The sequence below is a fragment of the Artemia franciscana genome, chromosome 7, assembly GCF_032884065.1.
Source record: "Artemia franciscana chromosome 7, ASM3288406v1, whole genome shotgun sequence".
Taxonomy (NCBI): domain Eukaryota; kingdom Metazoa; phylum Arthropoda; class Branchiopoda; order Anostraca; family Artemiidae; genus Artemia; species Artemia franciscana.
In genome coordinates, this window is record NC_088869.1 from 46,553,067 (window position 1) to 46,625,155 (window position 72,089).

General features: G+C 34.8%; 2 protein-coding genes across 3 annotated transcripts in view; both read right to left on the reverse strand.

Moving 5' to 3' along the window:
* Positions 1-2,124: 2,124 nt before the first annotated feature.
* Positions 2,125-44,453, reverse strand: LOC136029380 (adenosine receptor A2a-like). Of its 2 annotated transcripts, none has more exons than XM_065707701.1 (2): positions 44,365-44,453; positions 2,125-3,456 (listed from the first exon to the last, which is right to left on the reverse strand). In XM_065707701.1, the coding sequence occupies exon 2, from the start codon at positions 3,454-3,456 to the stop codon at positions 2,242-2,244; it is 1,215 nt and encodes a 404-aa protein (XP_065563773.1). In that variant the 5' UTR covers positions 44,365-44,453; the 3' UTR covers positions 2,125-2,241. The 2 variants fall into 2 exon arrangements, with proteins under 2 accessions (XP_065563773.1, XP_065563772.1); XM_065707700.1 differs by lacking the exon at positions 44,365-44,453 and adding an exon at positions 15,262-15,364.
* An 18,623-nt stretch (positions 44,454-63,076) lies between these two features.
* LOC136029378 (ras GTPase-activating-like protein IQGAP1) overlaps positions 63,077-72,089 on the reverse strand; it is a 156,548-nt gene continuing 147,535 nt past the window's right edge. The window contains exons 22-24 of the mRNA XM_065707697.1: positions 71,324-71,573; positions 69,322-69,582; positions 63,077-63,297 (exon numbers count right to left, since the gene is read on the reverse strand). Coding sequence (XP_065563769.1) covers positions 63,181-63,297; positions 69,322-69,582; positions 71,324-71,573 — 628 coding nt within the window. The 3' untranslated portion in view covers positions 63,077-63,180. The remainder of the gene's footprint in view (positions 63,298-69,321; positions 69,583-71,323; positions 71,574-72,089) is intronic.

Consider the following 72,089-nt stretch of genomic DNA (forward strand, 5'->3'; position numbering starts at 1 on the left):
TAAATCTAGTTTATTAACCTTTTGAGTCAAAGTTGGAGCTGTTGCTAGAAAAAATATTTCCGCTTCACTTATGCTTATGTTACTAAAATGAAATAAAAGTGTACTGTAACATTAGATAAACAGAAAGTTTGGAGATAAGTGGCCAGAGTGGTGCCTATTTTTCGATGGAAATATTTCCACTCTTTTAGAGTTAACCGAAGTGAAATTTCTAGTGGCCGTAGCCTTATATTGAGCATATAGATATTATCTATAATTTAAGATGAAAATGTATTTAAACAAAATATTTAAGGTTTTTTTTACGACAATACACTTTTTGCATGGTCAAAAACCTCCCATTCAATACGTATACCATGAAAGAATGGCATGGAAGGTTTGGGATATCTCTAAAAAGGACAAGAACTATTTTTTTCGAGTAGATTTAGTAAACAGCCCTTAAGATGGTAATAAAATGATTCGACGGCCCCGATTTAGCTGCAATAAGATTGTCAGAAATGAATTGAAATCTCTGGTAATTTTTGGAGTGGATAAATACTTTCAGCAAGAAGAGATAAATGATGAGTATTTGCCAGTGATTTGGCCTCTTTGGGGGCTTTGAGTTTGTCGTAGCTGGTGTAATAGCTTGAAGAAAAATGTATAACTATTTTATACAACAAATCACAAACAAGTAAGTCCGAAAATCCTACATTTTATATTTTTTAGTTGAGGTCATTAAAATAAAGGCATGAGAGGCGAAAATCTACTCTTGGACATAGATAATCGCTGTTAAACATAATAGCAAAACATAATAATTACAAACATCACTTTTTCTGATTGTCGAAGATTTTCATAAAAATAAATTTGGCTGAAATTACACTAATAATACTTTTTAATGGTATCCCGAGTAACAGCATTGATGAAGCACCGGGACTATCCTCAGGTTCAACATCGTCTCCCTCTGGGGTCGACCAATTTCATTGTCTTCAGCCCTACTTTCCTATATATCACTCACCACTCCTATTTATTGCGGTAGTGGTAGCTAGAGTAGGCGCAGGAGTAGTCTATTCACGATTATCAGTAGTCGCTGTAGGAATAGTCATGGAAGGGATTGCCAAGACAGGAGAACCTACGGTATTAGCAACAGTAGTAGTTTTTCTAGGAATAGTCATGATGGGAAATGCTCTTTGTAGGAGTTTTGTGATCATACAACCCCCCATACAATCTCCAGCTCCTTTCTGACACTGACTTTTTGATTATGCATGTCAAGTATGTATTTAACAGTTCACAAAGACGGGCCATTAAAAGAGATATTGTAGTAAAAGGGACTTGAGACCCTTTTATAACCCTTCCCATTCCAACAAACTTAATAAGGGGAGAGGAAAACTTACTTAATCTTTGATTACGTATTGGTTAACATCATAGTTAATATTGAAATGGATTTAATAAACGGTTTAATCATCGATAAAGTCATATTTATTAAGTTTCATTGGAGACTGCCAAAATTTAAATTGAAATAGTAGCTTAAAAAATTGAAATTCCCTTGGTGAATTCTGGGTTAAAAAGAGACCTTCAATGTAATGGAGTCACATGAGATTTCAAAGCTACGCAAAAATAACAAGTAAGGTAACAAATATAACGATTAGAACACATGCTTCACATCAAAGCATGTGAATGGGAAAAATTACTTTTATCTTAACCTGCATAAGCATTAAGCTCTTTTCTTCAATTTTTTTTTTTTTTTGCATTGATAAGAAAATAGTTTTTTTAAACATCTTCATAATTTTTTTTCTTTTCTGGATGACAGTTATGTCTTTTATGATGCAGTACAATTCCTTTTAAATGGGCTTCAGGCGTGCCACACTATCGCCCTACTGTGGTCAGCAGAATTTAAATTAAACCATCCTGAGCTCACCCTTATCAAGAATAATTGACACAATGGATTTGTCCTACCGCCTTGTAATGACCCTTACATGAAGGTTATATGCAAGGGAAGAACCTCTTGTTCAAAACCCTCGAAGAAAAATTGTCAAGACTTCAGCCAAATGCTTGTCAAATGTAAATTTACCATACGAATAAAAGTAACAGGTCATTACGACGATAGAACTGTTTTTAGATTCATGAAACTTTTTAAGGTATCATCCTCTTTAAATTTTTTCTCTTATTCTTTCTGTTTCGTTATCCTTATTTTGCTATTGTTAGCTAATAATTGGTTTCAGTTCGGTCTCCTTGTCAAAGGTTAAGTTTTTACCCCCTAGAAACGCTTTCTCAAACAAAAGTGTGTCTTGAAGTTTCAATGCGGTCACCATAACAAATTGATTTGATGTTTACTTTTCCATCGAGAGTTAACTGAACTTGGAATAATGGATCATGATCGTTTGCTGCATCATTTTGTTCTGGAATATAAAGTCCCAACGTTCCTAACTCCATGTCTGCTTGTTTTAACTTTTTTCGAGCGTGTGGGCTATGGCTAATAGTGTCACTATTTCCAAGAAAGCTATACTCATGTTGAAGGCTGTGTCCAAACATTAATGCATTCTTACCATATTTCTCACACCCTAGTTTTAATAGAAAAGGTGCAATTAATTTAGCCACTGTCATACGCACTTCCACCTGTCTAAAGGCATAAACCCAGGGATTAGTAGCACTCGATGAGACAAGCAAGAGTCCTAAGTACAGTCGTAACCACTTGTTGTTATTTTGATATATACTAAGCCCAATTAGTAACTCGTATATTTGATATGGTAACCATAGTCCAAGACATGACATCACTGTTGTGGCTAGGCTAATCGAGTATTTAGAGAGACGACTTCCATGAGAAGGACGAGTGACTGCCAGTTCTAAGCTTGAGATTGCTTGAGCATGGGTTTTAGCCACACAGTATATGTACAAGCAGCAGAAAACTAGAACTGCTGATCCGGGAAGATATACAATAAGTATGAGTACTATCTGCAAGTTTTGGGGTATCAACTGTGACGAACAGATATCAGTTTTTCCTCCCCATAGTACAACTGGTGAAAAAGATGTGACCAAACTAAATATCCACGTCAATATTACATACCTTCCAGCATATTTATAAGTAAGTAAATTATTATATTTCAAAGGCTGCGCTAATGCAGTAAACCGATCTATGGCTATCGCCACCATCGCAAAAACACTGGCTAAGCATAAGTTCATAATGATGGAGTATGGTAAGATACACAACAGATAACTAAAATTGCTGGTTATATTAGACGCTCTTAGTTCTGATGTTAAGGTGAATGGTAAGATTATTCCTGTTCCCAAATCAGAGAAAGCTAAGGACGAGATGAATAAATTACTTGGTGTTTTCAAGCGATGATTTCGAAACATGGCAAATACCACAAAAAAATTGAACACAATCGCGCAGGGAGTAATCACGACCGTTATCATAATCGCCAAAGTAATTACAATTATATGTGGCTCATCAAGGTTGACTAGTGATGTATCTGTAATGTTTTCCATCTGGAAAAAAGAAAAAAAATATTAATATTAAAAAATATCACATAGGAGACCATTTATTGGTATTTCTCCAACCAATAACACAGTTTATTTTGATCCTCAAGCTGTCAGAAAGAAAAAGAATTTAAGTCCTTATAGATATAAAAAATCAATATCTCAGTAGCTTCTTGATCTCTACCTCTCTCTTTCTCTCTCTCTCTCTCTCTCTCTCTCTCTCCTCTCTCTCTCTCTCTCTCTCTCTCTCCTCTCTCTCTCTCTCTCTCTCTCTCTCTCTCTCTCTCTCTCTCTCTCTCTCTCTCTCTCTCTCTCTCTCTCTCTCTCTCTCTCTCTCTCTCTCTCTCTCTCCTCTCTCTCTCTCTCTCTCTCTCTCTCTCTTTTTGTCTCTCTTGTTCTTTTTCACACTATATTTGAGGGTTTCAGTTCTGTCCTGGCCACCCCCCCCCCAAAAGCTAGATTATGAAGTATCAAATCTTTGTGTTATATATTCATAATATCAATCCTTTTATCGTTGTAGCAATAGCTGCAATCTAGTGGAGGGTGAGTCGACAATAACTGAAATTTAAGCAACTCGTTTTTTAAGAGACTATCTCAGGAATAATGATTCAGAAATAATTAAGCTGATCCATTTTATTTTTAAAGAAGAAGGGTTTCAGATTTTCTATATATGTGTCATGATTGCGCCAAATGGTACTTTTGGTATGTGGTGCCAAAAATTGTACTTTTTCAAGAAGGCTAGGTAATATAAAATCGTATCATTGAAACCACCTTTGGTGATAATCCTTCATTGGATATCTACGGTCGTAATAGAAGCAATCTAGTATTGAGTGTTCTATACTAATCAATTTTGAACCGTGGTTTCAAAGAACTCTGATGAAAAAATTTTCAGTATTATTCTCTGAACAAGCTCTCAATTACAAGCAGTAACATACAAGCTTCCAAGCTTTTCTCATTTGATTTGGAAATGTTGAAGCTAAAAATCTCACTGTCATTTGTTGAGGAAGGGTGGAGGGGGTTGCATTTAAGAGATGGACTGGACGTTCTGCATACTTTAAGTGCTTATTGGGATAGTACTTCAATGAAAACACAAAACTTACGCATGAGATGCGATAATACTGTACTTTTAGATTGTGAAGATATCATATAGCCCTGTTTAAAGAAAAAAAAAATCCTATATTCGTTGGTTTTTTCTATGAAGCTTTTATTTTTCATAACCCGACAAATTTTGGAAAGCATCAAAAATCGGTTTATTTGCGCTAGTTCTATAGATGACACTTACGTAGGCTGCTAAGCAATAAGTTTTATTTATTTTATGCTTCAAGTTTGCTCTTTACTATCTTCAGAGAAGCTTTGTTTTTGGAATTAATAGCGCAATATAGCGATGATAAATTGACAGATTTTCGATTGTCGATTAGAGTGTCGTCAGCTTACAAAAAATTAAGAGGGGTGGTAGTGCATTTTTTCAAATCTAGGGGGCACATTCGTCAATTTTCTCAACCAAAATTCAGCATTTTCAATGGGCCCCGAAATGAGCAAACTGCTAACAAAACTTAACATGAAAAGGAGCGCCGACTCGGTTACTGAAGACACAAGCTTGATAAGCCTCATCATATTTCGGTGCAATTCATTGGTTAAAGCAGATCGTCCATTAAAAGGGGAAAACGCGAAGGCTGCACATATACCGACGTAAAGTCCAGTGCATTGAATGGTCACTAGCTCACACGCTGGGAGAAGAAATCTACTTAGGGCATACAAAACGATTAAAATTTGGATTAATGAACTCTCTGTAAAGTCACTTACTCTCTGTGAGTAAGTGATCATTTTCAATTTTTGTATGTATTTCTTCTCTGAGTTAGTAGCCCATCTGTCTTTCCCCTTCTTTACAGGCCAACGAGCCTTTGGAGGAATAGTAACACGTTATATTAAGGGCTATTTAATGGAGAATAGATCTTTTCTTGAAAATGTAACAATGTGGCTTAGTTAAAATGGGTTATTTTAGCAGTAGCAGTAGCAGTAGTATTCATATGAGACACCGCCATATCAGGATTTGTAAGATTTTTACGTAATGTGCTTTGGATGCTGTACAATAGAGAAGGTTTTAAAACCTACAGGGGCCCGCTAGGCAAGACGCAAACGTTACATATTAATTTCTCTTTAAAAAAAACCTTAGCCAGGGGTCAGCTGGGGAAGCCCCGGTTGTAAAAAAATTCATTTTGGTCCAATATTTACAGGCAATGAATGAAGTAATCTTGCGTGAGTTGCTAGATTTAATTCAGTATTGAAAAAGAGTTCCTTATGAAAACATCAAAGATATTATTCTCTAGTGATGGATGCCTTTACTCTATTACATATTGAAGGCACTAACAATGGCGAAATGAAAGCTAGAGCGTCTAAAGCTGCAGTAGAAATTACAAGGGGTTGTTGGTTAACCTTAGAATGGGACGAGATGTTTGCGTGATATGTAATACCATTAAGCAAATTCAAGTCGGAAGAAAAGATATGCTGTGCAATAAAAGTGAATATAATGCATATACAAAGATTACAAGAGGGATTAAATACATTAGTGAAATATATTGAAAACGATAATCTGAATAAATCGATAAAAAAAGGAGTAAGTTTGTTACTGGTGGGATCTATTGTTAGTCTATAATTGGTTGTGAAAGTGTCGTGATTAAAAACGACTGGATTTTAGCAGAAAAAATTACGCAGGGTAGAGTAAATTTGAAAAAATGTTTGATTCTAGATGATGATTTCCTAGAGTTATCTCTTTAAAGGCAAATATTTTCTCAAAGAATACTTAACGATATAATGAGAAATGACTCTCCGTCTTTGGACTATTACATGAAACTTTTACGCAGGGTTCCAGATGCATTTGCCCAATTTACTGATATATTAATTGAAACAAAACAAAATGATGTAGTGAATTTACTTTTAACCACTACCTAGACGGCCATCTTTGCAAGGAAGCAAGAAATAAGTCGAAAAAGTTTTGTGGTGTCGCTCCTCTTCCTAGAAGGCATTCATTTTACTGATTGTGACTCAGTTTCTTTTTTGAAGTGAGACAGTCAACATAGAAAATGTTCTATGTATGTCCATCATGTTTTTATACATAATGCAGCTCGTCATCCTATGAGAATTGTACAATTGTTGATGACTATAATGAAAAGTGTAGATTATGCAAGCCATGTAAATTGCATAGAGAATACACAACGCAAATTACAGACTGTAATTCGTGTCTAGAAGATATTTATGACTCTAACGCTAGAAGTTTCCTACGTTCCGATTTTCACTACGATTAATGTCATCAAAGGGGAAAACACTTACCCTGGTATGACTGAAAAAACTTTAAACGTGGTTACAGTTTATTTTTAAGAGACTGGTATCGTCATGGTTCTAAATTGCTTTGGGAAGAAGAACCTGGTCTACACTTCAATTGCTGGAATAATAAAAGAGTCTGATTTTTACGACATCTCTGTGAAGATACTGGCTACTATGATTATAAGCCTACGGACTTAAATTTGCCTGTTACAGAAAGTGACTCTTCATTTGAGAATTTTGTGCGCAACATTCGTTCAAATACGCAAACTGAAACACGTGAATTTTACAATATGAATGAAATAAGTGTTTTTGACTTTATGAAGAGAAATAATAAAAATGCAGTTACATTAGATTGTAGAAAATGTGACCCTGACTTTGCATGCCAAGATGAATACAAGTTGAATCCTGAAGAACTCCCGCCACTGATCACTAACAATGGTTAACTACACATAGAAGAAAAAACACAGCGTTTTGTATATACAAGTTTGATTAATAAACAAATTCAGAAAAATTCTTAAAGCATTTCACTCTTAGAACACTGAAATTTATACAATACAGGTAGGAAGGGGTATTTTCAACTAGAAAGTCGTTCAATCGAGGATTGCCAAAATAAATGCTAAAAAAATTCATTGTAAGTATATCTGCAATATAGAAAAATGAACTATATTAGTGCAATAAAACCACAACTGTTAGTTGATAAATCATTACTCGTTTCCAACTTGGGATAATATATTTTCCACTTTGACCAAGAAAGTTTTTAATGAGAGGTATGTAGAATGTATACCATAAGCCAAGAAAATCAAAAAAATCAATATTTTTCGCTGTTTGATAGATGAATAGCCAGTGTCCCATCTTTACAGTCGATTGACTATAGTTAACAGTAATAAGGATAATGTCAACACTTTGGATATGGTTGAGGAAATCCGAAGGCATGCAATAGGACTTTTATTTGGACATGTAGGGATCCAAATTGAATACATTAATTATTTGATTTGTGTTTTTGTGCCAAATTTAATAGTGTACTGCCATCATTGGTAATTTCTTAATAGGTTTCAAATTGGTTTAACGAGATTATCGAATAATTTCCTCTAATGATTCGGTTAAGGTACACTATAGACGTACTGTGCATGTTCAGACAATAGTCATAACTTGAATACCAAACAAATCCAATGCAATGATTATATGAGTTTTCGCAAACATTTCTTCAGTTATAACATTTTCAAAAAAGTATGAATGACGATCTAGAGATTACATTGTAAATTCATATAGGGTCCTGTAGGATTTATCGAAAGATAAATTCTAGAGTGGAATTCTGTTTACTTTACGCAAAGAGGTGAAAGACCAAATATTTCAAAGTTATGTGGAGAATTAAAAGTAAAAGCAATTTTTGAAGGAATTTCACCCTCGATAGACGACTAATCGGTGTAGGTACCTGTACCTGTAGCAATATTTCGTTGATTCGGGATTTTGTAAGGTACAATCAGTTTGAAATTATTCCACTAGCTCTTAATTTCTCAATTAACTGAGCAATGGAACTCATAACCTATTCTTTTTGCACATGAAGTATTGCCGAGATGAGAGAGACTGTTACATCAGGTGCAGTGCCAACTACTTTTCGCAGAATAAAATTGGACGGAGTAAGTTGTAGTTTTAGATCAATTTTTACATTGGGAGGCAACCATTGAGGCATACTATATATCTCATGATTTATTCTCCCAAAAAAATGTAATATTTAGTTATCGTATCTCTAAGTATATTGCTCGTGTCAGTGTCCGTTTCACATTCATATAGCCACACCTCTCAAGTCTTTAAAGAATATCGGAGTCGTCAGCATGAATTGTATATAACTTGTATTATTTTAAATATTATTGCTTGTGCTCACCAACTTCCCATTTATATAGACACTGGTTTGTCTAAACAAATTGTGTATTACACAATTTTCATAGGATAGCCCCTTGGCTGCGTTTGGTTTTTCATTGTTAGATCTTTGACAATTACATGTAGGTCTATGAACATGGACGTTTAATCTATGAAATAATCTTAACCCGAATAAATTTGAAAATGTAAGTCTTCATAGAGTGGTTACTGTGGATAAAATTGTTCATAGTAACCATGTTTCACACTCATATCAACATTTTCTGTATTGAAAAGATTTAGAGATGAGTTGACTAAAGAATGAGATTCTTTATGTGATAAATATGCCATTTCTAGGAAAAGAAATCCCTTTTCGATGTAACAATTTTCACTCTTGGTTTCTTTTTCGTCTTTGACAAGAGTGATGTTTTACGCTTCCGGCATTAGTTCTGACTGATGAATGACAAGGTGTTTTTCAGCCTTTTTAAGCCTTTTCTGCTTTGTCGTGATTTTAATAGCTCGCTGAAGAATCGCGCTCAAGACCTGAGATTTTGCGAAAACCTTCATTTAAAATCCTTCCCAGAACCCCAATTGTGTAGTGTAGAGGACACAAAATCCTTGGCAGCCGGTACAATATAATTTTTAGCCAGGGGTAGAGCAGAGCAAAACAGCTGGTAAAACCAAATGCTGAGACCCTAACCGGACATTGACGAACGGTCCCTGTAATAGTCTATTCCATCACCCAATTGTCGTGGTCCAAAAGTAGCAACATAGCAATTAATATCAGAAAAAAAACAAAATTATTTTTTCCATTAGCCATCTCACTGAATGGGTCGAAAATGACATATAATCACAGCCAAACCTTTTGTTATTGCCGGAGGATCGCCCAATTCACTTCCTAATGTTAAGTTACAGAGCTCCAAATACGACGTGATGACTGGAATATATTGAAGGTGCTTTATATCGTAATGGTGAATGTGTTTGTGAGTTCTTTTTGCTCAAGAACACGTAGGAGGAGGACATTGCTATTGACAACTCTCGATATTTCAACGAATGAGGCGTTAAGAAATATACAATTGTCCAAGGAGAAGCCGGGGAGATAGTCAATAAAGCGATCCATGCCACTTGCACTTCCAACACTTCGACCATTGATAATATTTTGTTTAAAAACAAGAATATCTTTTAGATTATCGTTGAAAATAACTTTCTCATTGTCAATGGGATAACTAATTTAAATCTTGCCCTGTTCCATTGAATAATGAAAGTGAAATGCACCATTCTTGCGAACAGAGATTTTTCAATTGACACCACAAGACAAATCAGTAATAATATCATATTCATTTTATGGTAGTATGATAAATATTCACCCCAGTTCATTGATTCTATCCATTCTTCACTAGTGAGTGGCCAATCACGAGGTTTTTCTTTTATACCATGTGTACGCTCCTTTATTAGGAAATCATAGTTATTTTTAATAATACTATCCAAAAGAGCAACTTCATACCTTCTCTCGAATTTGATGGCGGGAGAGAGTTTTGTCCAACAATCGCTTGTGTTATTCAAATCATTGTAGAGTGAATCATTTTACACTGGACATGAATGCCACATAAAAATCATTAGGTATATTCAACATCTCCTGCGGCAACCCAAGAATCAAAATCAGTTTTATCCTAGCCAATAAACAAGCAACTGTCTCTTATCCTTGCGAGTTCGTATCTTTAATATCTTTTTAATTTTATACATTCCATTACTTTTAAGTTTTTTTAGTTCATTGTTCATTTTAGTTCATTGTCGTAAAATCCCCCAAGAATCTCTTCATCTTTAATATCACGTAAACGATACTTTCAAGGTTTAGTGCCTAGGATTTTTGACAACCTAAAATGTTAAGTGGAATAGGTATAATTCTCATTTTCAAAAATGTTAGTAGTCCGGTTTATTCGAACTGTATCACCAACATTAAATTTCTTCTTCACAACCATTTCATTGGAACATTGTTTAAGAAAAATGCCGAGTATATTGTTACTGTGATGAACTTCAAGATGACTATGATTTGATAGGGCTCGATGAGAAAGTTGATTATAAATCAACATGATTTTGTCTAAATCTTGAATAAAAGCAACAATTTTTCAATATACAATATCTCAAGATTAAAAGTCAAATTGTTCTTTTCAGACGTTCAGCCAATGCTGCCTTCATAGGGCTGTGATTATTATATTTCAGTAAAGCATTTTTTATATTAACAAATTCACTACCCTGATTTGTTTGAATTTGTCTTTATGAATCTTGTCCAAAGATAGATTTAAGGGCATTAGCAACTTCATCACCTCTCTTTGAACGCAATGAAACAGCGTTTGCATGCCGACTAAAAAAACTGATTGCAAATAAAATATACTTGTAAGGACTATTGTAATGTCTCTGAGTCCCGGTTAGAGTCAAAGGATCTGCTTGTAATATATGCAATGGCAAAAAGGATTCAGTTTTTAATAATCATTGCCGCGAACTCTATAATTTTGATGAAGAGTGTAGCTGGGCTTATTCTGTCAAATAGTCTGTCGCCAACTTCTTTTCAATTGCAGCGACTCGAGCACGTGTGATGGGGAGCTTAAACTTTCGGCTTCTCTAATATTTTCATAAACTTGTTTCAAAGCTCGAGCTATTTTGAACGTAAATGCGGTGTGTAGTGCCCGCTACCCTTTTGCATACTAAATGTGGTAGAAAGACACTTTCCTTTAATACCATTTAAATCATCACCCCCACTTGGCGTGCTATCCGGAAACTATATATCTTTTGATATTTCTCCATATTCCCATAATTGTTTTAAAATATGTTTATTTCCCAATAAAACGTATTGAAAAATTTTATTACTTTTAAAAAATGAATATAAAATGATTCAAGTCTATTACGATTTGCAATTAAATATAACTCTTTCCGGTAACTCTTGCCATGGATTAAAACTTCCTTCCTAGTACAATCAATTTTTAAATGTTCATTTCCAGCAAGATAGGTAGAGAGTCTTTCACTTTGCTCACGATACGAATGAGGCATTAGTTCTACAGCCATTACTAGGCCTTTAGGTGAATCTTCTTCTTGTTTTGGCACTTTAAAAGTTTCAGAACTTTCAGGAAGTAGAGGATTATCAATGACACTTACTTTGAGCCGCTTTTCACGGTTGGTTTTATGTCTGTCCACACATCGAAGGGCATTTTTAAGCAAAATTAATTTTTCGTTATTAGAAATTGTTTAATTGCTAACTAATTTATCAAGATTATCTTCAAAGTACCCTTTTGGTGAAGGAATGAGTTATATTGGCGTCAGTTTTTATTTTTAAGCCATTTCTAGAGAATGGAATTTTTAAGTCCCCCAATTATCAGCAGTAACAATGAAAAGAAACTACCACCCGCTTGAACAAATCACTTTGTTTTAAAATTCTTTCCTTTATTTTTGCAAGATAGGGTATGTACAAGGGAACGATGTTGCTTTTTCTCTTGCCTAACATTTTCTGCCAGTTGAACATTTACTTCCGTTAAATTTAAACAAAGCTCAGACAGGAGATTAATGAATTCATTGTCAATACCATGTTTGAGTATGGCCTTCCTAAGTCGTGGTTTTGAATTACCTAGGACAGAAAATAAATGTTTGCTTTCATGTAGTTTCTTCAATGTCACGATGACGAGTAATGATCTTTTTTACTATTCATGGGTAGATATACTGTAATTTCATTATCAAACATATCAGTGATCACACGTAACTTCTCAGGCGTGTTTTGATTGAGATCCAAAAAATGTAACCATAAGGTTTATTAGTAGCTTGATTGTATGCTGAGAGTGAAAATTTCGGTTCGCTGGAATATTTTTGCTGGTTTGAAGTTATAAAGTAAACTTTAATTACGAACAGCCATTAAGATGATACAGTAAGTACTATTCAAAGCAAGTGTTATCATACTTTTGCTTTCATGAATGGAGTTATAGAGAACAACAGTTACAAACATTTTTGTGATGATACCGGACCGTGAATAATTATAACATCTCCTGAGTCCATTCTGCAATGGATTCATCAAAATCATCAATAATCAATCAAGAGTTTCCTTGAATAGTAAGTGCCCCAATAAATTTTATGTCTGGCGCAATAGTCTTCATTTTGTCCAAGGGATCTTGCCACACACTAAAGCAATAATAGATATTTTATGGTTTTCCAAAAGCACTTTATGATGGTTCTCAATTATTTTGTTAAAAAGTACTGCTTTTCCAGACTTTGATGACCCGCAAAGAAATGATCTGAATGGAGTTTTAAATAGCTGTCAAAATGCAACTGACCGAAGCAAACCTCAATATATCGAATAACTACTCAAAAAATGGAACATATGGTTTATTTAAAACCCAAATGAATGCACTACATATTTACATAAGCACGTGGAAAAACACAAAGTAGACACTGAAACATATTTACATGAGCTCTTGTATATATTTGCACAGACATGCTTACATAGGTGTATATATTACAAATTAAAAAACATTTCAATTTGCACTTAGAAAAGGGTCCCACTTGGAGACCTGGAAGTGACTGGATTCCTCCGGAGGACGCGGTGGCCAGAAGACAGAACGGTTACTGTGGTGGCGTGATTGCATTACTGGTAAATTCATAGCATAATATTAAGGACTTTTTTTAAAACAACGATTCCACTTTGCGCAAAAAATTAATAAATATAAAAATAATAGTTAAATAAAACATAAATAAATAATAAAAACTTGAAAAACATTACATAAAAAAATACTTATAAAAACACTAGGAAATGACTAGAAAACACACTGCTGAGCTGGAGACTGACTGTAAGGATAAAAAAAACCTGCCCTCCTCCCAAAAACCATTGAACTTTCTCCAGACCAAGAAAACACCTGTACTCTACATTTACGTCTCGATCTGAGGTAAGATAATTACCGTCTGGTAGTACCTCCAAACCATCCGCATGCACATAGAATTTATCCGATATGGCCGACATGGCATTTTTCTTGACTCGAACCGTGTAGTTTTTATAGTTTAAAGAGGGAATTCCATTGACGTTTGCTCTTGGAACTAAGAGCGGAACAATGCTCTTATAAAAACTCATATCGAAATTTTCCTTTATACAGTGAGTAGGCATCCCTTGGCAGACTTTTTTGAGGCTCATCATAGCTGGTGTAGTCTATTCGAGAGCTAATTCGCATACCATTTTCAAAATCGTCTAGCAGATTATCTGTTTTAACTTTCAATAGGAGTTAATCAGTTTCTCCATAATACGCTTGAACTTGCCCCCCAGCCATTGGAGTTTACGCATATTGTAATAAAATTCCAACATGAGTTTCTTTGAAATTTCTAATATGGCACTGCCAGTGGCAATGTTTTTATTTTATCTAGAAAGATGTGAAATTTGGATCTGCAATGATCAGGCCCATTTTTTAATGGCTGATTATAACACCACATCAACTCCGATTGCACAAACTCTCACATATCTTACGGCATAAGGCATAAGGTTTGCAATAAGCTGTTGATCTGTGTCGGTGATCAGACCTATTTTTCACTGATGATTTTCAGAATTAAATCCATCACCAGATGAGGAGTTGAAAAAATATCACAAATGTAACGCAAAAACCTCGTAAATTTTATCCATGTTTCTACAGAAAATATCCAACAACGTCATTACATCACTTCCCAGTTACATTTTAGAAAACTCCCCCCATTTTTAAACACTTCCTTACCCCAAACTTCTTTAGTAAATTCATAATCGCCAATAGTTTATTGAAAATCTTGAAGTGAATCATAAAAAACTTTTATGGGTCATTATTTTTCCTTATATGGCCTAAAGACGAAGTCGTAGTACTCGTAAGGGTATATTTCCTTACACGTTAGTAAATCATACATTTTATCTTTTGGAAAGCATTGTTTGAGGAGGGAAAAACTATCGAAATCGCCGCTTTTTTGTGCTTGAATGAGTTGACCTAAGGATTTGGAAAAGAAACTATAGAAATCCAAGAAGCAGATTTTATTGAAACACGTATTGTTATTTTCAACTGTTGTTCATTTGTAGTTCTAAGAGCAAACACTTCTCATACGATTTGGGTACGGTATATTAAGAACAAAACCCATCTACCCATGCTACATCTAAAATTTCACCTTTCTGCAAACGTGCCAACGCTGGTAATATGAATTTGAAATCATAGTTTGAACGGTGCATGTAACCGTTATAAATATAATGCTTTCTAACATTTACTTTACAAGATTTACGTGCCACCCCCAAAAAATTAATCCCTCGCTATAAAATTGGATTACTTAAACAATCATTGTCGGGGACTGCCATATCCCCACTACCGTCAACTAATTTTTTCTTACACACCCAACACATATCTCTATTTTCACTTATCAACTCGTCTTCTGGTGATAGAGTCGTTGGAAAATTTGCATTGCGCCGCTGCAAAATTGACTTGTTCGTGGTTTTAACAACACTTTAAGGACCATAAACTACCACATGAGCTGACCCTTCGCACCCATAGACCCTACACTACAAGCTATAAAATTAAGAGCAGAAATTACCACATACATGTGGGTAGAGTGCAACCTTTTTATGTTTCAGATATAATAGTATCCTAAAGAGTCTTAAAAACTTACATTGGGGATGCTGGTGTCCATTGTCGGGGCTCCAAAGAAGTCTGTCAACAGATCCTTGATCGATGCTGGGAAATAGTTTTGGGGGCGTGGAAAAACAAGAGTAAAATTTAGTTTTTTGAGGCATTTTATGATTTTAAGCTGTGAAAATAATATTAATCGGAGGCTCCTCAAATCCTTCAGAACTAACAGCCAAGGCTCATTATTAAGCTGAAAACAATATTAATCTACGATTTAAACACAAAATTGCAAAGAAAAGAAGAACTTGGGCAATAAACAGCCAGTGAAAAATTGAAAATTATGCAAATATTTCGGTCAAGACCTCCGCTTGACCATCCTCAGTGCAGAATAAACTGATAGAAAATATATAAAAAACAAACCTTAAAACAAAACAGAAAACTAAAGTATGATAACCCTTTCTCAGTAACGGTGAAAGGGTAACTGAATAAAAAATACAAGTCTAAATGAAATTTCACAATTTCATCTTACTTACAGCAATCTTAAAGGATAATTTCTTCCCAGATAGATTATTATCAGATATTTTATTTAATTGTGCAACAAAAATTTGTGGATATATGTGAAAATGATCAGAATTACTAATTTTGTCATAAATTGGATTTAGAGAAGTTTCTCCCGTGTCTCTATTGAGAGCTGCCTTTTGGTGTATGCGCTTTTTTTTATCTCAACTGCTTGCCTGAAAACTTGCATGAGACCTTTAACGGGGGCAATAATGGAGGTGCTCTCAAATAAAATAAAATGATGCGGACTATCGTACAAATATTGAGCCAAGGCGGAATCAAAACCTCTGACCTTTGGCGTAGCCTCACAGCCTTGTCTATTGAAGACATATGTTCTAATAACCTCTCCCCTAGTTGCAGTTGGGTTCTTCCAATATAAAAACGGCCGCAAGAGCAGGGAATTCTATAAACACCATCACCCAGAGTGAGGCTAGTTTTATCTTTGTCACTTCTGAAAAAGCTCTGTCCTCGTTCTTCTTTTCTTTGTGATTTTAGGTTTGTCATGATTAGCCAGTGTGGTCTTGGAAATTATTTAATCTAGGATCCCCAAATGCCCCCTTGTAGAACGCAAAGTTTTCAACACTAGAACGCATTATTTTTTGAAGCAAGCATACACATCTAAGTTATATCCTCTTTCATTAACCGGAGAGGAATGTCTTATTTTTAGCTATTTCTCTTTTAGGACCACCAAGTGCGAAATTGACAGGGTTCCCATAGTAAACTAAAAATAATATTTTATTAACCTAGGGGGCAGTGGCTCCTCGAAGCCCTTCAAGCCTATTGGACTTGAGACCCCTTTTACTAACCCGAAAGGAATGCGTTACTTTGTAAAGATTTGGGATAACATCAATATTCTTAATAGTTCCCAGAAAAAATTGACTTTCTTAGCGAAAAGCCCTTCAAAGTTTGAAAAGAATGGATTAGTTTAGAATGGAGAATACCATTAACCCCCCCCCCTCTCAGAGGCATCGAACAAGGGCTCTCTCATTATCCTACTATCTCAGATTCTTGTCTTATTCTAAATCCTAATATTTAAGTATTAGTCTGAATAAAAATGTATTTTAGTCAGAAAAAGTGGTAAGTTTCTCAAGAAATATCAAAGGATTATACAGTTACATTAAGATTGACAGCTCCATCTTGGTAGGGAGTGGAAGGTCCAACATCTTCGCCATGGTGCCGGGGAGGCATAGATGTCCCGGCAGCTTCACTGGCATTGGGCATGGGGGCCAAAGAGGACACATCATGCACTTGTTTGGGGAGCTTATAAGGTCCGGGATAGACAATGACCGAAGGTCTTGAGTGGTTGGCCTTCTCTCTCTTTTGCTGGCGGACCACGGAAGGATCCGCATCTTCGCTTTGTAGAGTGCTGGTTCTTGCCTATTCATCACACACCATTTCTCTTTTGGGGAAGGCGGACATTCCTTCGAATTCTCCTTAAAAAGAAATAAAATTTTAGTTTTTCGTGAAGGGAAAAAATGCATCTTATTTGCAAAATGTAACCACCTAAATTTAACTCATTGCACCCCTACACCTTCTGTATCGATACTAGAAAACTATAGTTTTCACGTCCCCTCACGACGATAAAAGTAAAATTTTTCAAAGAAAAGTGATGAATTCAACTAACCAGAAAATAGAATCAAATAATCTAGCTAAGTATCTTTTATTCCTCTATTAAATTTTCTGCTTTTATTCTTACTATAATATGATAAAAAACATTTTAGCTATAAAAGTTTTATATAAACACGTTTAAATATAATAGAAAACATTCTGAAAATGCCCTGGAAATTACTTATTTTCACTCTTCATTGGCATTATCAGTAACCCTCCCTCTTCAGCTTAAATTGACAACTTTGTATGTATGTATTTAAGTTTAGAAGTATTTTTCACGTGAATCTTTTTCTGAGTAAAAGCTTTAAAAAGTTTTCCGTTATTCACCCGTCTGAGATTTTTAATGCTTCAATTCCAGGTCAAGAATTCAAAATTAAGGCCATACTTGAGAATACAGAGTTTTGTCTGGATCCGAGTACCTTGATTTACAGCTATTTCCTTAAAGAGCGATAATATAAGCCTGGTAAATGCTTCAAAAAACCATCCTAGGACAATTCTGTAAATCCTCTCTTCATTTCTCTAGGCTATTCCCCTTTTTCAAGATAGTCAGAAATACCCAAACTTGAATTTTATGAGAAATATGTATTATAGAGCACTCCAGAGGAAATATCTACAGATTGAGTAAGCTTCAGGGTTGCAGCTGACCCCTTTTGGGGGTGGGGGAGGCTCTAAAATAATTCGATATTATTGTCAAAATAATTCGATATTATTGTCAAAAATCCAGCCTTTTTATTTTATGCCTAAATAAGTTACATTTTTCGGAACATTTTACACTAAAATCAAGGATTATGTATAATCATAACCTGCCAATTTAGAATTTGCTCGTAGACAAAAGCAATGCCCCCTTCTCTGTAATTATCGCAAGAGCAGCTGTCCAGCAGAAAGTAAGCCCTTACATGAAGGAAACGTGTAACTAATGCTTTCACCCAGCGTAACTATTTACACCTTTTTAGCAACTTGCTTCAGTTAGTGGAAAAGTACATCGAAACTGCACACGGGGGGGATTAATTTATATTTTTTTACAAGAAAATTAGGTTATAATATCACTGAGAGAGCCATGTATTAGCAGGAAGGAGAAGGTTTTGCGGTGTTTATCTAATATATAGGATTATAGTAGGTTAAATGTGGGTATGCACACTTTATTGTTTGATCGGAAGGGAGGGGGTATATAGAAAGAGAGGCTTACCTGTTGGTATCTTTGCGACATATCCATTTTTGAAACTTGATGTGACACGTTAGTAGCGTAGGGACTTTGGATACTATAACAAATATATCCAACCATTCCTAGACACACATTTACCACCATTCCTAAGACACAATTATCCCATCATTCCAAACATACAGTACCCCATCATTCCTACGACAAATATGATGTTATCTCAGCTTCCGGGACGATGAGAAAATTCTTAGAAATGCATACCTGCTATTTTTCTTGGTTAAATGGACGTAAGGATAAAACCAAGCAGGTGCTTAGTACCCATCATGTGCTCATCGATATATAAGTTTGACGGTGAGTTGCTTAGTATCACAGTTCCAAATAAAAACTTGATTAGTTTGCATTGTTCCAAGTTGGAAAAAGGTTCAAATACTTTAAAAATGAGTGGCTTTATACTATGGCAACACTGAGGGAGGAGTTGACAGTGACAATTTGAAGACAAGAGCTCCCAAAGCAGCAGCTGAAATTGGGAAGGATTGTCGACTAACATTTGAATGGGATTAGATATTTGGTGGATATGTTATAACTTTGAGTAAGTTTAGGTTGGAAGAATAATTATTTTTCGCAGCAAATTGAACATAATGCATATAATCTTTTAACCCTTTCTCTCGGGAACCAATGGGCGTTGAGAGTGTGCACAAAGTAGAGACTTGCAATCTTTTAGTCTATAATCGGCAGTGAAAGTGACAAGAACGAACATGGATTTGCGATTAATGGATTTGAGAAACTGAAAATCTTGCGGAACCTTGTAATATTGGAAAACTGTTTGAATCTTAATGAATAATTTCAGATGTGAACCGTGCAAAAGAAAATATTCTCTGAAAAAAAAACACTTTAGATTATCTTGAAAAATGATTCTTCAACTTTGGAATATGGTATGAGGCTTTTAATCAATGCTTTACTCAATTTACTGACGTAGTAATTGAAACAATACAAAATGATATTGTGAATTTGCTTTTTAGCATTACCTTAGAACATTCAAGTTTCCATGATGATTTTTCAGTCTCTATTTTTCGTGACAACCACCGACAATTTGAAAAAAACGTCCTAAACAAAATATAATTGATTTTAACGTCGCTCGAACACTCCTCTCTCTCTAAAAGTAAAAATAACATTCCTATTGTTCGCAAATCATATTCAATTAGGTGGAGTGAGAGTCAAAACAGTTAAAAAATATTTTACATATGTCCACTGTGCTTATAAACATTGGGCAACTGGTCGTCATATGACAACTGCAGTATAGCTGATGACTATAACCAAAAGTGTAGATTATGCAATCCAAGTACATTGCATAGAGGATATACTGTACGAATTAAGGATTAAAATTCCTGTCTTGAAGAAGCTTGTGCCTCTCACACTAAGGATTATATGTGCTCCGTTGTCAATATGATAAGTGCGACCAATAGGAAAATACTTACCCTGGTATTATTAAAAAAAACCTTAAACATGATTTCAATTTATTCCTAAGGGATTAGTATCGTCGTAGATTAAAATGTTTTTTGGAAGAAGAATTTGGAGCATGTTTCAGTTGTAAAAATATCAAGAGAGTATGGTTTCTACGTCATCGTTGTGAGGACAATGGTAACAATTATTATAAAACCTGCCGATCTTTATTTGGCTGTTACAAAAGTGATTTATCACTTCAAATAAGAAAATAGAAACATGTGAATTTTACAATATGAATCAAAATAGTATCATTGACTTCACAGAAAGATAAAATAAAAATGAAGTTACATTATATCGTGGAAAATATGACCCTGACTTTGCACGCCAGGATCAATATAGGTTGAATCCCAATGATCTGCCACCCCTAATCGTTGTTGATGACGACACCCTAAAAGACGAAGAAGAAGAATCTACAAGATGAAGACGAAAGACTTTTTATGTACATATGTATTTTATTAATAAAAAATTACAAACACTGTTAACCATTATGTTCTTAGGGCACTGAAATCAATATTATACAACTAGGACAGGATATTTTCTACTATGAAGTCATTCAATCGAGGACTGTCTACATGAATGTTGAAAATTTTGTTGTAAATATAGTCTCGACTTCAAATAAGATACAGTGTTGCATCAAAACCACAGCTTTTGGTTTATAAATCTTGTAGTCACTTCCAATTTTGAATAATTGATTTCCCACTTCTTTCAAGGAAGTTTTCAATGTGATCTTTGTAGAATGCATATGGTAGACCAAGAGGATGAAAAAAAATTCTATATTCATCGTTGTTTGAAAGATGAATAGCCAATGCCCCGTTTAAAAGCTGATAATCCGACTGAATATTTAGATCCATAACTTTAGTTTTGGTCATGTTGATCTTCATATCCAGTAGCTGAGAGAAATGGGCTGTTTCATTGGACATTGCTTGGGCAGTTGCTGGATCAGCAGCAGGATTTTCGATGTCATCCTTCTTGTGGATAATGGGGAGACGGACCCTGCCGTGCTTATAATAAATATTCTACTAATATTCATGTTAAGCCTTGGACCCAATAATAATCCATGGACTGAATACAAGAATTTAAGAATGACTAGGTGGGCTCTCGTTCACAATCCGAAAAAAACGTTTAAAGGGAGATGTATACTGCCTTACTCATAATACATATTCGACTAATATTCATATTAAGGCTTGGGTTAAATAATAATCCATGGACCAAACACAAAATTTTAAGAATAAGTAGTAGGGAGGGGTGTTTTTTCTAAACTAATGATTACATATGATATACAAACACGTAATATTCAGTAAATGTATTTTTAGATTTGATATTGCTCTTTACTGTCCCCTGAAGGTCCAGGTTCAAAATATTCCACGGACTGAATTCAATAGCTCAAGAATATCTAGTAGGAAGGGATGATTGTAAAACTATACATACACTTCGGTGACTGAAGGATGTTGTAATTGTCAGTTGATAAAACGAAACTGTATAAAAACAGTCCCCATTCGCTAAGCATAAAACAAAAATAAATAGATCACAAACTTCTTGTATATTAGAATCCTTGTTAAGATTCTGTTTAGACATCCTCTTAGATTAAACTCACTTCATCTAATACAAATAACTTGGACGGTCATTCTTTTATATCAAAATATTTGACTCAGATAATGGGATAGTGCCCGCTTGTAATCATGGCAATGTTTCAGAAAGAATATCTGGCATGCAAATCCAAGAATTTTCTTATCGCCGCGGAAATTGCGACAACACCATATATATTCTCAGACCCATTGGAGAGTTTCACTGAGAATGTATTGTTTCCCAGAAAATGCAATGTTTTTACCTAGATACGAGGGACTAGTAGCTCCAATAGCACATTGGGATATGCGTTTGCTGGGAATGATGGGATACGTGTGTCGTAGTATCCTAAGGACATATACTACTCACGTTCAATATCAATATCTTATATAGAATTAATGAAATTTGTTTCTAATACTCGTTTTTACAGCCCCCGGAGACAATAGAAAATTACTCGGTTCCCGTTAAAATAATAGTGAATGACGTGACGCTTCTGTTTTCCTGAAAATAGTAGGATACTTTGTTCATATGAAAAATCCATAGCCTCTTGAAAGATTCTCCACATAGAAAATGACAGCGAAAACCTCTTGTTTGCTAAAACGAAACGGCGGAAAAGCCGTTTCTATTGATTCGGAAAAGCCGTTTCTATCTTTCATACTTTCTTTAGGTTTAAAATCAGATTTATATCTTTTAAACCCTTTTAACATTGAAAAGTAAAAACCACTTGGACTTCCTGGAATTAATACTATTATATTTTAAGGATATACACCTACGTTATATAAAAAGTTATGCTGATTTTTTGGGTATTTAAATTTTTTGTGATTGTTCCTCTTTAACATTTGGTTTATAACTCAAAAAAATTAAAACTAAAAAGAAACAAAAAACAAAAGAAGCAACCTCTGTACCGCCTAGGACTATATCAAGTCATTAGTGGAGTTGGTAGGAAATACTCGATGGTGAATTTTATATTTGAGAAGGGTGCTGGAGGAATTGAGATGTAAAATGTAATAGAGAGTCAGGGCTCGTCATTTGATGTTTATTAAATAAATGATAAACAAGTTTTGGCAAAGCAAGGAGCAACATTAAAACGAAAACGAACAGAAGTTATGTATATGAGGGGGTTGTTCCTTCCACAATACCTCGCTCTTCACGCTTGAGTTTTTCAGTACTTAAAAAAAATCTTGTTATTCTAATTAAACGACCCTTGAGTTTCAGGAGTTGTTCTTACTGACTTCGGGACAAAAGTCAAACTTTAGCGTAAAGATTGAGGAATTGACGAGAGGACCCCCTCATGTACATAGTAATTTCAGTTGCAAGTTTTAATGCTGCTCCTTACTTTCAGTTGAAAAAACTAGATTTCTTTTGTAAAACTACCCTGGAAAATTATCATTTTCATCTATATTCGTAAAATTTAATTGGCAAAGAGAAAGTAAGACAAATAAAAAGGATATCCTGTAGGACCTCCGGCAAATTCCCCCAGTCTAGATTTCCCATGAAAACTTTGCCAACTACCCGGAAATTACCTCTCCATATAAATTCTCCCCGTAGAAAATCTCCCCAGCCGAAAATTCACCCTCCCAAACCCGAAAAATATATTCATGCTTCCCAATAACAAAAACTATAGGTAAAAAAAATGGCAAATTTCATAACTTAGAGACCTATCCCTAGGGGCTCTAGGGGGTCATATTATCTCCAAAGGCATAGTGACTGGGCCTTTCAACTATGTTGAACCAAATGGCTATCTCAGAATTTTGATTGAATGACTTTGGCGAAAAAAGGGCGAGGGAAAAGAAATAGCTGCCCTCCAATCTTCTTGATCACTTAAAAAGGGCACTAGAGTTTTTAATTTCCTTTCGAATGAACCCTCTTCAGATATTCTAGGACTTTTGTTTTGATGCGATCACCGCTGGGGAAAACAAAATACAAACTATTAGACACACATCATTGATCTTTCTTTTGGCAAAAAATTCAGAATTTCACATTTTTGAAGACGGGAGCTTGAAACCCCTACAGTGGGATTCCCCAATAGGCTGAATCTGACATTGTGATTCCGTTAAAATTCCCTTAGCTTAGGGGTATTTACCCCTTTTTCGAAAATCCAGCCAATTTTCTGAGGTTCGTAGCCTTTGATGGGTAAAACTAAACTAAATGAAGTTTATATATTTGGAGTCAACATAATAAGCCGATTCTTATGGTATACCTATCGATATTGAATATTTTATTTTCAGAGTTTCGATTACCATTGAGCCACATTGCTCCTTACTTTCAGTTCGTTACCACGACCTGTCTGAAAACCTTTTCACAAGAGAATTCCGCTGCAGCTAGCCTTCGCGGGAGGTTCAAATTTGCAGTTTTCGCTTAAGATAGATTTGGGGTGACGATGAACTTCAATATTAAATAAACTTATATAATAAAATGTTGATTGCAAAGTGAAGCAATGCATTGAACCAAAGCAAATGCACAGATCTAATCTTGTCCATGAGAAACTTGAAAAATAAATAATTTTGTATTGGATATAATTTGACAAATTTGATGCTAGACACTCCGAAGATACTGGTTTTATTAAACATCTGAAATGATTTGCCAAGTTTTTTTTTATCAGAATTACTACAACTTATAACACAACAGTACTTTATAATTTTATCGTGAGTGAATATTCAAAAATTTAGCGGGACCAGTGTGAACCTAATTCTGGAAAAATATTTCTTTAGTACTACCATTTCATATTTGACATGTTTTTTCTTGCTTTCTTGTAAAGATCAAGAAACGAGGTGATCTGCAGCTCTCAACAATTCCGTTATACTTTGGAATAGGCTTGGAACAGTTCTGCAGCACGTAGTACACTTCCGCCACACCTTTTTCCACGCTCGTTTTCCGCCATACTTTACTAATTTATACCAGGATGGACCTGATTTTGAAATTTTAAAATTCTTATTCAGCTAATTTTTACCGTTTGATGCTAAATTTTACCATTTGTATGTGCAACAATCACTTATAAAGTGAACCCTCGATACGTAATAAACTATTAAGGGCGATTACGTGATTGTAGAGCAGTGATCCTTTCCATTTGTATGTACAACATGTATCCTGTAACTCTGGTCTGTACCTCTGAGTTTGTACCTCAGTTCTGAGTCATAAGTGACTCGGACCTTCTCTGCTACTGGGCTTTGGAAACAAAACCGTTTTTATACAACAACGGACTTTAGCGTACATAGTCTGCCAATGGTTATTATATTTAGAGCGCTATTTGATGAACTAAGCCAATACCAAGCAAAACTCACAACAGCAACCCCTTGCAAGCAATGTATTGAAACCTCCTAGCCTTTTAAAAATGCATATCGGTGCACTAATGTCACGTGATCGGTATTCTGTTTTATTTATGAATTTTCGGGTTGAATGGTAAATAGGATGGCAGGATTGTCTTTCAGGTTGGGACCGCCAAACATCACTGGATGGAAAACTAGGATGCTTCATTCTCGCTAAATGAGAATCTCAGCAGCCTAAGAAAGATAAAATATATTACGGACATAAGTAAAAGGTTTTTTTCTTGGGACAAAACACATGTGTGAAACTGAATTTGTGCGATAAATTTATTGCATGTTAGTAATTTCAACAGTCAATGGTTATTTTTGAGTGTACGTTTTATTGACTTAAGTTGAATAGAAGGGAGGTCGATTCGCTTGGGGCTTAAGTTACAATAGGGCTAAGTTGAATTAGGGTTTAGATAAACAGGGTCAAGTTGACTGGGCTTAGTTGGATTGGTTGAGTAACATACCGTTAATTTCAGTTGATCTGAATCGGGCTGAGCTGCCCAAACCCTCCGAAAGTAGTCAAACCTCCTCTTAAAAGTTCCAATAGGGAAAAAAGGGGGAAAACAAGTAATAGTACTTGTTTTTGCCAGTTTAGCATCGAATCAAACTCCTTTTCCGTTCAACATTTCCGTTGTATTGCATATACTTGACGTTAAGATAGCGATTTATTTATGATCGTTGAATCCAGGGCTTTGTTTGCCATTATCCTTTCGCAATCCCCAAAGTTTGTGAAACTCTTAACAAACATTCCCAGTAGGACTTTAAGCTTTAGAAAGTTCCGTTAGAAGAGAGGGTGACAGTTGCTCCAAAGCTGTTTTCATTGATGAGTTAAGAGGACCAAGCACAGACCAAGCTCCCAATAGGCATCAGAATTGTCAGTTTGGGCAAAAGCTGAGATTCACTTTAGCGTCATTTCTTAAGAGACAAGCAACAGGGATTGATAATCCCTGATAATCCTGATTGATAAGTAAGCAATAGGCGTTGAATTGCATGACTTGAATTTTTCAGAGAGCCGAAAATCGATGGGATTTTGGGCTTTAATAGGGGCCAGCTTTTTCAGAATTAAGATTCTTCTAAGCCCTCCAAGATCCAGCAGCAAGAAGCTCCTGTAATTTTCTCAGAGACGAAGGAAACAGAACGTTAACGAGATTCAGAAAATTGTCAATATTTTGAAAACCAAGTAGGATAATGAAAAATTGATTGGAGCAATTTAACCAGTACACTGAGTTGAGCATTTGAAAACATTATAAATCATATTTTGGATTACTACAGCCTATTGAAGTAGTTTTAAATTTGTTCAATCGAACTATATCCTGCTTGAAAAGGAATTCATAGAAGAAAAAAGAGTCAAAACCAATTACTAAATTGCTGTTTCTGAATGCACCCTTTTCTGTTCTTATTCCTTTTCTATATATTTTCCTAGATTACTTATTACCTCTCTCTTTTCCCCTTTTAATTCTCTGAAAATATAAAATAGATAAATAGAAAGAAACATATTCAAGTTCTACAAACTGTTTTGACTAAAACTAGCCGATCATTCTAAAACTTAGATTCAACAATTACCAAGATACATGCTCGGAAAATCCTTTTATAAAAATAATCGTGCTTTATTCACCCAGTTCCTATTATAAACCTAGGGGTAATAGGGTAGGACTGTGTTTCTCAAAAATTTTTAGTCTCCGCCTCCTAGAACAGTTCTAGTTAAAAATGATAGTTGTAAAACAATTCATTTAAATATCTTATTTTTGGCATTTTCAACATTTTGTGTTTTAACTTTTTTCTGATACGAAAGATATTTAATCTTGGAGGGTACTCTCTACCCTACCTCCTCCTTTGCGTGGGAATACTGAAACGTATCTATTGTACCGTTATATTAGCAAGGGTTAAGAATAGTAGTGGTTGCTTTATTTGCAAGGTTTTTTACAATAAAAACCATTGTCTTGGTAAAAAAAAAATATTTGTTTAGGAACAACTTTAACTTTGACTCGAAGTTGTGACTGGCTTTGAAGGACTGTCCACCTTCCAACTCCTGGTGAACATCTTGGATCACCGAATATGTTGTCACGCATTGTACACCTCTGTCCACAATTACGTAGTTTTGCTAGGCTTGGAGCAGTTCTGCAGCGCGTAGTACACTTCCGCCACACATTTTTCCATGCTTATTTTCCGCCATACCTTACTAATTTGTACCAGGATGGACCTGATTTTGAAATCTTAAGATTCTTATTCAGCTAATTTTTACTGTTTGATGCTAAATTTTACCATTTATATTTGATTTGTATACTTTTAGAGCATCAGCTTCCGAATCAATATTTAATCAATTAAACTACGTCAGACTCCAAAGCCGTTTCACAGCTATATTAATTTGCTGTAACTTAAATATAGGCATGGCTTACACCTTTTCTGTGCATGTGCCTTCAATATGTTCCTTCCACCTACCCATTTCCTGTAGAAGGAGGGGAGAGGGGTACAGAGACTTTAGAAGACTAATTTAATTTGAAGTCAAAGCTTCAATTCCCCTTTCTACAGGTTAAAATTGCTTGCAACTGGGCTGATGTGTCCTTCTTTGCTATCCAGCATGTCTGTAACCCTCCAAGAAATCGGATGAAAGTTTTTAGATGGCCATTAGTCTCAGAATGATTGAAAAGTACAATAAAAACACATTCAAGGATGACATGACCCAACTGCCTCTGGGTTGAGGGCTGTAATTTATGCAACTTGTTTACGGAAACGTTTTACAGGTGCATAAAAGGGGAGGGGGCTTTTGATCGTCAGCGTTCTATTGACAAGACTTTCAGTGAGCTTTCTCTGGGCGAAGAGGATTACATTTTTTGGAAAGTGGGATAGCGCTAGGGGGCTTGGAAATGGGCCAAAACACGGTTTGTTCCTGATCATTTTGAAACTTCCGGCATAAATTTTTGGGCTAAGAGGAGCCTGACGTGCAACGAAAACTTGTTAAGAGGTACAGGCCTCCCAAAATCAAAATCGAAAAAAAGGAATAAAAATATGTTTTCATAAAACAAAAAAGAACAAAAAATAAGTATATATAGTTCATAAGCCTGTGGTAATTCACAAATTAGTTAAAAAGGTAAGGTCATATCTAGTAGATGGTGATTAATGTTTTGTAAATTTCTGTTAAATAAATAATTGAATCCAGGAGAAAGATAATGTAAACCTAAGACTGAACCGACCAATAAGAGAAACCGAAGATTCAAATAGAATAATGCCAAGTATAAACTTATTTGTAAGTTATTTGTGACAGTAGTCTGCAAAAATGGTTCAGTAACATTCTGTGCTCACAACAGCGACAAAAAGCTGTACAGAAAACTGCTCATCCCCTACCAGGTAAAGACTTTCGATGAAATTCCTAGTGCATGGGCAAACGTCAAACTGTATGACTTTGGGCTGCTCTTAAATTACATGTTGGATCTCGTATAATGCTCAGTCTAATATAGAATCTCAAAGGTCAAGTCTTGCTAGGACTTCAAATGGATTTTACCTAATCTAGTTTTTTTGGAACTTGGACTTGAGAAGAGATAACTTAGTGAATTCAAAAAAGTCTACTAGGAACTATCATACTCAAAAGTGTCATTTGTACGAATGATTTTGAGCTAAAACAAAAACATATGAAGAATTAGGTATTTGTTTTTTGATTTGCTTTTTATTTCTATGCATCTTTACATCCTGTTACAATTCTAAATATATTTGTATGTGAGAATGTTTATTTGAATTTTGAAGCAATCGAATGTCTCTAGAAATATCGAACAATAATAGTTTCTGACTCAAGAGTTGGACTTCCAAAAACTAACAAAAATTGTGGTTAGTGGGTTGGTAGGAGTACATTGAATGGTAAAACTTGCCCTAATCAATAAATACAGCTTGTAAACTAATGAATTATCGTATTGAAAACCTACATAATGTTCTTTATGTTGGAAATTGCCCATCTGACTATAATTTATTTCCCTTACACCTTTCTAATTCGTGGATTTTGCAATCAGCTAGTTTAGCCATTTCTCAAATGAAAAATTTTAAAAAGTTATTTCTATTACATCAGTTTATTTAATCTTTGACACAAAGCTACTAACAAATCTATCTCAGAGTGTTTTTTTTTCATAAATTTTAAAGGAATAGTTCTACGAAACTTGAAAAAAAAAGAAATTCAAAATCAAAACCAAGTAAAAAAAAAAAAAAAAAAAGAAAAAGAAAAAAAGATGGAGCTGCTATTGATTCAGATACTAAACCAAATTCGTTATCACTTATGACGAAAAGACTACGGTCAGAAATAATAACGTTGATATAGAACCTTCCTGTGGCTTCCCAAATGAATAATTCATTATTATGAGACCAAATCCTTATGATCTCCCTTTTGGATTTACACTACGTTTAGAAAGAGTCCTGTTTCAATATAAATATTTCTAAGCCCATAGTACAAAAAAGAGAAGTCCTAATTCAACATAATCATAGGTACTGTGTCACTCCATAAAAGTTTTTTGTTTCATTTGTAAAAATAAAGGTTGACTAAAGCATACACCTTCTAAAAAAGAAAAACATTCAACTCACCTAAACCGCTAACTTATTAGTGAATCATCTCGCAATAATCTTCCAATATCCAATTAAATGAATATTAAGCTTTTCATCTCTCTTATTTTAAGATGTATACGGCCCGCTCAATACGCCGTTTTATATAGGCGCTTTTTCAAAAGGTCATTGAAGGCCGTATACATAAAACGAACGACACGATGTCAATAAAATGTATTAAAATCTTCACAAGCTTAATAAAGTTTTCCGTCAACGTTGATAAGGTGCTTAGTGATATTTGGGAATTAGGTAAGCTTTGTTTTACTTTTTCCGTAAGGTTGACGAAGTAAATTTAGGGCAAAGACAACTGAAGCTAAATTTTCAAACGGGAAAATATGATATTTTGGAAGCTAAAATAAACTTTTTTGTTGAATACAGATAAACCGAATGAATTAAATCTACTGAAGGAAAAAGAATCATTATCTTAAAGCACTAAGGACATCAAAAGTTTTGGCCTCATAGCTTCATAACCGAAAACCAGGATTTCTACGATTTTTATGGCACTTTATATTAACCAAGTGACATATAGCAATCGCAAATTCTGTCGGTCTGTCGATCCCGGTTTTGCTACTTTAGGCACTTCCAGGTAAGCTAGAACGATGAAATTTGGCAGGCATATCAAGGACCGGACCAAATTAAATTATAAATAGTCGTTTTCCTGATTTGACCATCTGGGGGAGGGGGTAGTGGGGGGCCCGTTAATTCAGAAAAAATAGGAAAAATGAAGTATTTTTAACTTACGAACGGTTGATCAGATCTTAATGAAATTTGATGCTTGGAAGAATATCGTGTCTCAAAGCTGTTATTTTAAATTCCGACCGGATCTAGTGATATTGGGGGGGGGGGAAGAGTTGGGAGGGGGAAACCCAAAATCTTGGAAAACACTTAGAGTGGAGGGATCGGGATGAAACTTGGTGGGAAAAATAAGCACAAGTCCTAGATACATGATTGATATAACCGGAACGGAGCCGCTCTCTTTGGGGTAGTTGGGGGGTGGTGGTGGTTAATTTTAAAAAATTAGAAAAAATGAGGTATTTTTAACTTACGAATGGGTGATCGGATCTCAATGAAATTTGATATTTAGAAGGACCTCGTGTCTCAAAGCTCTTGTTTTAAATTCCGACCGGATCTGGTTATATTGGGGGGAGTTTGGGGTGGGGGAACCTAAAATCATGGAAAACGCTTAGATTGGAGGGACCGGGATGAAACTTGGTGAGAAAAATAAGCAGAATTCTTATATACATGATTTACATAATTGGAACGAATCTGCTCTATTGGGGGGGGGGGTAATTCTGAAAAATTAGAAAGAATGACGTATTTTTAACTTACGAAGGAGTGATTGGATCTTCATGAAACTTCATATTTAGAAGGACCTCGTAAATCAAATCTCTTATTTTAAATCTCAACCGGATCCAGCGTCATTGGGGGGACAGTTGGGGGGGGGGGCAGAAATCTTAGAAAATACTTAAAGCGGAGAGATCAGGATGAAATGGGATGGGAAGAATAAAAGCCTGTCTAAGATACGTGACTGACATAACCGGACCGGATCTTTTCTCTTTGGTGGAGTTGGGGGGGGGGGGGTAATTCGGAAATTAAGGTATTTGTAACTTGCGAAAGGGTGACCAGATCTTAATGAAATTTGATATTTAGAAGCATCTTGTGCTTTAAAGCTCCTATTTAAATTCCGATCAGATCCTGTGATATTGGGGGAGTTGGAGGGGGAAACCGGAACTCTTGGAAAACGTGAAAATTGGAGTATTTTTGTCTGACGAATAGGTGATCGGATCTTAATGAAATTTGATATTTAGAAGGGATTCATGTCTCACAGCTCTTATTTCAAATCCCGACCAGATCTTTTGACATTGGTGGGAGTTGGAGGGGGAAATCTTGGAAAACACTTGAAGTGGAGGAATCGGGATGAAGCTTGGTTGATAGAATAAGCAAATGTCCTTGATACGTGATTGACGTAACCGTATCGGATTCGCTTTCTTTTGGGGGAGTTGGGGGGAGGGGCTAAGTGATTTGGCGAGTTTGGTGCTTCTGGACGTGCTAGGATGATGAAAATTGGTAGGTGTGTCAGGGAGCTGCACAAATTGACTTGATAAAGTCGTTTTCCCAGATTCGACCATCTGGGGGGCTAAAGGGAGAGGAAAAATTAAAAAATTTAGGTATTTATAACTTACGAGTGGGTGATCGGATCTTAATGAATTTTGATATTTAGAAGGACATCGTGACTCAGAGCTCTTATTTTAAATTCTCACCGGCATTAAGCCTCTGATTTTCCTTTTAAATCAATCTATTGATTCTTAGAATTTTGTTAGAGCTCATACCATATGAGCTCTTGGCTCTTAGCTCTTCTTGCCTCGTCACAAGTGCCATATGAGCTCTTAGCTCTTGTTATTTTGGTGGTTACAAAACATTAAAGGTCAGAATTTGTTCGCAAAGTTTCGCTGGGTTCCCCAACCGAACCATAAAAATATTATGCAAAAACTAGTTCGTTAAATTTGATAACACTTTTCGCACTTAAAAATTGTAAAGATATTGTTGAAGCCTGGAAATTATCATTCAAGGAAGACATACCTTAAGTTTTCCATTACACAGTATTCCGTGTTTATCCTATATGGGCTGGCATAATAGCTTATGGTATATCAAACACAATGGTGGTTCTGTCCTCTTTTGCACCCGGGCAAAATCTTGATTAGCGCCCGCCCCACGCATGACTCCCAAGAATTTTCAGGCCAAATTTTAACAAAATTTGTATTTATTAACACAGTTTTCCATTTATTTAAATCCAGAATTTCTTACTGTAGCCTTTAGAAAATTATTGATTATTTCGTATTATTATTATCTTGTCCGGAATGGGCATGAAGATAAGGGAAAAATATAAATTCTGGACTCAATTTGGTTATATGTTCTGCCAACTATGCCGTTTACTATAGAGTGAGGTGTTGAGGAAAAGCAATCCCCCTCATATACGTAGTAATTTCGGTTCGTTTTAAGTTCTTATTGTTGCTCCAGTGAATTATTATTAGCAGTAGTAACAGTAGTAGTAGCAATATTAACAGTAGTATTAGCAGATATATTTTGCCAAATAAAGTTGGAATTCTTGTTCCATTTCCTTAAAAGCGCCTGCTCAAACCAGAACACCGTTGAATTTATAAGAAGCATTTTTAAAGCACTATAAACTTCAGCTTACAGAGCGGAGTTTGACGAGAGGGCAGCCACTTTAAAATACGGAATAATCTCTGTTTGTTGTTCTAGCATCATTTTGTTTTAATGTCACTCTTTAATTTCATTTGAAAAGAACACCTTTTTTATTGACGATTGGTATAAATTGAATGGGCATATGCACATACAGAAAATTCTTTTAAACGGTACCTATAGTCATATCCAATATATATCCTTGTAGAACACCATTATAGAACATATCTAATATTCATTTGAAATGAACACCTTTTTATTGACGATTGGTATAGATTGAATGGGCATATGCACATACAGAAAAAAAAATCATTCTTTTAAACGGTACCTATAGCCATATCCAATATATATCCTTGTAGCTACCTTTTGTTTATGCAATCGACAACTAAAAACTATCTACACTTATGTGGGTTTGATTGTTAACGCAGAATTAAAAAGAGAAAAATCGATAAAAGCAATTACTTAAAGTACTTGACCTCATTATTATCAAGATAAATAAGATTCTGCCGGTGGAGGAACAGCAGATACTCTTAACATAGACTTGAATTGTTTGACTGTAGATTAGAAAGATTGTCGAATCATAAATTCTGCTCAGTGTTTGCAATTATCGTCAGTTCTAGGCAAATAGTGAGAATCCTTTTTTTGTAACTTTTTTTCTCCAACCGCTGGAACTTGATAAATTAAATATTTCGTTGGTACGTCTGAGTCGGCTAATATGTCGGCTAATAGATAGATATACAGATTTATTCATATAAAAGCCCAACTGGGCCATGGTGACATACACGAAACAAGCGAAAAAATACGACAACAAAACATCAACCGAAAAGACACTAAAATTGACTATTTAAAAAATCATCACAATACCTCATACCTAACCGGACGAACTTTCCAATATTATTTATATTTAAGTAGCACCTACTTCTCAAAATTTCCAAAATCTAATATCTCTCCCCGATTTCCCTACCTAATATTTCCAAGTGTAACTCCCTCAACTCCCTACATTCCCCTAAAAAATAATGCAAAGACTCCTTCGTCTCTCCAAACACAGGGCAACTGTAGATACTATCCCTTAATCTATCCCTCCGTAAATATTTCCTACGTTCTTCAAGAGACATAAAATTACCCCTTACATACATTACCAATTTCAAATCTTCGAAGCCAATCCCATTTTTAATATAATCTCTTCGGGCTAGTTCTGCTTGACCTCAGCCGATAGCCCGAGGGACGGCGAAGTGGCCTTCTCAGCTTGCCAAACCTGAACTTCCTGAGATTCTGGCCCAGTAGCAACTAACCTAGATACAGTCCCTACAATCCCTCTCAATATGTATTCATAAACAGATTGACCCTTGGTTGTGGTGAGGACTTCTGTAATACTGCCTAGAATATTCTTTTTTTGGAAAATAGTTTAAGCCACCAGCTAAAATAATGGTATAGGGTATCTTGAAATATTCTTTAATGAACTGATAAAGAAGTTTAGCTTCTTAAATCTAGTATTCGCGTGACGTATAAAGTTCAACCTTCCCTCTAGTCGCCATAAATCTATGAAGACTAGATTTGGGCTGGCTTAAAACCTTATCACACATTTTGAAAAATAAGTGATTTTTAACGTCAATCAAAGTATCTCCTGTAAAAGTATTTTCTGTTGGCTACAAATTTCTTTTTGATCACTATATTCTAAGTATTTCTATGAACAGAATAATGAAGCTCAAGCGCATCTTGATCTAAGTTCTTTGGGTCTATATTATGGAGGTTTTCCATACCAGCCTACGTACAGACTGGTATATTAGTAAGAGGTGACTGAAAATCCCCATGCAAGTAATAAAACAAAACACTTATTTTTTATCATTTATATTTATTTTGTAAGCAAGTCAAATTGAAATTACTAAATAGAAAGTAAATATCGACAACGTAAATTTTACACATGAAACGGTAATTGCTTACTACATTTTTCAGATTTCTTTGCCTTATTTAGAGGTCTGGTTTACCTCTATCATACTGAGAAATTCTGAACGCGTCATTTTTTATTTAAACATGCATTGAATTATGCTTTTGACCGAGTATAAGTGAAGGTGAATACGTTCTATAGTCCACTGTACAGCTAAATAAACTATTTTTTCCACATTGTTTTTAAGGCCAGGTATAATATTTGAGGATTGGTACATAAAAGAAGTCCTTTCCCTTTCCAGTATACTCGCCATTAAAAAAAAAAATCGTCCCAAGACTCGTTATCTCTACTTTGTTCGGTAAACCTCTGGGAGCATACTATTTCTACCAAGTCACAGCCGTCAATAGCTATTCCATTTATTGTAAATTATCTATTGTCCTTACAATTGTATTGTGGTGAAGCAGCAAGAGTTGTCAATGAAATTATATCCTTTTTTGAGTTGATAACTTCATTGCTTTAAATATTCCAGAGCCATGTTGGAATTATCAGTTTCTTCATTAAATGATTTTATTAAATTTGAATCCTAAGAAATTTCGGTTATTTTTTCAGAAATTTTACTACTGCATGTTCTGACAGTGTTTTCATAAGATTAAATAAAAAGACAAGCTTTTTTAATTGAAAGTAAGGAGTGACATTGAAACTTAAGAAGAAAAGAAATTATTCCGTATATGAAAGGGGCTGTACCCTCCTCAAAGCCCAGCTCTTTACGCTATAGTTACAAATTGACTTACGTAACTAACTTCTATATTATAAATATTTTTATTACGTATATAAGGGGGTTCATCCCTTCGTCAAAACCTCGCTCTTTACACTAAAGTTCAAATTTTGTTCTAATTCTTCAAGAATGACCCTTGAATCAGAAAAGCCGTTTAATTAGAATAAATAGCTCTTTTAAATTACTAAACATACATTAGCGCAAAGAGCGACGTATCGAGGTTACTATTGTCTGAAGTTAATGTCTGATCTTCTCGATCCAAATTCTCGACTGTGAACTAGCTAATAAAGAAGTACCGACCGTACCCTTTTCTCCGAGATAGAAAATTACCTTAAAATTTTGTCTGACATTTTATAAGACTGGGACTCATCCTACCTGATCCAACTTGCTAAATATGGTTATGAATTTGTTTCAGTGCTTAAAGATAAGCTAATCTTCTAATTGGTCACACACAACTGTGTCTCATCGAATTTGTTTTGAATTTAGTACGTTAAAATTCAGATACCATTTGTAACAGTCTACTATACCGCATAAATTCAAAGACAGGAAAGCCAATCCGGGTTCTGATCCTTCAGGATATACTTGGATCAGATTTTGTAACAAAATTATTTCATATACAAGGAGGACTAAACCCTATTTAGGGCTCCCTACCCACTCTTCACATTAACATTTTAGTTTCTGTCCTCATTGCTATAAGAATGACTGCTTAAACACAAGGACAGTTGGGAATAATTTAAAAAGTATTTTTCGCTACATCTCAGGAATAGAAGGACGTATTGATGTGCACTTGCTCCCAATGAATTTTGTATCCAGGGAGTAGGAGGAGTTTACTGGGCTCAACCCCCCTTCTCCGTAATTTTAACACGCACACTTTTTGAAGCTTCAACAGAATTCGAGATGACAAGCAACAAAATGTATATACTTGACTGCTGTCTTAGCTTCAACGTCATAAAAACTCAAAAATTTATACTTTTCAAATCCTTCGAAAGTCACCTTAAGGCCTGTCTGTTATTGCAGTCTTTTCAAGAAATTTACTTTGTTACTGAAAAAGAAACAGGTTTGAACACGCACACTTTTTGAAGCTTCAACAGTATGCGAGATGACAAGCAACAAAATGTCTTTTAAGCTCGGATGACAACGAGCAATGAATAATTCCCTAAATCGAATAGTTCGTGGTAACGAACTGTAGTAAGGAGCGACCCGGCTCAATAGTAACCAAAACTCTAAAAAACGGAATTTTTATAACGATGCTTACATAAGAAAAATCGCATTTTAATGCTTATTTTAAATATATGAGTTTCACAAAGTTTAGACTTATCCAGCAAAAGTAACGACCCTGAGAAAATTTGCCTTATTTTAGAAAGTAGGGGGAAACACCCCTCAAAAATCATAGAATCTTAACGAAAATCACACCATCAGCTTCAGTGTATCAGAGAACTCTACGGTAGAAGTTTCATGCTCTTATCAACAAGATTGGAATTTTGCATTTTTTTTCCACAAGACAAAACGGATGCGTGTTTATTTGTTTGTTTTTTTGTTTCTTTTTCACAGGGGTGATACTATCGACCCAATGGTCCTAGAGTGTCGTGAAAAGGCTCATTCTAACGAAAATTAAAAGTTCTAATGCCCTTTTTAAGTAGCCAAAAAAATTGGAGGGCGCCTAGGCCCCCTCCCATGCTCATTTTTTCCCCAAACCTGCAAGTTACAAACTTTGACCAGTGTTTACATATAGCAATGGCTATTGGGTAGTGTACAGACGCTTTCAGGGGGATTTTTTGGTGGGGGGAGGGTTTGAGGGGAGTGGGTTTCGGGGGAACTTTCCATGGAGGAATTTGTCATGGGGGAAAATTTCCATGAAGGGGACGCAGGTTTTTTAGCATTTTTTTTTAAAGAACAATGAAAAAATAAATATGAAAAAGTTTTTTCAACTGAAAGTAAGGAGCAGCATTAAAACTTAAAACGAACAGAAATTATTACGCATAAAAGTGGTTCATCTCCTCCGAATACCTCACTGTTTACGCTAAAGTAATTTTATTAATTTCGACTATTTATTTTACGGCCTTTGTGATTCAGGGGTCATTCTTAAGGAATTGGGACAAAATTTAAGCTTTAGTGTAAAGAGCGAGGTACTGACGAGGGGGTGAATTCCCTCATATACGTAATAAAAACATACGAATATAGAAGTTCGTTACGTAAGTTAATTCGTAAGTTACGTATATTTTTACTAATAAAAACGTTCGCAAAAAATTAAAAGTTCTAGTTGCCTTTTTAAATAATCAAAAAATTGGAGGGTAGCTAGGCCTACTCCCCCGCTTCTTTTTTCTCAAAATCGTCCGATCAAAACTATGAGAAAGCCATTTAGCCATAGAAATAAATTAATATGCAAATTTCTTTTTAATTATTCATGTGTGGAGAGCCAAAATCAAAACATGCATTAATTCAAAAACGTTCAGAAATTAAATAAAAAAGCAAGTTTTTTTAACTGAAAGTAAGGAGCAATATTAAAACTTAAAATGAACAGAAATTACTCCGTATATGAAAGGGGCTGTTCCTTCTTCAACGCCCCGCTGTTTACGCTAAAGTTTTTTACTGTTTTAAAAAGCAGAGTTGAGAGAAACAGTCAAACTTTAGCGTAAAGAGCGGGGTGTTGAAGAGGGAACAGCCCCTTTCATATATGGAGTAATTTCTGTTCGTTTTAAGTTTTAATATCGCTCCTTACTTTCAGTTCAAAAAAACTTGTTTTATTTGTTTAATACATAAAGGGAGCAGATCAAGTATCGTCAAATCCTTTTCAAACATTCGTCGATCCAGGCACTGATCTCACAATTAAGTCAAAAAGTTTAATAATGATAGAACTTTATCCAAGGCCAAGGGGGGGGTGGTCCCCTGTATCCGCTACTTGTCAGAGCTCAGAGCTATTTAAATGTTACAATGAACAAAATGCTAGAGTTATTATTAGTTATTTTTCTGAATTAGCTTAATTAGTATTAATGAATGGTATAGTCACAAATAATATGATCCCTTTTTTTGTGTCCCCTCTTGGAAAACCCGAAGAGATGAAAAAAATAATATGATATGGCTTAACATTTACTCTGCTACATTCAATTTGCTGTATGAGAAACATTGGTAAAGAATGCAATGCTTCTCTTTTTTTGGGTTACGAATATATTACTTTACAACCAAAATGAGATTAGTTGCAAGGATCAAATAACCAAAGAAATGCTTTTCTCCTAAAGAGACAGTTCATTCATTAGTTCCCTTAGGTGAAAAGATTCAAGTTTCCAAAATAAAAGGGACAGTCAGAAAGCAAAAAGACTTTCAAGAATAAAAATTGAAATAAGTGGTAAAAAATAAAGAAAACGATCAATCGATCGCATTTAGCCTTACTCTCTACATGGCGAATACTTATTACAAAGCAATGTGCAGTCATTTACGTACGAATTAATTTACCTCGGGAGGTAAAAAACATTTTGCATATAAGAAAATTCTAGAAGGTACGAAAACATGAATCATGTGAAAAATTTCAGGGTCATGTGAAGGAATCCTGACGCTTTATAGGGTTTTGGTTGTTGGGGGGGGTGTGGGTGTGGGCTCAAGGCTGGCCCTGGGGCTGAAGAAACCCTGGGCAAATTTTTTTGTGGTGCCACCTTCCGACTCAAATATAAGCCAAAAATGAACATGTAAAATTTTGATCAAAACGGGAAGCCCCAAGGTCGCGGTCTCCCTCTCAGCTACAGCATCCAGAACAGATGCCTCGGTTGTCACTCCCTCTTTAAATGGTTTTGAAGAGAAATGGGTAAAAAGGTGCCTCGATGCACTTCCAGTGTACATGGCTAAATGTGTTTCATTGATTTGATACACTCCACGGCAGTGGGGCGATTTTCTCAAGAGGATAACGCTAAGAACAATAGATTGAAGAGTTTTTCAGATGGAAAGGTTACGCGCTGGTAAAAACCAAACCTAAAAATAATGAATATGAGGCTATATCCACATTAAATATAAAAAGCTTGAAAAACAGCTCGGGATAGAGCTAGGCAATGCAGGGGTCAACAACTTTTTCTATAACTTTTTGGGTTGGTCGGAGGGCTAGTAACCCGCCACCGTAAAACCGATTACTCAAGAAACAGCAATAGATAGCCTCGGATTGACTTCTTCTTTGATGACGACTAACGCACGCCCCCGGACAGGATTCTTGAAAACGACCGAGTGTTTTCGTATTGGATACTGGAATGTTAGAACAGTTAAGCAAGAAACACAGCCAGGAAAATTCAACAGTGTTATGAGAACCCTTGATAAGTTCCGTATTGACACTGCTGGAATCTCTGAGACCAGACTTACCGGTTTTAGTACTTTGACTAGTGAAACATACCATATTTTGTATTCTGGACTTGAAACTAGAAAAGAGGCAGGTGTTGGAATGGCATTAAGTAGTCGGGCCAAAAAATGCCTAGTGGACAGGGAACTTATTAATGAGCGAATCCTTTGTGCTCGCTTTGCCACTTCTCAGGCCAAATTGACAGTTATTGTTGTGTATGCCCCAACCAATGATACCGTTGATCAGACCAAGGATTATTTTTATCGCGTGTTGTCAAATGTTGTTGCTATAGCGCATCGGCACGATATTGTGACTTTGTGTGGGGACTTTAACGCTAAAGTTGGAAGTGATGCCCCCTATGCCCCAGCTATCCTTGGTAAGCATGGACTGGGGGAAATCAATGATAATGGCGTACGTTCAGTTGACTTTTGTGCGACTCATGAACTTATCGTCGGCGCATCATGGTTCCCTCATAAACAAATACACAAATATACTTGGAACTCGCCTGATGGTGTAACAAGAAATGAAATAGACCATATTTTAATTGCCAAGCACAGGCGACGTTGTTTAGAGGATGTTAGGACCTTTCGAGGTGCCGACTGCTATTCCGACCATCAACTTGTTGTTGCTATGTTTAAGCTGAAACTAAAAGCTGTCATAAAGCCCCAGCGGTAAATAAAAAAGGTTTAATGTAAGAAAGCTGCAGGACCCGTATGTATTACAAAAGTATACATCTACTTTGTCAAATAAGTTTTCCATGCTAAGGGACGAGTTGTCAATTGATAATCAATGGGAAAAGATCGTCGAGTCCCTGAAAGAAGTGGCACAAGAAGTTGTGGGATATAACAGGAAGAAGAAAGAGCAGTGGATATCTGAAAGTACCTGGGATATCATTGATCAAAGGGCAGAAGCCAAAATTCTCGTAGATAGACATGAGCATAACAGGACATGCACTAGAGAATATCTTGATGATTTAAAAGCGCAGTATAAGCGTCTCAATAAACAAGTCAAAACACGGACTAGGAATGATAAGAGGGTGTTCCTCGAAACTATGGCTGATCAGGCTGAAGTAGCCGCCAGGCGAGGAGATAGTCGTACTGTGTACGCTATAACGAAGGAGCTTGCGGGTATTTCGAAGGCTTCTTCAACCCAAGTTGAAAACAAAGAAGGCATATTATTAACCCAGACGGATGACATAAACCGACGTTGGATGGAACATTTCACCGAGGTATTAAATCAGGTGCCTCCCACGAGTTCTTTAAATATCCCTGAAGAAACACTTTTTAATCTTGGAATATATTCCGGACCTCTCTTGCTGAGTGAAGTAAAAGATGCTCTAATGACTTTGAAAAACGGAAAGGCAGCTGGTAACGATGGAATACCCCCAGAACTGTTAAAATATGGGAGAAGCGCCCTAGCAGTGCCCATGTTTGAACTTTTGTCACGTGTTTGGGATGATGAAAAAGTCCCGAGTGAATGGTCAAATTTAGTAATTGTCAAACTCTTCAAAAAAGGACAAAAGACTAAATGTGATAATTGGAGAGGCATCGCTTTTCAATCAGTTGGCAGCAAGGTTTTGTGCCAAATTATTCTCAATAGAATTCAAAGTAAAGTGGAGAAAGTTCTGAGAGATGAACAACATGGATTCTGCCAAAACAGATCGTGTTGTGACCTAATATTTAGCCTGAGAATCCTGCTCGAAGAATCTAACAAATGGCAGGTTCAACTACTCACAGTATTTATTGACTTTCTCAATGCCTTCGACTCGATACACCGCGAGACCATGTGGAAAATTTTAATACATTACGGGATCCCGATTAAAATTGTAAATATAATTAAAGCACTATATCTCGATATTATGTGTGCAGTACAAGCCGAGGGTGGCCTAACGGACTGGTTTACCGTTCAGTCGGGTGTAAGGCAGGGCTACATTCTATCGCAACTGTTATTTGCCATAGTCATAGATTTTGTGCTTCGTGGATGTAGCTTCAGTGGGGGTCTACAGTTAAAACCAATAAGAACCCTTCATGATGGTGTTTTTGCGGACGATATTGCACTGTTTGCTCACAAATCAGAAGATATACAACACAATATAAATGAACTTGAGCGTGTGGCAAATGCTGTTGGACTCTCCATAAACGCTAACAAGACTAAATCAATGTCAAATGCAGTCATTCCTGACTTAGCTGAGGGACTTTTGGTCATCAACGAGGAAATTGAACTAGTGAGAGAGTTCAAATATCTAGGCAGCATTCTTACGCAAGATGCCAATCCTGAAAGAGAAATTTTGTGCCGAATAGCATTGGCTGGCTCTGCCTTCAATTGTCTCAGAAATGTTTGGAGAAATAGCAAATATTCCCAGAAGCTAAAACTCAGAATTTATAAACTCAGAATTCTGATTAGTCAAACTGAGTCTGGTCTTGCCCGTTCAGTGAAGTCAGTTACTTCTGCTTTCCGCGATATCAGCCTGTACCTAAATATTGACAAGTGCAAGTTTCTTGTTTTCAACGGTAATAATTGTTCAGAATCACTATACTGCGATGGTTTTTGTATTCCTCGTGTTAAATCGTTTCGTTGGCTTGGTATAACAGTATGCGATTCTATGAATGCTCTCCGGTCTCGTGCTGTCAAAGATATTAGTGATAAGCTGAGGCTCGGTTACTCTAAGATTGTAGCAAATCGTGGACACTATAGGAGAAGAGCACTAACTCGGCTTTACTCAAATTTTTGTGATCATTCTGTGCTCTTCTGTTCTGGTATTGGGCCACTTCTGTTGACTGGTGTTCTAAAACGTATTCGCATAAATTATTACCGGTACTGCAAATTTCTTTTATATCTACCTCGTTCTTACCGGAATACAAAACTGGTTAATAAGTATTATGCGACAGATATTAGTGGTGCTTTCGAAAAATTATCTGCGAAGCTAGCTATTGAAGCGCTTTATAGGCTAGGATGTTTTCATCGTCTTATCCGTCTTTTTTTTTGTATGTGATTAAATTTGTTTCTTCTGTATTACTTTTGCTGTTTTTACCTCTGTTTTGTGAAGTGGGTGATAAATAAATTATTATTATTATTATTATTAGTATTAGTATTATTATAGCAATGTCCTCTCCGTCCTTACATATGGTTGTGAAACTTGGAGTATCACTGCGCAACTAGGAAAACGACTATGGGCATTCGATAATAACTGCCTAAGATATATTTTGAAGAGAATAAGAAATGATGAGATTTATACCATGACAAATCATACCCCCATCCTTGATGCCATTAGAAAGCGACGATGGATGTATTGGGGGCACATGCTGCGAATGGGTGATGGAAGGCTACCACAAGATATATGGTGTTGGATACCCCCTGGCCTCCGCAAGTCAGGGAGACCCAAAATGACCGTTGGCAGGATGTTAGAGAAGGAGACGACGCTGGCGAGGTCTTCGATGGAGGAGCTTTGGTCGAAGGCTCAGGACAGGTCGTCGTGGCGAACCGCTGTTGCTGCCTCAGGCGTGGGAGGACCTAAGTCTAAGTAATTTCTTCTATGTTAATTCCATGCAGTAATATAAATGAATCTAAATAATATTGTGTTATTATTTATGATGTCTAAAAATATCACACTGGACATACCGTTCAGGATGATCGGACATTGTACAGTCAATAACATTAAAAGAAATAAAATGGTGAATCGAAATAGGTTTAGGCTTTGGGTTTCTTTCAAGGTGTATATTTTATTAAGTTAAATACGCAATATATTTGAGGTGGGAAGAGGTCTGTCAAAACTGTAAATTATATTTGAACTATGTGTCACCATTAACTGTTTCTATGCAATCTTTCTTGCCGACAAGATAAGGTAGTTGAAGGCCTGCGAATATTCTAGGGATGGTGTTTGGTAGCTTATATAGAAGCTACAATCCAGTTAAGCCACCACTAAGCTTTCTACCAGTCTTGCAGATTTCAGCTTTGACCAATGCAAGAGTTGGGTACTTGACTTGAGCTTAAAGTCTTTCTAAGAATACGACAGACCAAGCAATAAAAACCTAGGGTCGTTCGTTCCTGCAAAATTGATGCACGATGAACCTTTGAACTTAAAAGGGGGGAGGGTGTTTTTGTAGCTTTGCTTTTCACGCCACAAAATCGATGAGCTTTTCAAAATTTTGGCTCTCAACATAACCACATACTTACCAGCCAAAGGGATTTATAAAGAGGTTGTGCTATAAGCTGTTGCCTTATCTTTTACTCCTTTTTGTTTAGACTAATGCTTGCTATTTTTCTTTAATTTGAGTCTCAGATTCTTATGGAAACAAATCCAATTGTGTGTTTTTTTCTTTTTAAAAAATTCTTGGTTTAGCAAATTGAGCTTCTTACTTCCTAAAACTGTATTTTCTTAAACTTTTGATTTTAATGCGGTTTATGCTTCAATGCTCAGTGACGAATATTGTATTATCCAGACGGTTTGAATTTTCAATTGAACAAATGTCCGAAAGTATAACTTTCGTATAAAACTGCTGGGTTAATTTGCATTTTCACGAGGTCTACACCTATTTTCTCATTTACAGATCCACCACTATCTTTGCTACTGAAACCTTGCTTTTCTCTTGAAATAGCATCCACAATGCCTATACTTTCCTGCAAAACCACGAAGTTACGAACCCCTAATTTCTATCATTATTGTTTTTAGAACATTGTATTGAGCAATTACCTTGACTTTTGGTATATGCCCGTTTTTCAGTCACATATCCTGCATTGTTCTTGCTATCAGAAGCTTATATTCTCCTTAGAATAACTTCTCAAATACTAATGAAAAAGACTGCTGTTTCTTTCCTTTAAAAGAAGGAGGCAAGTCACATAAAGAACATGACAGGAACCGATTGAAAATCTTGCTGGGAATCGCAACATATTTTCTGCTCGATTTCATTTCCCCTGAAGTCGACGTCGAAAAGAAAATAAATCTACATCCTTATCAATATGGAAGCAAAAGCTCAAGATGATTAAGACAAAATGATAAAGCCCAAAGTTTAAAAATAAATTAGTTTCTCCCGAAGCCAATCACGCAAAATATTTTTTAAACAGCTTATGTCATTATTAAGCGGCTCCAGGAATTTCAAGACGCTCAGTACAGAGAAAAAAAAATACCCAGGCATATACTATCTTTATAAGTGACCAATAATTGTGTATGTATTTATATATTTTTCTCGAAAACGGCTCCAGGTTTTTTTGGAATAATTGGTATCCTGGGATAGTCTGGCTTTGAAAAACGATCTAGATAAGTCAGAAATTTGAACGCGGTATTTCAGGACTCAAGTTTACCTCTAATATTGACCCTCTCCTCTGGAGTTGGTTGCTAGGACCTTTCTTTAATTCATGGTTCTTTTTGGATATATTATCCTATGTCAGGTTTTTTCAAATTTTCTTCGTTTGTTGAGTTTTGACTACTTCTTCTGTGTTTTAATAGAGCTTTCTAAATTTATTTTAATTAAAATAAGTTGTATATATAATAAGTTGTATATATTCCCGCCACAAGTACAAAGTAAGTAAGTTTCTAAATTTATTTTAACTAAAATAAGTTGTATATATAAAAGTTTGTATCCTTTAAATTTATCGTTTTAGGGCTAAACTTCAACAGGTAATCGTTTGCGCAATTTAAGCATCTTTTATCCCATCTTGCCTTTATTTCACCTCTGATTGCACATTCAACTTCTAATAGTGTAATAGACTATAACTACAAAAAAAAAACAAAAAAAAAACACTAACACCAACCCGCAATATTGTCTGATATTACCCTCTAAAAGCAGTACCTAACAAGGAGGTGGAAACCAAACTTAAGAAATTTCTAGTAATCACCTTTCCCCTCTGCATCTCAGTTATTGCAAGCATATGGGAACACACAATACATTGAACCGTTCTAGCATATGCGAACAGGGGGTTCTCCTTGCGCACAATAGGTTATTTCGTAAAATCTATTTCCTGAAACACAATATTAGAAAAGGTTTCATGGTCCAGCTGTCCAGAGCACCATTCCATTGGATGTAAATGGCCCTTTCGAAAATGGGTGCAAATATCATTAAAATATAAAGGTTCCCTGAGAACATGTTTCCCTGAACATGTCCTGAGGGACATGTTTCATTCATTACATTCGCCTTCAAACTTAAAAATAAATAATTTTCTCTATAGTTGCAAAAAAGAAACATAGAATAGCATAAATTTGTTTTACAAAATCTCAGTTGATTTATTGTCCATCTTCTAACAAAAAGTTTCACTTATATCTTATTTAGGACAGCAGAGTATTCGGTTTTTCAGTTTGTTATTTGATTTAAAGGCTGGAAACGTCTATTATCATTTCTACCAAATATTAAGAGAGTAGAATAAATGTTACACTTCCACATAACTTATTCCGTAATAGTTTTAGTTAGTCAGTCTCCGTTTATGCAGCTAGAAGTTCCAGGAGACTTTTATTAAATGGAGTTTTTGTGAAAGCCCAGGCTCATGTTGGTCACTACCTAGTTTTCAGTACTTCGACATTGAATCTTAACTAAAAGAATTGGCGTTCTACAAAAGTAATCCAAGGCTTATTGTCTCCGAGTTCTTATAAAACATATGTTCATACCCGCAAGTCTTAAGCTCTAACGGAGAGCAACCTATGATTCTGCGGTGAGGAGGGGTTAAACAGCAGTGTAAAAAAAATAGAAGAACTATCCATTTCACACAATTGACTTGAGTTGGGTTTCCGTTCTGGGTATAATGACGGTGGAAGGAGCTGATATGAGAGCAGAGATTTGTGATCAATTACCGTACGATTCCAGAACAGCTGGAGCTTCGTATAACCAGCTCAAAAATTATCAGGCTATTTTGTTGGTTTAATAATCATAGTGCAACGAAGTTCTATCAAGTTGGTGTCTTTATGTCTTTTATTTATCAAAATCCTAAGATTTTGGATAAAATAATACCTTCTATGTTTTTCGTTTTGATTTTACTTTACATTTCGAATCGCATCTTAAATATTGCTATGAAATCCAATCAAATCAAAGGTGAATGAGAGCTGATTTGCAACGCCTGGTTTACACTTATGGCTGCATTTGCAATTCTGCTTCACAGCTCGTACATGTAGTTTGTAGTTCTAAGGGAACCACCAGCAGGTAGGAAAGTTACCCCGAGCTCCCACTGATAGATTTTCACACAGAAATACGTTTTGCGCGATCGATCAAATTTCAACCGTTTTTTCTGCGAATTTATGCGTCACTACGGTTAAACGACTGCGTTCAAATATTTCTACTGAGCCGTTGAAATTCGCATCTGTTATTCTAAATTGAAAGCTTTTTAGAATCATAAATTGCAAGTAATTGAGAAAATAATCATGTTTGTCAGAATGTCCTTTCAGGCCATGTCCTTTCAGTCCAAGATTTTATTTCTCAAACTCTGGGGGAAAGTTTGAGGGAAATGATAATAGAAAATATGAATGGTATTTTTAATTAGGCATAGCTAGTTTGGGCTAATAAAGTTTAGCTTTTTGAATATTTTTCTTGGCTTCTACAAGTTGATGTAGCCTGTTCTTATGCATAAGTTGATTGAATATATCATTGTATTTTTTGCGCTTCAATGGCAGTAGTAAACCGTTTCTGTGTGAATATTTTTACGATTTTCCTGCATCTGCTATTCGTGTTCCGTTTTGCTTTAAATAAAAATCGCATCAATGGGAACCAAAGACTAATCTTGACAAAGAATAACAAAGTATTATCTTAGGCAAACGCATCTACGGAAGATTCCCCGTATGATCAGGTTTTTTGCATCATTAAAAACTTCACTGACCAAGCTACTATTTCACAACACAAAAAAAAATATTGTGAAATCCAGTATTTTTAGTTTCATATATAACGGTTATTGTCTTGCTTTTCGGAGAAAAGAGTTCAATAAATTCCTTTCTATGAAATTACAAGTACAGTTTGGCTTAGAAACCAGTAGGATAGAAGGTTATTAGAAACTGAAAAATAATATAAAAGTAAAACATAGAATACTGTGAACAAAGGTTCAAACTCGTTTCATTATGGTAAGTTCACACAAGCTAGTAAAGGATCCTTCCAGCGTCTCAGCAAGATAATAAAAAAGTTATTCAATGTTTAATCTATAATGACAGGATATTTAGAGTCGAAATAAGAATATTTATAAATTAATACATAATTTGAATGGTCGACATAAGCTCCTATTGAGCTAGAAGGTTTGAACCCCACGTTATTTTTCTTTTATTTGCCTTCTTCGTGACAAAAATTGTCTATGCGTGAAAACTGGATTCAAAACGGCTGGCTAAACTTTTTTCCTTAAAAAAAAAGAGATAACAATAACAATAAATAAAATAGTGAAAACAAAAGACTATTAGATTGCTGATTAGCAATTCCAAAGTAAAACAAGAGCTAAGAGCTCATATGGCACTTGTGACGAGGTCGGAAGAGCCAAGAGCCAGGAGCTCACATGGTATGAGCTCTGGCAAAATTCTAAGAATCAATAGATTGCTTTAAAAGGAAAATCGGAAGCTTACTGCCAGTCGGGATTTAAAATAAGAGATCTTAGTCAAGAGGTCCTTCTAAATATCAAAATTCATTAAGATCCGATCACACACTCGTAATTTAAAAATACCTCAATTTTTCGAATTTTTCTTCTCCCTTCAGTCCCCCGGATGATCGAATCGGGGAAAACGACTTTATCAATTCAATTTGTGCAGCTCCCTGACACACCTACCAATTTTCATCGTCCTAGCACGTCCAGAAGCATCAAACTCGCCAAAGCACTGAACCCCGCCCCCTAACTCTCCCAAAGAATACGGATCCAGTCCGGTTACGTCAATCACGTACCTACGATATTTATAAGCGATTTCCGAGATTTCTGGTTTCTCCCTCCAATGTCAACAGATCTGGTTGGTATTTGAAATAAGAGCTCTGAGACATGAGTTCCTTTTAAATATCAAATTTCATTAAGACCCGGTCACCCGTTCTTAAGTTAAAATACCTAAATTTTTCTAATTTTTCCAAATTAACAACCCCCAGCTCCCCTAAAGAGAACGGATCCATTCCAATTATGTCAATCACATATCTATAACTTGTGCTTATTCTTCCCATCAAGTTTCAACCTGATCTCTCCGCTTTAAGCGTTATCCAAGATTTCCGCCCCCCCCCAATGACACTGGATCCGTTTGGGATTGAGAACAAGAGATCAAAGTTACGAGGTCCTTGTAAATATGAAATTTCATTAAGATCCGATCACTCCTTCGAAAGTTAAAAGTACCCCATTTTTTCTATTTTTTTAGAATTAACCTTCCCCCCAAAAAAACTCCCCCAAGGAGAGCGGACCCGTTCCAGTTATGTCAGTCACGTATCTAGGACTTCTGCTTTTTTTACCCACCAAGTTTCATCCCAATCCCTCCACTCTAGGCGTTTTCCAAGGTTTTAGGTCCCCCCACTCCCCCCAATATCACCGGATCCGGTCAGGATTTAAATAAGAGCTCTGAGATACGATATCTTTCCAAATATGAAATTTCATTAGGATCCAATCACTCCTTCGTAAGTTAAAAATACCCCTTTTTTCTAATTTTTCAAAATTAACCCTCTCCCCCCAACTCCTCCAAACAGAGCAGATCAGTTCCGGTTATGTCAATCACGTATCTAGGACTTCTGGTTATTTTCCCACCAATTTTCATCCCGATCCCTTTACTCTAAGCGTTTGCCAAGATTTTAGTATCCCCCTCCAACTCCCCCCCCCCCCCAATGTCACCAGATCTAGTCGGTATTAAAAATAAAAGCTCTGAGACAAGATATCCTTCCAAATGCGAAATTTCATTTAGATCTCGTCACCTGTTCGTAAGTTAAAAATACTTCATTTTTTCTATTTTTCCGAATTAACCGGCCCCCCACTTCCCGCTAGACGGTCAAATCAGCAAAACGACCATTTCTAATTTAATCTGCTCCGGTCTCTAATCCGCCTGCCGAATTTCATCGTCCTAGCGTACCTTGAGGGTTAGGCTTGCGGTTCAGAGACAAATTACCAAAAGAAAGCGTGTCGATGTATTACAAGAGCTACGCGAAACCAGGCTTGCGGCTGAAAGAGAAAGTAAAATTCACTGAATCTCCCAGGATTTCCACCAAACGTGGCAAAGCTTATTAACCCACCAAAGCTTTGCAACGGCAATTAGCACCCTACACACGTGTTGCTGGGACATGTTGCGGAAAAAAAACTAAAAAATAAAGAAGAAAAAGAAAAAAATGAACTGTCCGTCTGTCCATCTGTCTGACACTAAGTATGACATCAATAAATAGAAAAAACTAACTAAAAATTTAAAAGAATTAGAAACTACCTTCTATAAAAAACTGAAAAAAAGAAAAAAATAAAAAAAAACAAAAAGGAAAAAAAGAAAAAAAAATAAAAATGAGGAAAAACTTAAAAAAGGAAAAACTAAAAAGAAAAATCTAAGAAAAAACTAAAAAATGAAAACTAAAAAAAGACAAAAAGACAAAAACTAAAGAAAAAGAAAAAAAACAATTAAAAAAAAGAAAAAAAGAAAAAAGAAAAAAACTAAAAAAAGAAAAATAGGTAAAAAACTAATAAGAAAAAAAAATAAAAAACAAAATAAAAAAAAACAAAAAGAGAAAAAAAAAAAAATAAAAAAAGAAGAAACTACAAAAAGAAAATACGAAAAAGAAAAAACTGAATAAGCAAAAAACTAAAAAAAAGCAAAAGCTAAAAAAAATAAAAAAATGAAAAACAAAAAGGAAAAACTAAAAAAAGAACAACTAAAATAAAAGACAAAAAGACAAAAACTAAAAAAAAGAAAAAACGAAAAAGAAACAAAGAAAAACTAAAAAACTTAAAATGAAAAAACTAAAAAAGAAACAAACTAAAAAAAAATTAAAAACCCTAAATTAGGTAAAAAACTGAAAAATACTAAAAAAAAAACTTAAAAAGAAAAAAAAGAAGAAACTAAAAAAGAAAAAACTAAAAAAGAAAAAAACTAAAAAAGAATGATCTAAAAAAGAAAAAAACTAAAAAACAAAAAAAAACTAAAAAAAGAAAAAGAAAAAAAGAGAAAACTAAAAAAAAAAACTAAAAAAGAACTATACATGACGTCATATTCAATATGATGTCAAGAAATAAAAAATAAAAAACTAAAAAAAAACTGAAAAAGGAAAAAACTAAAAAAAATAAAAATCTATAAATGACATCATGTTCCCAACGCGAAATTATATATAAAAATAAGTTGTCTGTGGATCTGTGGATGGATCAGGTGACGTCACCTGAAAAAACTGGATCAAGTGACGTCAAAACTGAAAAAACTAAAAAAAGGCAAAAACTACAAAAAAAACTAAAAACTAATAAAAAAATAAAAAAGCTAAAAAACTAAAAAAACTAAAAAAAGGCAAAAACTACAAAAAAAAACTAAAAACTAATAAAAAAGCTAAAAAACTAAAAAAACTAAAAAAAGGCAAAAACTACAAAAAAAACTAAAAACTAATAAAAAAAATAAAAAAGCTAAAAAACTAAAAAAACTAAAAAAAACTAAAAAAAGGTAAAAAACTAAAAAAACTAAAAACTAAAGAAAAACTAAAAAAAAGGAAAAAACTGAAAAATAAGCTAAAATAAAGGTAAAAACCAATAAAAAACTAAAAAAAAAACTGAAAAAACTAAAAAAAGGCAAAAACTACAAAAAAAAAACTAAAAACTAATAAAAAAAGTAAAAAAGCTAAAAAACTAAAAAAACTAAAAAAACTAAAAAAAGGTAAAAAACTAAAAAAAATAAAAAATAAAAAAAAACTAAAAAAAAGGAAAAAACTGAAAAATAAGCTAAAATAAAGGTAAAAACCAATAAAAAACTAAAGAGAAAAAAAGGAAAAAACTAAAAAAAATTTTCATCTAAAAAACTAAAAAAAACTAAAAAAGGTAAAAACTAAAAGAACTAAAAAATAAAAAAATAAATGACGAAACTCAAAGAGAAAGCGACCAGGACAAAAGGAATGTTCGATTAGCAATCAACAAAGCACCGGGACACAGGGAGTATAAATGACGACCAGGACATAAGTAAAAAAAAAAAACTATCTATATATATAAAAATAAGTTGTCTGTGGATCTGTGGATCGTGGATCAGGTGACGTCACCTGAAAAAACTGGATCAGGTGACGTCAAAACTGAAAAAACTAAAAAAAGGCAAAAACTACAAAAAAACTAAAAACTAATAAAAAAAATAAAAAAGCTAAAAAACTAAAAAAACTAAAAAAAGGCAAAAACTACAAAAAAAACTAAAAACTAATAAAAAAGCTAAAAAACTAAAAAAACTAAAAAAAAGGCAAAAACTACAAAAAAAACTAAAAACTAATAAAAAAATAAAAAGCTAAAAAACTAAAAAAACTAAAAAAACTAAAAAACTAAAAAAACTAAAAACTAAAAAAAACTAAAAAAAAAAGGAAAAAACTGAAAAATAAGCTAAAATAAAGGTAAAAACCAATAAAAAACTAAAAAAAAACTGAAAAAACTAAAAAAAGGCAAAAACTACAAAAAAACTAAAAACTAATAAAAAAAGTAAAAAAGCTAAAAAACTAAAAAAACTAAAAAAACTAAAAAAACTAAAAAAACTAAAAAAAGGTAAAAAACTAAAAAAAATAAAAAATAAAAAAAAACTAAAAAAAAAGGAAAAAACTGAAAAATAAGCTAACATAAAGGTAAAAACCAATAAAAAACTAAAAAGAAAAAAAGGAAAAAACTAAAAAAAATTTTCATTTAAAAAACTAAAAAAAAACTAAAAAAGGTAAAAACTAAAAGAACTAAAAAAGAAAAAAATAAATGACGACACTCAAAGAGAAAGCGACCAGGACAAAAGGAATGTTCGATTAGCAATCAACAAAGCACCGGGACACAGGGAGTATAAATGACGACCAGGACATAAGTAAAAAAAAAAATTAACAAAACTAAAAAGAAGGTAAAAACTACAAAAAAACTAAAAAGAAAAAAAAAACTAAAAACTAATAAAAAAACTAAAAAATCTAAAAATCTAAATAAACTAAAAAAGAAAAAAAAAGGAAAAAAATAAAGGAGAAAAACAAAACTAAAAAACGAATGTATATACAGACCGGTACACCGGGATACAAATGACGACCGGGACACAGGGAATATAAATGACGACCGGGACACAGGGACACAACTACAGCGGGGACACCGGGGGAAACAGGGGGATATAAATGACGACCGGGACAAAAAAACTAAAAAGAAAAAAAAACTAAAAACTAATAAAAAAACTAAAAAATCTAAAAATCTAAATAAGCTAAAAAAGAAAAAAAAAAGGAAAAAAATAAAGGAGAAAAACAAAACTAAAAAACGAATGTATATACAGACCGGGACACCGGGATACAAATGACGACCGGGACACAGGGAATATAAATGACGACCGGGACACAGGGACACAACTACAACGGGGACACCGGGGGAAACAGGGGGATGTAAATGACGACCGGGACACCGGGACAGGGAATGGTCGATTAGCAATCACCATCAACAAAGCTCAAGGGCAATCATTAGAATCATGAGGTATAGATCTGAATACAGATTGTTTTCCCATGGACCATTATATGTTGCATGTTCAAGAGTCGGTAAACCTGACAATCTATTTATATGCAAAGACAATGGGACAGCAAAGAATGTTGTATATTCGCAAGTTTTACGTAGTTAAAACCATATATATATATATATATATATATATATATATATATATATATATATATATATATATATATATATATATATATATATATATATATATATATATATATATATATATATATATATATCTATATTCACAGGTGGGACATAGGGACACAACTACAATGGCGCGTAACTATTATGACGCGTAACGACTTACGCGCGCGGGGGGGCTTGGGGGGCGCGAAGCGCCCCCACCAACTAGGTGTTGGGGTGGCGCGAAGCGCCACCCCAACAGCTAGTATATATATAAAAATAAGTTGTCTGTGGATCTGTGGATCGTGGATCAGGTGACGTCATGTTTCTGTGTCGGCTGACGTCATGAAATTAGTTGTCGTCATTTTTGTTATGACGATGCTTAGTATATTGTAAAACACATTAATTTGGTTAATAATATACCATTTAAAACACCAAAATGAACATGCTGGAGTAGTCACTCGGTGAGAGAGGATGTCAGAACGGAGAATGAAGGTCCCAGGTTCAAATCCTGGATAGGCTAAAAAAGGTAAAAAACTAAAAACTAAAAAAAAACTGAAAAAACTAAAAAAAGGCAAAAACTACAAAAAAAAATAAAAACTAATAAAAAAATAAAACAGCCGAAAAACTAAAAAAACTAAAGAAACTAAAAAAAGGAAAAAACTTAAAAAACTAAAAACTAAAAAAAAACTAAAAAAAAGGGAAAAAACTGAAAAATAGAAGAGAAAAAGAAAACTAATAAAATTAAAAATAAAGTAAAAAGAAAAAACGAAAAAAAAATAAAAAAGCTAAAAAAAAGGTAAAATCCAATAAAAACTAAGAAGAAAAAAGGTGAAAAACTAAAAAAAAATTTAATCTAAAAAACTAAAAAAAACTAAAAAGGTAAAAACTAAAAGAACTAAAAAAGAAAAAAAACTAAAAAAAGGAAAAAAACTGAAAAATAAAGGAGAAAAAGAAAACTAAAAAAATATAAATAAAAGTAAAAAAACTAAAAAGATAAAAACTTCAAAAAAAAACTAAAAAGAAAAAGAAAGAAACTAAAAAACCTAAAAAAAGGTCAAAACCAATAAAAAAAACTAAAAGGAAAAAAAGGGAAAAAATTAAAAATTTATTTCATCATATACCAATTCAAAAACGAATGTATACCGGGATGACGACCGGGACACAGGGAATATAAATGACACAACTACAACGGGGACGCCGGGGGCACAGGGGGATATAAATGACGACCGGGACACCGGGACACAAGGAATATAAATGACGCCCGGGACGCTCAAAGAGAAATCACAGACTGGGACACCGGGACACAAATGACGACCGGGACACAGGGAATATAAATGACTGATGAAAATTTTACTCATATAGGCACTAGTTCCTCAGCGTCAAACCTCGATCATATTGTCTCTTCTTTTCGCTTAAACCAGGCCACAGTCTTGCGTGAAGGCTTTTGCTCTGATCACCTTTCGTTCTGTGTATATATTAAATAAAAAAAAAACAAGTTTTTTGAAATGAAAGTAAGGAGCGACATTAAAACTTAAATAGGACAGAAATTACTCCGTATATGAAAGGGGCTTTTCCTCCTCGACACCCCGCTCTTTACGCTAAAGTTTTTTATTGTTTTAAAAAGTAGAGTTGCGAGAAAGAATCAAACTTTAGCGCAATGAGCGGGGTGTCGAGGAGGAAAAGCCCCTTTCATATACGGAGTAATTTCTGTTCGTTTGAAGTTTTAATGTCGCTCCTTAATTTCATTTCAAAAAACTTGGTTTTTTATTTAATTTCTGAAAGTTTTTCGCATTAATGCATGTCTGATTTTGGCTCTCCGTACATAAATTATTAAAATGAAGTTTGCATATTAATTCTTTTTTTGGCTAAATGGCTTTCTCTTAGTTTTGATCAGACGATTTTGAGAAATAAGGGGTGGGGAAGGAGGCCTGGTTGCCCTCCAATTTTTCGGTTACTTAAAAAGGCAACTAGATCTTTTAATTTTTAACGAACGTTTTTATTAGTAAAAAATATACGTAACTTAAGAATTAACTTACGTAACAAACATTTATATTATTATATTTTTGATTATATATATATGAGGGGGTTGGTCCCCTCGTTAATACCTCGCTCTTCACACTAAATCTTGTTTTGTCCCAATTCTTTAAGAATGACCCCTGAATCAGACAGGCCGTAGAATAAATAGTTGAAATTACTTAAAAATTTTTTAGCATAAAGAGCGAAGTATTTATCTCCTCCTAAATACCTCGCTCTTTATGCTAAAGTATTTTTAGAACCCCTCATATGCGTAATAATCTCTGTTCGTTTTAACGCTTCTCCTTACTTTCAAGTGATAAAACTTTTTATGTTTATATTTTCATTGTTTTGTTTTTTTAATAGTAATGCTAGAAAATCCTGCACCCTTTTCATTGATTTTCTCTTCCCCCATGAAATATTATATTAATATAGGTGCCCTCCAATTTTTTCGGTCACTTAAAAAGGGCACTAGAACTTTTCATTTCCGTTAGAATGAGCCCTCTTGCAACACTCTAGGACCACTTGGTCGATACGATGACCCCTGGGGGAAAAAACAAAAACAAACAAACAAACAAATAAACACGCACCCGTGATTTGTCTTATGGCAAAAAATACAAAATTCCACATTTTTGTAGATTGGACCTTTAAATTTTTTCTATAGGGTTCTCTAATACGCTGAATGCGATGGTGTGATGTTCGTTAAGATCCTATGACTTTTAGGGGGTGTTACCCCCTATTTTCCAAAATAAGGCAAATTTTCTCAGGCTCGTAACTTTTGATGACAAAGACTAAATTCGATGAAACTTATGTATTTAAAATCAGCATAAAATTTCGATTCTTTTGATTTATCTTTTAGCATCGAAACTCCGTTTTTTAGAATTTCGTTTACTATTGAGCCGGGTCGCTCCTTACTACAGTTCGTTACCACGAACTGTTTGATTGAGTGCATTAATGCTATCAAAACTTCTAACTTCAAAAATGGTTCAATATTCAAGATTGGAGCCGCATTAATCGCCAGTTATTTATGTTAGAGAGTGACTCGCTACTTAATAAAATCGAGGTTCCATTCCATCTCCTTAGCCCCGACTGTAGTTCTTATCTTAGCGAGCATGGGATTGAAATTCAGATTACCAGTTATCATGCGGAAACGTTTTTCGATATGCAGAACTTATTGCGGTTCCAACTAGACGTGTCCGCCAAAAAAAAAACAGAAGTGGCTGATTGGTCAAAAGGCTCAAATCTTGTTTCAGCATCTGAATCAGCTAAGCTATGGCTCCGAATTTGGAATGAATATGATGGACCGTTTTCTGGTATAGTAAACAATTTGCGTTTAAGAACAAAAAAAATTGCAAGATCTCTCAAGGACCAAAAAATTATGTTGATACAAAAAAAATGTAGACAATATAGCGAGTGATCCTTCTCTTTTGTGGAAAAGTATTAAACGTTCCGAGCGGACCTCTGCTTGTAATATTTCTGAAATTAAGTGGATCGATTATTATAAAAGTGAGTTTTTGCCGTCTGATCCGTCAAGCGAAGGTTAATTTGAAAAAGAGCTTGACAGTATCTTGGCTAAATTCCAGCGGTCTACCTTTGCAGTTACTCCTTCTGATGTAAAGCGTGCTTTAAGAAAGATCAAGAAAAAATATCCACTGGTTTTGGTCTGGTCTTCGCAAAACATTTTGAAAATGTTAGTGATTTGCTTGTGCAGTACCTCTCGCTCTTGTTACAAATGTCAATTTCTTCAGGTATGGTACCACAACCGTTCTGCATTGTCTAGATCACTTCTACTCACAAAAAGGGAAAAAAGATCTTGAAGATTGTCAATCATACCAACCTATAACCGTTTCGTGTACATCGTTCAAAATTTTGAGTCTATTCTTCCCAGTGAAATTTCTCGTAAGCCTTTTGTTCCCCCGCATCAGTTTGGTTTCCAGAAAGAATTAAGTTGGGAGCATGCTCTTTATGCCCTTTTCAATTTTCTAGCTGATGTGGAAGGATCTGGTGATTTCCTTGTTCTTTGAGCACTTTACACAGCTAGAGCATTCGATTCGTGTATATTTGCTCAGATTTTATCAGAAACTATAAAAAGAGGAATTGATCCTTTTGTTATCAAATGTCTCCATTATATATGGTCATCGTAGAGCTAAAATAAAAGGGGGTTTGGATCTTTTCAATATTTTTAAGGGTATCAGACAGTGTGGTTTAATTTCCCCTGCTCTTTCTAATAGCTCAGTTTCTGCTGCTCAATGCTCTGTCGAGTGCATATGTATATACGATGGAATCGATGCTTCTTTGTTTACCTACCCTGATGATATTTTGAATCTAAGTCACACTTTTTTGGGAAGTAAGAGAACTTTTTTCAAAACTCCAGCATCAATATAAGGAAATCGGTCTGAATGTTAATGTCGATAAAACTGTGGCAATCGCGATACGACTTGAACTTTCTGAAACGTCTATTCTACTTTCTGATAGCCTTATTTATCTTGGTATGCCCATTGGAAGAAGTATTAAAGAAACTATTAATCTTGGAATTCAAAACCTCACTAAAAAAAAAAAAAAATCGAAACGCCTATGCTTCGATTGCGTCTAATACTACAAATCTTAGTCAGTTTCACCTTTCCAAACTTTACAACAGTCTAACTGTGCCCCATCTTATTGCTATGTCCCACATAATTGGAAACTATATGTGTCTTGAACAGTTTTTAGAAAGAACTAACAAAAATAAACTGAACATTTGGTTTATAATTATATTAATTAAAAAATTGTTGAAAACTCACCAAATCAAGATTTTGCTTCACTATAATTTTATTTTTATTCTTCGATGTTGTAAATATAAAAAAATGTTTGTAATGTAATTCATTTTCATTAAAGAGTGAATGACACAAGCGGCTTTAGACATTTACGGTTAGGCGAAAGGGAAGGGAGCAGCAGTCAAACTCCTGATTATAGTAATTTTTGTTCGTTTTAAGTTTGAATCGAATATTCTGTTTAGTTTTTAATCGTTTTAATATTATTTATTCATTTTATTAGTATTTGTTATCCTTATGGCCAACCGTCTGGGGCTACACGGAAAGCAGGTCGTCCTTGGCTGGGTTGGGAGGATGTCATAAATAAAGATTTAAAGGAAATGGGAACTTCCTGGGAGGGTGTAAAGAGGGAGGCTTTATATAGATTAGCCTGGAGGAGGATCTTGCGTAGCTGTGTTGGCCTCAGGTGGCTTGGTGCTGCAGTGAGTTATTAGTAGTAGTAGTATGTTTCTATCATTGCTTATTTTATTTCTGTTCGTTTTGGGTTTCATTTGTTCTTTATTAGAAATTTGTATTTGTTTTGAGTTTTAATTATTATAGGAATTTGTTTCTATTCGTGTTAAGTTCAATATTGCTCTTTATTTTTCTTTGAAAAACTTCGTTTTCAGAAAGTTTTCTTAATCAATTTCTATTCGTTTTTTATTGCCAAGGTTCTGTTACTGGTTAACATAATGAATATTTCTGCGGTTGTACATGTAATCCGGCGTAAGAATTTAAATATAAGATTCTAATTTATTAGATCTAACTGGGTCTTTTAAATTATTTTAACATTCCCCTTAACACTCTCTAAAAGTTTCGACCAAGTGCCTTGAACAGTTCCCAGGATATTGCAGATAAGCCCTTTTGAAAACCAAGATGCACAAAGTGTTGTTTTTTTATGGAACTCAACATCCCCCTTAACGTTCTCTTAAATTTTTTAAGTTAATGTACTTATCTACTACCGAGATAATAAAGAAGTTTCTGTTTAGTTCAACATCCCCTTTGACGTTTCCTGAAATTTTCAACTTAATTGCAGCTGCGCCCAGTAAGAATTGGATGCATATAGCGTCCGTAAGTTCAATATCTCCCTCAGTAACCTCGGAGTGTTTCAACTTGTTATACGTCCCTAACTACTCTAAAAATGTTGAAGATATGCCTATAAGGATCTGTCATATAGTGTCCTTTGATTTTGCTTAAAATATCCCTTAAAATTCTATGAAAGTTCCAATTTAATACCAATAGCTGTCCTGAGATCAATACAGATACGTTCACTTGGAGCTTTAATACAGAAATTGGATGCACTTGTAGCCTTTTGATATAGTACAACATCCCCTCAATATTCAATGAAACTTACAATTTAATAGCCTTAGCCATTCGTGAGATGTTGTAGATAACACCTTTAGACAGCACTATGCCATTTTGAAAAGCAGGGTGCCGTTAGGCTCTTCAGATTTAGTTTAATAGATTTAGTCGTAATTGTAGAAGTTGTAGTTGCATTTACAGTTACAGTCATGAGTTGTCACACTAATCATAATTTGTCGCGCTGGCAGTTATAAGTATTTGCAGTCGCAGTTGCAAGTAGCTGCATTAGCAGTCGAGTTGCATTCCATAGTTTAAATTCCTTGACTGGGACCAGTAGGGGCATGGTGATCCCAGAGGCATAGCTATTAGGCTTCGTGACTATTTTGAATGAAATGCCTTTTTGAGATTTCTATCAGTGTTAAAGAGGGCGTATAAAAGGACAAGAGGGGACCTGGTTTACATGCCTTCCTTTTTTCAATATCCCTCTCAACATGCCTTTAAAGCTTCAATCTAATACCCTTAGCCGTTCCTTACATACTGCTGTTGTGTCCAACTCTCCTGTGTTTTCATTTTGTTTGACACCCCCTCAACATTTTCTTAAAGTTTTACCTTAGTACGCTTAGACATTTTAGATTTTTGGGATCAAGCATGCCCCCTCCCCTAATAGCCAACCTTGTATAGAAACAATGGAACCTCTGTTTTGTAAAGTGGGTGATAAATAAATTATTATTATTATTATTATTATAACTTACAACAAAGGGGCTGTGGGGGTAAATGTCATCCCCGTAGGCATAGTTTTTTTTTTACTTTCGACTATTTAAAACAAGACAGATATTTCAAAGCTTTTATCAGATATCTTAGGGGGGAGAGCAGCTAAACTAGGAATGGGAGGGGACTGGTTGCCCTCCGACCATTTTATAACATCCTCCACTACATGTCCTGGAGGTTTAAACTTAATTTCCTTAGCTGTCCTAGAAATATTGCAGATACGCCTTTTTGATAGACTGGATTTTGATAGATCTTTTCATTTAGTTTGATATGCCCCTCAAGATTCCCTTTTAAGTTTCATTTTAGTACGCTTAGCCTTTCTGAACACACCCAGAATCAAACAACTCCCTTTTTCCTGATGAAAATTTTTTGTGTGATTAAGTCACAAAAAATCACTTTTTCACAGTTTTGATCAGTGATGAGGGTAGGAAACACCTAAAAAGGGCAAGGGAGCTGGCTGACCTCCAATAGCACTTCGACATCCTCTGAAATTTTCAACTTAATACCCTCGGCCGGTCCTTAGATACTGGTGGTAGCCCACCTGGTCAGAAGACCACCTGGTGTTCTGACTACCAGCATGCACACAGTGTGTTTATTGTTTTTGGCATTCATCTCAAAAGCTGTGGGGGGGGGGGTTATGTCATCCCCATAGGAATAGTTAATTGACCTTTTGACCATTTGAAACAAGATGGCTACTTCAAAATTTTGATTAAATTTTTTGGAGAGAGGGCAACAAAAAGGTTATGGGAGGGTAGCCAGCCGCCCAAACATTTCTCAGCATCCCCTCAAGATGTCCTGCAAGTTTCAATTAATACCCTCAGTCGTTCTTAAATATTAAAGCTCCTCCATTTCGATAAATTTGGTGAAAATAGTGCCTTTTGATTTAGTATAAGATACCCTTTGGCATTCTCCAAATTTTCACCTTAATACCCTTAACCTTTTCGGATGCACCAAAAACCTAACATATTCCTTTTCCCTAATGATAAATCCTACATATAAACATTGGGCAAATTGCCCAATTTACAATGCTTGCCCCGGATCTGCGGGGGAAAGGCATACCTGGAGGCATAGCTAATAGACCTTTTCACTAGTTTGAACAAAATGACAATTTCATAATTTTGATCAGTGTGGAGTAGAGAAGGTACCTAAAAGGGCAAGGCGGAGGGGGGGGGGGCTGGTTTTCTCCAATCTCTCTTCAACAACTCCAAAACTCACCTTGGAAGTTTTAACTTAATAACCTTAGTCGTTCCTTAGATATTGCTTATATTTCCTCTAAACAATCAGCAAGCACATAGTGCGTTTCGATTTTGTTGGGCATCCCTTTTAACATTTCACTAAGGTTTCATCTTAATACCCTAAGTCTTTTTGGAGACCCAGGATCAAACGGGCCCTCTTTTCCAATAAAAATCCCTATAAGTTAACAACGGACAACTTGCATAACTTACAGCCCTTGTCCCAGGGCTGAATCTTAGAAACTGTTGACTCTTAGAAAGGATACTAGAACTGAAGAAGTCTATGCGACCACCTCTTCCATAAAAAACCTTATATGTTAATAAAGGGCAACTTGCATAGCTTACAGCCCTTGAGCCGGTGACTGTGGGATTTTTGTCAATCTAGGAGGCATTTTTATTTGACCTTTGAACTATTTTTGAAGAAAACGGTCATCTCAAAATTTTTATCACATTCATTTGGGGGAAAAGAGCGTAAAAGGGGGGAGGTTCCCTCCGATCAATTTTGATTCTTAAAAGGGCGCTAGAACTTCCGATTTCCAATTGAATGGGCAGCCCTCCGAAGCTTATAAGACCGCAACTTGCATGTGAAGTGTCTCTGGGAAAAAAAATAATAATTCATTCAAGCCTTATGGCTCTTTACTATAGGCAACGCTACAGTGTTATCTGGCGATAAACAAACACCACCATGAAATGGCTTTCTGTTGAGGGAGGATATCCTGTAAAGTGAAGAGCAATATTTTTTGCTTTTTTTTTATATTTGTAACGTGTCCTCATGCCTACTTGTTTAATGACCACTGTATATCAAAATACGACTAGTCTTTATTTTTTTTTTAAACTAGTTTATTACTAATAATACCTGAAAAATATATTTACTATAAGCGACTTTGAATAGGGAAATTAGGAAAATACAAACCTCATCACGCAGGCATAATAATGATAATAATAATAACAACGGAATAATAATAACAAAAAGAACAAGAGATCCAAGATATTGGTGACAATATTTTCCCTTAATATAATCTTCCCTGTTATTTCTAACACCGGACAACAATGCGCAGACTATTAAGCGTTCGTTTTTTTTTTTTTTTTTTAACCTAAAAGGGATTTATTTTCATCATCATGCAAGTAAACAAGTCGGTTGGCATTTTCATCTGCTATTTCTTCAGGAAATCTCTCGACGTTCCATCGTCAGTAGGCTGAAATTGTTTGACCCATAAGAAATGAAGGCGCCTTATTGACGACGGTTCACTTACTGTAGGCTCTTACCTTATTCCTTTTTCTGCTATTTAGCCTCAGACATTTAAGAATGGCTTGGAGGAAGAGGTTTTCTGTAGGGACTACTTAACAGTTCTTCTTTTTATTCATCTTCTCAGATTCTAAATTATTTCTTTGTCTTTAATTCATAATTATAACAAAAACTATTTTTTAATTTATTATAAATATCCTCTGTTAACTACACACATAGATATGCAAAATTTTGGATGAATTGACATCACACCTATAAATCCATTAAGTACTTTGCGGCAATACTAGCCTAAAGTCTAGTTTTTCAGTGACCGTACATGAAAAAAAAACGAAGAGGGAACATTTACTAAAAAGAAAACATAGATATAGGCATATAATTAATAAAAATCAAGTTAACAACAAATTTTTAGTAAACAAAGAAACAACAAAGAATGACACTGGCAGCTTACCTATCCGAAGTAACTACTTCTTGGGATAGAACTTGGCATAAAGAAGGTGAAGAAGAAGATTAATGTTAATAGCAGCTTTCCCAAAAAGGTTGATTATTGTGGCACCTTCATACTGTTGCTGCAACAATTCCTAAGAAAAAAAGAAAAAAGGTTAAAATTAAACTGCATCTAACATACACGACACGCATCATTTAAAAGTAGTAAAAGGATATATGCATACGGCGGGGGAATAAGGGGAGCCCCCTTAGGAAAATATGTACTAAAGTGCTCTTCTTCTTTACTGTGGACACCCTCCCCAGTAAAATTCTTCTAAAGGTTATATCTGGGTGTAGCTATTAGTAAGAGCGGTTAGAGCTTTCATACCTGGCGAAGAGTAGATCCTTCTAAATATCGATAGCATGATAGAAATATTTTTTGACTAATTTTATTGCATGACTACAATTTATTTCATCACAATACTTATGCGTAATTATGGTGAACAAACCATTGCTACGGCCGGAAATTGCTATGACCCGGCCTCGTTTGTCTCCTTTTTTTAATATAATTAGAAAAATAATTATATAATAATATTATATATAATAATATTGTATATAATATATATATTATATAATATATAAATATTATATATATATAATAATATAATATAATAATATTGTAATTAGGTTATTGTCGATCCAGTAACCTTTTGAATGACCGTTTATAGTATAATTAAACTTCTTTTCTTTGCGTAGAATCCCTTCACAGGAGAATATTTTATGCAAACCCAAGTATCAATTTTGTTTTACAGTCTCTTGCAAAAAAAATTAAATTTTGTAAATGAATTTTGTGCTAATAGCTTTTGATCGGTATTTGCTGATTATATTCCACATTTTGGATATTTTGGGTCGACAAAAGCCGTCCAAATGTCAAAAAACATGGGAATCATAGAATCAAATCGGCTAAGTAAGTTAAGTAGAAGTCTTTTCATGAAATATCACAATTTAGTATTTGCTAAAACACTCAGTTTCAAACAGTTCGAGGTAACGAACTGTAGTAAGGATCGACCCGGCTCAATAGTAAACGAAACTCTAAAAAACGGAATTTCGATGCTAAAAGATATATCAAAAGAATCGGATTTTTATGCTGATTTCAAATATATAAGTTTTATCAAATTTAGTCTTTGTCATCAAAAGTTACGAGCCTGAGAAAATTTGCCTTATTTTGGAAAATAGGGGGAAACACCCCTTAAAAGTCATAGGATCGTAACGAAAATCACCATCGCATTCAGCGTATCAGAGAACCCTATAGAAGAAATGTCAAGGCCAATCTACAAAAATGTGGGATTTCGTATTTTTTGCCAGAAGACTAATTACGGGTGCGTGTTTATTTGTTTTTTTTCCAGGGGTCATCGTATCGACCAAGTGGTCCTAGATTCTTGCAAGAGGGCTCATTCTAACGGAAATGAAAAGTTCTAGTGCCCTTTTTAAGTGACCGAAAGAATTGGAGGGCACCTAGGCCACCTCCCACGCTCATTTTTTTCTCAAAGTCAACGAATCAAAATTTTGAGATAACCATTTTCTTCCAAATAGTCGAAAACCATAATAACTATGTCTTTGGGGATGACTTACCCCACACAGTCCCTGGGGGAGGAGCTGCAAGTTACTAACTTTGGACAATGTTTGCATACAGTAATGGTTATTGGGAAGTGTACCGACGTTTTCAGGGGGATTTTTTGTTTGGGTGTGGGGTTCAGGGGAGGGGGCTATATGGGAGGATCTTTCCTTGGAGGAATATTTCATGGGGGAAGAGAAATTCAATGAAAAGGGCGGAGGACTTTCTAGCATTACTATTCAAAAAAAAACAATGAAAATATAAACATGAAAAAGTTTTTTTCAATTGAAAGTAAGGAGAAGCATTAAAACTTAAAACGAACAGAGATTATTAAGTATATGAGGGGTTCTAAAAATACTTTAGCATAAAGAGCGAGGAATTTAGAAGGAGATAAATACTTCGCTCTTTATGCTAAATTATTTTTAGTAATTTCAACTATTTATTCTACGGCCTTTCTGATTCAGGGGTCATTCTTAAAACAATTGGGACAAAACTTAAGATTTAGTGTGAAGAGCGAGGTATTAACGAGGGGACAAACCCCTCATATATATAATCAAAAATATAAGAATATAAAAGTTTGTTACGTAAGTTAATTCTTAAGTTACGTATATTTTTTACTAAGAAAAACGTTCGTTAAAAATTAAAAGTTCTAGTTGCCTTTATAAGTAACCGAAAAATTGGAGGGCAACTAGGCCTCCTTCCCCACCCCTTATTTCTCAAAATCGTCTGATCAAAACTAAGAGAAAGCCATTTAGCCAAAAAAAGAATTAATATGCAAATTTCATTTAATAATTTATGTACGGAGAGCCAAAATCAGACATGCATTAATTCAAAAACTTTCAGAAATTAAATAAAAAAAACAAGTTTTTTGAAATGAATGTAAGGAGCGACATTAGAACTTAAAACGAACATAAATTACTCCTTATATGAAAGGGGCTTTTCCTCCTCGAAACCTCGCTCCTTGCGCTAAAGTTTGATTCTTTCTCGCAACTCTACTTTTTAAAACAACAAAAAACTTTAGCGTAAAGAGCGGGGTGTCGAGGAGGCAAAGCCCCTTTCATATAAGGAGTAATTTCTGTTCGTTTTAAGTTTTAATGTCGCTCCTTACTTTCATTTCAAAAAACGTGTTGTTGTTTTTTATTTAATACAACGCAAGAGCCTCAGATATAAGACTTTCATTTGTATTATGATTACAAAAGTTGCGACGTATATCAATTTTTGGGCAAGTCAAAACCATAGCATTTGAAAACTTTCCATACATTTAATTTGCAAAACTGAACGCTTCTAGCATACAAGCTAGGCCCTACAGGATTAAGTCTTTTACATCAAACTCGTCTCTCTAACCATTCTATTCAATTAAGAAACAAATAATAAACCCTTTCACATACTGTCCAATGGTCCACGTAGCGAAGATACAGATCTCCTGATTATCTGCCTTTGACTGGGAGAGCAATACCGGGCCAATCATCCGACACTTCCTGTGCCCCCCCCCCCACCTTCATTTGAAGGTCGGTAGACTCTGGCTGAACTTAACAGAGTCACACAACACACCGTCATTCCGAGCCAAATAATCAGCGACACCAAAGCTCAAACCTCTGCTGTAGAGGACACATAACTTCAAGTCTAACGCGGCTAGAAGGCTACAAGGCTAGCATTCACAAAAAAACTTTAAATGCTCATTTGTTCAGCATGACCTTCTACAATGTTTTCAATTAATTCTAAGAATCTGGCAGCTTATATATTAAAAATTCTTAATAGGTGGATTATTAGGGACTGATTATTCAACTTAAAATCTACAATCACCAGCTTGAAGAGCATCGATTTGGTTTTCAATAAGAACAAATGCAGAAAGGATTATATTCAAGTAGCCCTTCGACATTAAATATCTTGAAATTAATTCATGATGAGCAAGAACAACTGTTTACAAATAGATAGTTCGAAATCTCGGAAAGTGAACTTCTAGAGAACGTAATTATGTGTCGTGGCCACGGAAGACCAAGTATATCCAACGGCAACTAAGAGTGAACACTTAATTCAAGTTGAATGCTACATAAACTTCTTGATATTGCATAGAAACGTAATTTCTCTTATGCTGTTCTCCAAACACATAGGAATAAAGGGCGATGAAAAGAAGATGAGCCAGCTAAAGAGGGAGCTTCTTAATTGATTTATAGACCTTGACCTTTCAACGTATATCTAATAAGGATGCTGGAGAGTAGCTATTAGAGATAAAAGTTAGATGTATATACAAAATATCTGGGAAAACAAAACAGGATGTTACAAAACCATGGAAACTACATTCAGCACTAGACACTTATTCTTTGGTGAGTGAATATAGGCCATATATATATAGAGGCCAATATATATATATATATATATATATATATATATATATATATATAAATATATATATATATATATATATATATAAAATATAGGCCTATATAAATATAGGCCAAATGGGAATTCTTAGCATTAGCGTCACTGACATTGCAACACTACCCAGTAGAATTATTCACAACAAGATTAGATTTAGACATAGTTAAAATTGAATAAGAATAGAATTTAACTGAAAGGTCCAAGTTTCTTTGTATCCAAGGTGAAATTTTCTGAAAGTATGCAGAATCTTTAGATTTCAGAAACTTTCCTTTATTATAAAATACTTTAGACTGTGTTATTATCCGGAAAACACGATAGTTAAAATACTGCTTAAAAGAATACCCCTTCTAACGTTTTGCGAAAGCGGAGGGTTTATTTTTTTGGCTCAACGTACAGCAAAACTTAAAAAACTAAAAAATGCAGCTAAGATTTTTATTTCGGTATTTGGTATTTAATTTTTATAGTTTGGCGAGGTAATTGCAAGATGGTACTGTTTTTTTTTTACAGTTTTTTACAGGTACTGTTTCTTTTTACAGTTCATTACCATGAACTATTTGATTGGTGTAGTCTAGTTCATTTCCACTCGCCATTGACGGTAAATTCAGAGATACTAGAAAAAATACTATTTAGTCTGAACACGAGTTTTTCAATAAAAGCAGGAATTTTTTTTTAGCAAGGAAGGAGGAAGGCTTCTACTGACAATATCTAACACTTTTTAAATAAATATCTTCTGTTTTACATCTATAGCACGACAACCATTTTCTTGTTAGACAAAAGTCAATACATAGAATAACCACGTTTTCTATTTCATTGGATCTCCGTAATCTAGCAGGGGAAGAATCTAGAAGCAAATATAAATGCAGAAAACGTTTGTATTTGCTTCAACGAAATTAGAACTATTGCAATTTTTTTGACGATACGCATAAAAATATATCAGTCTGATAAATATAATCAGGCTTGAATATTAAGATACATCCAAAATCAAATCCCTTAAATAGAGCTTCCATTGTCAATTTTCTATTCTTTGACAGGAACAGAATTTCTTTTTCTACACAAAATGAAGATGTCAAACAAGCTTTGAGAATTAGGTATGGTGTCAACTGAGAAATAAAAAATTGCAATAATAGATGACAAATTCCAAACGAGTACAAATGAGGTGATGAATTGACTGACGGTAACAAAACTGTTTTGCCTGAAAGGACCGCCTTATTTTTCTCATACATATTGCAAATAGAAAGCTATCATAACATGAACATCTTCAGAAAATTCTTAACTGGAGGAAGAAGGGGGGGGGTAGGCAGCAAAATCAATTCATGTTGGAGAGCAAAGGCCTAAAAAAAATACATTTACTTGCCAGATGAACTTTCATAAACGCATAAAACGTACAAAAGTTCCAGGGAGCATCATAGAAACCATTAGAACGAAAGGGAGGTGAGGGGCAGCCCTCCTCCATACATGGTATATTCAACCTATTTAAATTAACATCAGTCAAATTGAACTGACTATCCTTCCTATAGATGTGTGCCTTCTATATCCAATTCCAATATCTTTATTTTTGTAATTATAAACTGAACAATTTTGCACAGGTTGCGCAATAGTAAAAATCTTTCAAAGTTCATATTTATTAATCAAAGGAAATTCTTTTTTTTTATTTGTAGGCTTAACATCTAATTTCATAGGAATTAGGACTAGAGGTTATTTCCTATCAAACAGTTCGTTGTAACGAACTGTAGTAAGGAGCAACCCGGCTCTATAGTCACCGAAACACTAAAAAATGGAATTTTGATACCAATGGTTACATCAAAAGAATTGGATTTTTATGCTGATTCGCTAAAGTTTGACTCTTTCTCACAACTCTACTTTTTAAAACAATAAAAAATTTAGCGTAAAGAGCGAGGCGTTGAGGAGGAGACGAACCCTTTCATATACGGAACAATTTCTGTTGGTTTTAAATTTTAAAGTCGTTTCTTACTTACAGTTAAAAAAAACTTGTTTTTTTTATGTAATTGCTAATAAGGACTGAATTTACGTGGCTTAAACAAGCAGCCTCAAAAAGAATTAATCAGGTAAAAAAAAAAAATCATCAATTAGTAGCCAACATGCAAACAAGTATTGTAGCAATAGGGCTTCAGTAGCAATGGGAAAGACCAATTTGTGAGCATAATGCTTTTTTACACAACGCTACCTGAATATCCAACTCAATTTCTTCAACATTCACTCCAAGATAGATGGCAGAGATTTTGAACTTCCCTGGTTCTTTTTCCAAAGGTTTGATTTCGAAAATGACTGACTTGACGTGCAGAGGCTCCAAGCCTTTAATTTCAATAAGTACACCCTTCTCTATGAGTTTCGTTGCTGTGTATTTAATAGAACGGTGGCTCTTCAGTGTCATCTGAAAAACCCCTCTCTTTTTCTTTACTGGTGGCGCTAAACCGCTCAAACATGTCTAGAAAGAAAATATTATATAATAGTCCTGCAACAACTTTGTGGGAGTGCAATAGCTCAAGAAAATTTTTTTCAGGAGTATAAAGAAAACGTTTGGGTACAATAGCCAGGACCAACATACAAAATGGGCTGCAGCCTAGGAGCACCTTAGGGCCTACTCAAAGTTTTCTTGAAATATTTTTCTTCTAGAACTAAAATGTTTCTTAACGTTGCACTACCACAACAATTACCTCATAAAAAGAAACTCATATTTTAAATAAATTAACCAAGACGCTTTATTCGAAACCCAATACTAGAATTACTAGATATGAGGAGTACCAATGTGAAGCTGTACGAATTGAGTAAAAAAGTCTTTGGGTTCGTTATTTGTTGTTCGTTATACCTTTTCTTCAATATTTGTAATTTGGAAGCCGTGTAGAATATTTCCTCGTGTTGATGCCTTCGCAAAATCTTCACTGGCACTCAAACACTAGCTTTAACCCCCCCCCCCACACAAAAGCGCCAAATAGCGGACTCGACTCTGACAGGAATTAATGTGTAGCCCAGAATTTGTTCGTACTTTTGATGCCCTCAATGCAATTCAAGATGATTCTGAACAGCAAGAGGGCTCTTGAATGGTATGCCGAGTGAAAGTTAGCACACCCTGACAAGCTGCCAAAAAACTACAATTTAGATTCCTTCAATTTTCCCGATTATGAGAATATTTTCTTAAATCTTATGTCAAACTATAACAATTGAGTTTGACATTTTATTAAAACCTAAATGTCAAAAACTTCTAGCATGCTCCACTACCTTCAAAGGATTTAACCAATAAGATTCCGATAATTTTTCGCACAAGTGCACTCTGTCTCGAGGAATTTACATATTCCCTTGTAGTGGATTGTTTTACGTGTTTTTAAGAATTTAAATTAACTTTAAATGAGTATTTTTTTTTCTTTTCCCTTTGTTTTTTGTAACGAATTGATCAGGTTTGCATTATGAATGTCCCAGTATTTACTAGAAACGGTATTTGTTCCATGAACTTAGGGTAAAGTGAAGGAACCTCAACAGAAAACAATTCTCAACACTCAATTAAACATAGTTTCAATTAATATTAAATTTACATAGTTTCTATATTATATTTACAGTATTGCTATAAAGGAAAATGTTATTCATTAGGACATTTTTTAGTTAGGAGATTAGGAGCCCTTTTCATCCATTTGGAGATTAGGTATAGTACATATACTTCATATTCAGCTGTAATTCGGGAGTGCGTCAAGAATTTGGTAGAAGTATAAATTTTGAATCTTTCTTCCTTATAGGTGTATATCGCAAAAGTAAATAATTCCGTGAAATATAAGAAGGACTAAGAAGCAATTAATCTGACCTTTCACGTCACTTAAAAATTGAAATTAAAGTGTGGAAAATATATGTGGATTATTAGGCAAAGCTTTGCTTGTTGTTCCATATTTCTATATTCTAGTTTTATTTGTAAAATTTTATTAGCATTTAAAGAAAATGTACATGTCGAGATTCGAGCATAGTACCACCAAAAGTGTTGTATTTCAAAATTTATGGACGTTCATAACTCGAGGGCCTGTAAATCATGTTATATTACCTATTTATTATATCTCAATTGCAGTAAGCTTTTGTTTTATTGGTCATGGACGATGTTTATTTATCCAGGGCTTGTCATAAAAAAGAAAAATATAAATACGAAACTGTAATAAGACATTCTCACACAAAGATGTGCTTTTGCTTACCTGCAGATACTGATTATAATAAGAGGCTTGATCCTTTATGCTCTTGGTTTTAACATCTAATCTTTCTTTGGCAATTCTCAATCTCTCAAGTTCAATGAGACGGGATCTTCTTTGCTTTCCATATCCTAGTATATCCCTCCCAAGCGATTCTAAAATAGCTGCAAAACCATTTTCTTTGGAAACCTTTCCCACCACTTCAAGCTTTTTCAAATTTCGGTATATACGCTCTTTGAGCTTGTCAAGCGGCAAGCTACAAAAACAAAAACCAATTAAGGGAAGAAAGAGAATACAGTAATACAACTTTGCATGGGAATTAAAAGGAGCCCAAATATAGGAAGGCTTTTCAGCAAAGGGACAGGGGCAGCCTGGTTTTCAATATTTAAGAAAACGGTTAACAAAAAGAACTTTGTGATTGCAGGACAACATTGTAGGTCTAACGGTTTTTGACGCAATTTGCCATACGCTTAGATAATGCCTGCATACAAGGAGGAACTTTCAAGATATTTTTTTAGTATTTTTGAATAGAAAGGCCTAAAAAGTTATTTTTCGAAATTTAGGGGGGGGGGATAAAATTGCCAATTTTAGTTTTTTTTTAACTGTCCACTGCTTATGCTTCTAAACAGGAGCGTCATTTTAAAAGAATGTAGGGAAGGGGGCCAAACTGTATTTTTTCAAATTGAGGAGGAGGGAGATATGATAGGAATTCGTGTTCAGAGATATGATTGCCCTGCTATTTTTTTATGATTTTTTTTTTTTAACGGCATAA

Coding starts and splice junctions, on each gene's coding strand:
- LOC136029380 (XM_065707700.1), bottom strand. CDS start 15,282: ATGGACACCAGCATCCCCAAT. Junction 3,457..15,261: donor TGGACACCAGCATCCCCAAT/GTAAGTTTTTAA, acceptor TCTTTTTTCCAG/ATGGAAAACATTACAGATAC.